The 71677-nt window shown below is 43.2% G+C and overlaps 4 protein-coding genes across 7 annotated transcripts in view; 2 read left to right on the plus strand and 2 right to left on the minus strand.

The window, feature by feature from the left end:
- Positions 1-1312, minus strand: part of FAH (fumarylacetoacetate hydrolase) — an 11247-nt gene extending 9935 nt beyond the window's left edge. For all 3 annotated transcript variants that reach the window (XR_010622037.1, XM_065733970.1, XM_065733969.1), the window contains exon 1: positions 1207-1312. Coding sequence is in view for 2 of the 3 variants with exons in the window: in XM_065733970.1 (XP_065590042.1) it covers positions 1207-1287 (81 nt within the window). In the remaining variant the exon portion in view is untranslated. The remainder of the gene's footprint in view (positions 1-1206) is intronic.
- A 2892-nt stretch (positions 1313-4204) lies between these two features.
- On the minus strand, positions 4205-34234 carry ZFAND6 (zinc finger AN1-type containing 6). Of its 2 annotated transcripts, none has more exons than XM_065733971.1 (6): positions 34140-34234; positions 15199-15368; positions 13896-14007; positions 11647-11747; positions 5771-5884; positions 4205-5156 (listed from the first exon to the last, which is right to left on the minus strand). In XM_065733971.1, the coding sequence occupies exons 2-6, from the start codon at positions 15347-15349 to the stop codon at positions 5008-5010; spliced, it is 627 nt and encodes a 208-aa protein (XP_065590043.1). In that variant the 5' UTR covers positions 15350-15368; positions 34140-34234; the 3' UTR covers positions 4205-5007. The 2 variants fall into 2 exon arrangements, with proteins under 2 accessions (XP_065590043.1, XP_065590044.1); XM_065733972.1 differs by lacking the exon at positions 34140-34234 and adding an exon at positions 30344-30419.
- Positions 34235-58962: 24728 nt separating this feature from the next.
- On the plus strand, positions 58963-61062 carry BCL2A1 (BCL2 related protein A1). The gene is made up of 2 exons (XM_065734318.1): positions 58963-59415; positions 60904-61062. Exons 1-2 carry the CDS (start codon positions 58996-58998, stop codon positions 61006-61008), a joined length of 525 nt encoding a protein of 174 aa, XP_065590390.1. The 5' UTR covers positions 58963-58995; the 3' UTR covers positions 61009-61062.
- A 2810-nt stretch (positions 61063-63872) lies between these two features.
- Positions 63873-71677, plus strand: part of MTHFS (methenyltetrahydrofolate synthetase) — a 20003-nt gene continuing 12198 nt past the window's right edge. Inside the window, exons 1-2 of the mRNA XM_065734319.1 lie at positions 63873-64036; positions 67167-67431. Coding sequence (XP_065590391.1) covers positions 63893-64036; positions 67167-67431 — 409 coding nt within the window. The 5' untranslated portion in view covers positions 63873-63892. The remainder of the gene's footprint in view (positions 64037-67166; positions 67432-71677) is intronic.

The following is a 71677-nucleotide window of genomic DNA, read 5'->3' on the forward strand; positions in this document are numbered from 1 at the left end:
AATTTCTAACTGGGGTACATGGCATCAACCACCATGGCTTGAAATCATGGGGACACAGTGCCATTTTTAAAACATTATACACCCCAGATAATTTCCATAAATTCAATTCTTGCCCGTCTTTTAATAAGATCTTGGCAAAAATGTTTTCTTCAGTGAATAGTCTGAAGGTGGAAGCATAATCCAGACATGTTAGATAACGTGTGCATCAAGGAAAAGATTGAACCAACCATCTCATTTTTATCTGTGGAAAGTGTGAAATCAGAAAACACAATCTTTGGGTTTAAATTCTTTTTTAAACGTGTACCGATAAGTGGAGACAGCAGCAACCAGGAGATAATCATGAAGTTTCAGTGCACAGTCCTCCAGTCCCTCCTTCCCAGGTCTCTCTTCTTTCCAGGGCTCATTACAGCTGTTCTGAGGCATTGGGCAGCTGCAGGTTTGAGGTCAGCAGTTGCCTAACTGTGCTCAGCACTAGGAACTGGGAGTTTTCAGCTTGGAAAAGGCTGAGCCACATTTCCTTACATGATGACAAAGCTCGAGCCTTTGGGCACAGCTTCGGTTTGGGCACATTTAACCCTTTGCTGCAACGCTGTGCCCAACAAACCATAACAGGGCAGCAGCAGAACAGAAGTGACACATGCACTTTTTGCTCTGCTTTAATTCTCCCATCCCCATCCCACCCAACTGGGGGGAGCAGGCTGCTAAAGGCCAGAACACAGCACGGCAAATGTAGCATTGCAGGAGATAATTCACCTTTCCTTTTTATCAGCTCACATCGTGCAAAAGGGACTGGATGCTACAGTGAGCAGCACATTGGAAACAGACACTGAATTTGGCTGACTGCACCCAGTCACAAAGAAAGGGAGGAACTGAGTTCAAAAAAGGCATCAGTGCAAACTGTAACGTCAAAGGATCAAAGAAATTTAACAGAAAAGTCCAAACCAGGCAAAAAAAGAGGAAGATGCAGCAGCCAAAGTGCTCCACAGAAGTATTAATGCTTTCCAGTTCTTCAGTAGAGTTTTAAGGAGGCCGACATCAGAAGCCCTACCTGCAGCAAAAAGACAACACGGGCTGCTGCTCTGCTGCCTGATCAGCAACCTGTGTCAGCTGGAAGGGCTTTCCCGATCCCACGTCGCTGGGAATTCCTCCTGTTCACGTGCTCTGCACATTTCCAACAGCCCGAGGACAACGCGTGCTGTTACTCACCTCCTCCCTTGTGGAGAAAACCCCGTAGGGAAGATTTTGGAGAGGAAAATCTGAGTCCTTGTCCACGTGGATGAAAGACATGCCGAAAAACCCCGACCTCCAGGGCCACCGCGTTCCTGCCTCGAAGGAAGAGCCCCTCCAGATGTCGTAACGGGGAGCACAGCAGCACCAAACCCCACCCTCCATCCGCAGCCCCAAACCAATCGCAGCCCTGCCCGCAGCCCACCCCTCATCCCGCAGGCAGCAGCCGCGGTTAATCAGTGCCAGAGGTTTGCCTGAGTCAGCAGCTAACTGCTCCCGGTCAGGAACGGGGCTCATCCTGATAACCCCTGACGTGAAACCAGGGCCATCTTCCACCAGCTCCATCCTTGCAGGTGGGGAAATCCAAGCAGACAGCCCCAGCTGGTGCGGTGAGACCAGAGATGCCGTCCATTTACTCGACAGCAAGGTGGGTGAAGTGGTGCCCCCATGCAGTTATCCTGGCAGCAGCTGAGCAACACTGAGAACGTGCTCAGCTGACACCTCCAGCTGCACTTCACCTTCTTTTTAAGCTTTATGATACTGCATCCAAGGTCTGTTTCCACCAGACAGTTCCAATAGCTTTAAAACAGCTATGTACAAACAACAGAAAAAACAACAGAAAAAGGGTAGGGAAACGTGGCATCCCCATGTGTAGGACACCCACGTTTGGGAAAACCAGAAACCTATGAGGGAATACTTGTGAAACCGAAACCAAACAGCACAGGTCACACCTTTTCAATAAGAGTGGTTGGACAGCGTGTGAGTGCCAAGGCAACTTACAACAACTTATTTCCTGCTCAATTATTATTTTTTGGGGGCTGAGACAACTCATTAGAAGAAACAGAGCAAGCAGGAGAGGAAGAGATTCAGCCAAAGATGACAACAGTAGTGATGAGAGCCCATCTGTGACAGCTCTTCCCTAGCAGCAGAGCCAGCTCACACGGTGCCATCTGGAAGGAGCTCTTGTTTAAAACAATACAATGCCCAGCACCAACTCCTGCAGAACTGCCTGTAAGCCAACTCAGTGTAGCTCAGGTGCAGCTCTGTTCCAATGAGCACTGAAAACATTTAACAGCATGGAGTTCCCCATCAGGTTACAGGAATGGTGTGTGTAAGCTGCTTACTCCAAGAAGAAAACGATCTTGAAAGTGTGCATCGAATACTCAGTGCACATCTTGAAAAAAGCAGATTTACGCAAGGGTTCTGCGGTGTTGTGAATGTGCTGGTACTAATTAAAATGTTCATCTGCCAACCTAGTGCTGATGACAGAATATGAAAAGCATCACTGGTTATCCAGATCGAGAAGCAGATCAACCACTGTGATAACACGAAGCCAAAGCAAACAGAGACTGGAAATCCACCTTTCCAAGTTCTTATATCAGTACCATATTATCTTTCAATATTCTTCACTCAGAGCAATCTGCACAAACCAGGCCACAAAAAAATTAGGTTATTTTGAGAATGATAAGTGTAGAAACAGAATTACCCAACAGTGACCTGCCTGTCACTACTGCCATCACACGGCCAGTCCAGTTTCCTCTTGGCGCAGTCACATTTCCTACCATATAATCAAGGGCCAGCAGTTATTGCTTCATAACAGGCAGCAGTAAAGGGATTACGTGAATTCCAAAGGCAGCTGCTTCTCTGCCCTTCCTTCTTCCAGGCTCTCTGATAGCAGAACTTACTAAACAATTGCTTCTCCCCATTGCAAAATCTACAGCGTCTCTTCCCTGCTTAGCACAGAAGGATCACTGCCTGAGGAAAGGCAGGTTTTGTTTGTTTGTTTTTTTTTTGGGGGGGTACAGGGAGAGGAAAGGATACTTTTAGAAAGAGACCAGAAATAGTAAAGAGGAAGAAGTTAAAAGGGAGAAGGGAAGAATTAGAGAAGAGTAAAGCAGTAGCTAAGAAAAAAGCAAACAGCTCTGAAAGAAGATGCTGCTGCTCTTCCATTCTGAGCACTATGCAGGAGGAAGTTCAGCAAATGCTCTGAGGAAATGCAAGATCTTTGACCCATAGGTGTAAACTGCTACTGAAACTTGGAGACACTCATCCCCTCCCTTTGCTACAAAACCCATGTGCTTCATTAACTGTGAGAAAGCCACTTCTGTGAGCACAAGGTACTTCATTTATTACTGGGTCTTGCAAATTACTCTCCACAGCTATCTGATAGAGAAAGCTCCTTTGCTGTGTAGTGTTTACGTGCTAAATGTAGCACTTTATCTACTAATTACCAGCCATAGATTTTAAAGAGCAGTCAGAATTTTAAAGGATGCAGCCAGCTTTGATTAAAAATTCAACATTTTAAATAAAGCCATGCAATCTCATTCATTTCACAAATGCTCAAAGGCAGCAGCAACTCAGCAAGTGCAATTTCAGCCAGGGATCAGTACCACCTGGAGAGGAATCAGTCCCACATCAGTGTACTGTTAAGCCCAGTGATAAGCAGCTCTGCCTGAATTTATCATGCTCCAACACAAACTGCTCCACCTTTACATCACGTGGATGACCGGGGTGGTACAACAGCGAGAAACACTCTGGTCTGACAAAACACACCATCTCAATTAGAGATGATCACTGAACGCTCTTACAAGGTGGTAAGAGTTCCCCGTACCCCCAGAAGAGGATTACTTACAAACCCACAGATCTGCTGACGCACACGGACGGTGGTTGTGGCAGCATTCCAAGTCGGAGCCTGTGGATGTCAAACCTGAGAACATCTCACTGGAGAAGCTGCCTCAGGAAACATTCTTCTGACTTCAAGGAAGTTTGTGCAGTGCTCTGTCACAGACAGCGGATCACAAACACCAGAGCAGTACTTTATAGGACCAGAGTGCCACGTGCACGGCCCCAGAACCTAACCACCAATAAAGCTGGAGACACTGCTTTTACCTGTGGGCACATCGTCACAGATAACCCTGCTCCTGCACAAAACATAAGATCAGACAGCAGCTGGCAGCAGGATGCGTACAACTGGGGCTCCAGTTTTGAGTTTGTTTTTTTTTAATTTTATTTAATCAAAGTTAAGACATGGATAAACATAAATACAGCACGGGTACTTCAGATCATTCTTCATATGTGTGTACAGACAGACTGATGGGTGTGATACCAATGAAACCTGCAGTCAGTGAAGTGCATACAGCCTTCCCCCCCATACACACAAACCAATTAAAAAAAACGAAAACAAACCACACAGACAATCTCAGCACACACTCTCATTACAAATGATTCATACATAAATAGGTAGAGGGTGCAAACAAGCTAATATGCAAACATGTATAACCTCTCGTTAATGGGAAAAAAACAGAAGCAGCCATAATGATTAAAATACATTCAGTTACTGATAACTAGTTGTGCCATACAAGGCATTATCAAAAAAAAGGAAATTGTGCTGCAGAGAAATGCTATATACAACAAGAAAATAAACTGCAAAGTTAACGCATGCATGTTTATCCTGGAAAAGCACAGCCCTCCAAATATTTTCTCCATGTTTGTTATAAAAGCCCTCTGCACTCAACTAAAATTAAAATGATCTTAAAAGATAATACTTGTAAAGTTTTACTTAAGTCTTCAGCCACAGAAAACTGCAATGAAAATAAATGTTCGGTCATTTTCAAAACAAAAAGGAACAAAAACAAAATCTATTCATCTGATGACATGCATGATTAAAAGGTCTAGGCAAGGTACACTGCTCTACATTCCTGGTGACTAAGGAAAAAAAAACTCAAGACAATTTAATCTGCAGATAGTCAAAGGATTTTGTATTCCAGCAGGAGCAGCAGTTCAGATCTTCTGGATTTTTTCCCCAACAACTACAGGATTCTCTTTTCTGATTTTCTCAGCAGCATCAGCTTTGTAATTGTAAGAGCAACTGTGTACATCTGAATAGCGGTGCATACCACAGTAAACGTTTCCACACCGACACTCGAACCCTGCGGACACAAACATCAGTTCAGGCATTTCAGTATTCTTAAGCATACCAGGTTGTCTTAAACCCTGAATGTGTTCACTCACTATCAATAAATCTGTCACCAGTGCCAATCAGCCAAAGGGAAGCTCTGCCGCAGAAAGCATAAGAATCACAAATAACACATTTAAGTAATTAAAGCAACATTTGACTTGACCGCCCCTACTGCACTATATATCAGTAAAAACACACATCCTTGGAGACTTCTGGATCACTTTCTTTGCTTCTGATCCTTCACCCTGCAGAACCCAAGCTTCTCAGACCCTTCCACTGACCCACTGCAATGATGGTTAGCAAATGACAGCCAGCTATCAGCCAACCCCCAGCTAAGCAGACTTCAAAACAATAGTATTTGGAATTACAAATTTAACTTAAAGAAAGGAAGCTGAAAAAAAATAAAAACCACAAATACATGAAAGACCAATCTAGTACAAGCCAGCTGGAAACTAAACTTGGGCAAAGGCTCTTTCAATTAACAGCATAAAGAAGTGACCGTGGCCCAATATGCCCTAAAAGGAGATGCTTTCGAAGTTCCAAAGCCCAAGTCTCTTTTTAAGAAGTGAAATGAGTATTTCTTACCAGTAAGTCCAACCTTCTTCCTGCACATGAAACAGCGATTCTTCTTCTGTTTTGGTATGTCAAGTGACTTGTCTTGTTCTTCAGGTGTAGGCTCTGCGTTCTCTGACACTGAAGCTAACAGTAAAAAGTTGATGAGAACATTGGAAAGACATTTCTCTCCTTTTCTTCTGTTTAATAAGCTAAAGCCCGTATTGTAAACTCAGGATGTGCAGTTAACAATTGTGCTGCAACTTCCATATCTGAAGTGCCAAGTACTCACAGCACTGATATAGAAACCCCTCTCTTCGAACCTTCAATCCAATTCAAGGACAGAATTCACTGAATGCTCATACAGAGCTCACAGCCTTAAGATACCAGAAATAAGAAGTTTGATATCCAACCCTTTATACACCAGAGTAGCTAAAAATAAGTTTAAAAATAGTCAGAGCTGCCAGATTTGAGGAGAGAACGAACATCCAGAACCAAGTGTTTCCCATCAGTGTTACTGGTCTGTTTCCTAAAACAGGAAATACAGAAAGAAGCTTTCAAGCAGCATTAGAAGCACTGTATATTATTAGGATGTGCTAAGAAAAATATTCCTTTCCAAATGCTTGCAGCCCTCAGCAAAAATATCTGTGTTCAATACCGAGGCCACACAAAGTGCAGTGTTTCAGAATGACCTCCACTACTCTGATGCTGCTCACCTCCATCTGCAGAGAGGAAGTCACTACTCTGACCACGAGTCACAGAACTACAGGAAGTACACTACTCTGGGACCCAAGAGGAAGGTAAATACCTCTCATTTTGAACAGATTTGTTAAAGTAGTCTGAAGGTTGTCTTAATGTCCTCTCACATACTAAAGAAAGCTTACAGGTTGCGTGGTAGAAAAACAAGTAATGGCAGTTACCTGCCTTATTCAGGTAAAAACAGAAACTGGTTGGTTTTCCTTAATATTTGTACACTTCTTACTTTTCAAAACAAAAATAGATACCAGAACAAACTTGATTTCAAGAACAGCTTGAGAGGTTTGCAGGATAAGCATAAAAGCAGCAAGGACTGAAGGTGTAAGAGTCACTGAAATGAACTTCCCATGTTTATTAATTCATTAAGAAAGCTTCACGCCATAAACTGGCATTTTGGAGCTAGCAACTCAGGCTTGCATTCCCTCTTCTAGCAAAATCCAGTTACTTCAATATCAGTTTTCACAGAAAGCCTCTGTAACTGCAATGCAAATTTAAGGAAAACTGGCACTGTTCCTTGCATAACAAGGCTCCCTAATATATACATAACTTATTTTCTTTGCGTGCAAGACTCTCACACTTGGAATAAAAAGGTTTTAATAGTATTTGAGGCCTGCTGCTGCTTACTGCTGAACTGAGTGGGAAGATTATTCCACTGCTGCCACAAGTCATTCTGTACCTACTGTAATAACCACAAAGTTTGCATCAGTTTGCTGTTGCTCAGAAGACAGATTTAACTGAAGAACCTCTTTGATAATCATCAATGTCCCAACTAGTAAGTCACCTTCAGATAACAGGGTGTCACAGTGCTCTGTCTATATACTAGGCATGACGAACACAATAGAAAAAAAGAGCCAGGTAAAAATGCAATACCACCCAGCTTGGAGTTGACAGGAAATATGCTGCAACCACTCCCAGCTGCTGTATTTTGTCTGGATTCCAGGATGCTGCTGCCTGCACTGCTGGGACCGGCTCCCTCCCTTCCCCCAGCCCCAGCCCTGCCTTCTGCTGGAGAACAGAAGCACCAGCAGTACCAGGACAAGCTGCCAACACAGAATAAAGCATGAAGAAACGCTCATTTCTCAGGAGCCGACAAGTTGTCCTGCCCAGTAGAAGTTCTTTGCTTTACACAGCGTGTTCCTAGCCAATCAAAACAGCCAGAGCCTGGATTTCCTCCTAGAGGCAGAAGCTTTCGCTGCTGCTTTGCTGTGCCAAGCCTGCTTGAACTTCAGCATACTCTGACCATGAAAACAACACCTTGGAGATAAAGCACACTCCAGTTCTTGTATCCCTGCAGGCTCAAGACAGAACTGCACACATTTGTTGTAAAGCTCCTGGCACCTCATCTGTTCGCTCCCCCCTCTGCCTGCTCTGGATGTTTTACGTTTGTCACCTCTACTACCAGGCAGAGCTTCTGAAAGAAAAAGGTCATTCCCACAGGGTGAGGACTAACAGCTATGTTTACCTTCTAAGAGCATCTGACCAAATCTAGGAAGAATATCCACTCCCCAAAAGGAATGAAAGACATGAAGTTAACCCTAACCAGAAGACTGCTACTAACTTTCAACAAGCCGAAGCAAAAAAGGCTTCTAAAGTTTTCCTCACTTGGGTCAGGCTAGCCTTCCCCTACCACAGCCAGAAGCAGCCTCAGATGTCAGCTGACAACAAATGAGCTATTCCTACAGATCATTAAAAAAATAAATTACTGTGCTGCTTGAGCAACCTTTGGAGTAAAGTAGATCTTAAGTTAAAAAAAACCCTAATCCAGTATAAATATTGAGAGACTCTGTATACAGTGTTAGAACAGAGACAACATTTACATAAGATAGCATTAAAATAAAAGCACACTTCCCTACGGAATTTAGTTTAAATCTTTATCATCATTCCCTCACTCCCTGGAGGATTCCCCCAGGGAATCAATATCACACATTTTCTGCTTTTTTGTCCTAAGTATACTCCACACCCGAGTCCCTGGTACCACCACAAAAACCTGAAGCATCCCTCAGTTCCACTCTAGTACTGCTTACTGAAACAGCCCTGATAAGGCCCACTGAAGTTGATAAACCTTTGGTTCAGCAGCACTCCCATTAGGTCCAGGTTATCTCCATGCAAAACGCTGCAAATATTTTTAATAAAGCTTTCTATTTAGTCAGCAACACCTCACAGAAAGAAAGAGAACAACCCTATAACGAAAACCAAGCAAGTGCAAAACCAGCTGACTTAAGAAGAAACATGAGTAGCCAGCTGAAAAGTGCACACAAGTTGGTTCAAGTCTGATTTCCTTTCAAAAAGTCTTCCAGAAATATGAAGTATGAATCCTAACCTGACTGCTTTTAAACTCATTAAGCCTAGAATAGTGAAACCCCTTTTTCACTCGCTTGCAGGCTTGCCAGGAGGCAGTCCAATTAACCCACTGCCTAACAAATAAGGAATCTTGACTGGCTAATTGTAACATGGCTGAAACACTGAGTGAAAGGTACAGCAGGCCACTAGGTAATCTAAAATGAGTTGGAGAGATGCTCAAAATAGAAGAACGATGCTAGAAGTCCTGGACTGTACCTATTTCAGTGCATTTAATTTTAGCCCACCTTTAATGATATGTTCATAAGAACAATAAATTAAATAACATACCTATTAGCTATTATCTAGTGTCTGGGCTTTCTGCACTAATCAGTAACTACAAGCAGTTTATTTTTCAGGATCATAAATGCTGAGCAAGTGATCGAACAGGAGAATTTCCCCCCCCACACACACAACCTCCATCCCTAGACAGTAATTGTAAGCTCTTAGTTTGGGACTCCCAACATGCTGACACATTTTTAATGCTACACAGGTAGGCAGTGCTAAGTAACAACCTCACATGTTCCTACTGCACTCTTCTCAGAAGCCTAAAATTCAAATTCTGAATGACATGGGAAACAAATTCTAGGATGAAAAATTATGACAACGCAATAAAACACTTTGCATTCAATATAAGATGCTTTCTTTCCAAACTTGCACTTTTCAAAGCAGAAGACTAAAACTGGAAAGGCTACATTTCATATTTTCAGTTAAGGGATAGCACAGAAGCAATCTTCAGAAAAATGGGGCTGACCCTGCCACAGTGAGTTATAAATAGGGACTGTAATTTAGAACTGCAATTACGTGCTGATGTTCTTAGTTTAGAAACTATTAAGGTACAAAGAAAAGGACACAGCTGAAACACTCTAAACACCTGACGTAGGTTGACCCTTGAAATGCATTCTGTAAAATGGGAATGTAGGAACATACCCTTGAAATCAAAGTTTCTAGTTCCTATCTTCTCTGAATTCTCAATATGAGAGAGAATGAGAGGGAACCTCTTATCTAACCTCTTTATCCAAATGTGAGATGAGACATTCTTCTCAAAGCTCGTAGGGTAAAGTCTTTTCAGAAGCCCAATTACAGAACAAGCATCAAAGATTACTTTAGAACACAATACTACTATTCTACCTCCAAGTGAAAGAGCAGTACATGCTGTAAAACCAGAGTTTCAACCTACAGTTAAGCCAAGCAAACATATGTCAACGAAAACAGTAATTCAGGATCAGGGTGGAAGAAAAAGAATCATGAGACTAACAGGCTCTGGAAGCTTTTGAAGTAGTGAGGAACTAAAAAAAAACATGGCAGTAGAAGGTGATCAGCTTAAGAAACTGACTTTATGTTGCCTGATAAGGGTTTGTTCTGATACTGATGTCACACGTGGTACCAAGACTATGTCTGACATATGAGGTCCCCTGCAAGGGACATACCTGTATAGGAGCTGGGTTACAGCAATGCATCCCAGGTTCTCTGTACTGCAGAACTAAGATGAAAGTAAAGCCACGTGTGTATTACTCAGAGGTCAAGATACACCTTTGAAAATCCACCTCCACTGTGCAAATATCTACAACTTAAGAACTATATGCCTTTGTAGCCCCTAACTTCTCTCAGACCACGTAAGGTCAGAGATGCCACTGATCTGTATAGTAAGAACATGCTCTGTGCACGCTGTCAAAGTTGAGGTATTTTCTTCCAGAAAACTTAAGTAACGGGTACCAGTACATACTCTTAAAGATGTATTCTGGATGCAAACATTTTTCCAGTAATCAACTTTGCAAAGAACAGTACAAAACAGTCTTAGCATTGAAACCTTTCCACCTCCCTGGTCACACAAAATGTAATTATGAAACTTAGAAGACTTTACTTAGCACAGGTAACAGTCAAAGCACAACTCTTATATTCTACCCTACAGAAAAAGGACAACTCTGATTTGGTAAAAATACCTGAAACACCAAACTTCAATAACAGAAGTTTCCAAATAGCCTGTATTTAGCTACTAAGAGAGACAGTACATTGTATCTGTGGGAAAACCTGAACTGCTATTTTAAGTCTGCAGAAAGAGAGTTTTATACACTGAAGCCTTAGCTGTGTCAGCAAAAGAAAACACAGAATACTTACTGACTTACCTTTTAGTGGATTACAGGCCTAAATAAACTTGGTATAATATCTGATTTCTGCACTTTCCTAAGAAATGCTATTAAACACTTTAGTTTTAAGTTGTGCAAGCTTGTACATAAAGAATCAAAGCAAAGCCCTCTACGTTGTAACAACAATAAGGATTTCAGGCCAGTCTTGTAATGATCCTTTCAGTTTCTTTTTTACAAGCAACCAGAGCGTGCTGTTCAGTAATTTTATCCTTGATAAAATATTACACTAAAAGTCAATCAAGTCCCCAGGCAAAAGGCTCTTCAGTAGATGTTTCACACTTATCCTAACACTTCTTAGCTATGTCATAACTCCCTCTGTTAGAAATACACTCAAACTTCCATGGTACTTGCCTAACCTGCAAGTTACTACCCTGAGATGTAATGCATTCTCAGAAATCTATCCCTGTGTAGTAGCTGTGGCACAGAGACTTAGCAATACATTCATTTGCGATGTGCATTTCCAACTTCAATTAACGCACTCGTTATTGAAATCAGCAATTAAAGTCAGAAGCTTCCAGTTCAAGACTCTGATATTAACATTATTTTTACATCCGATTTCACAGAACATTTAGTTCTGAGAATGGGCCATCTCCTGAACAGGAGTGTATAATGAACAGTCAAGGTTTTAAAGACATTGACAAGATCTGTCGCTGAAAGCCAGGCACCAACCTTGCAACTCTTCTGTCTCAGGTACTGTTTTGTCCACAGCTGTACTATCGGGTTGGGATGATGCTACAGATTCTGTTAAAAGTGACTGACTTGATACAGGGCTGAAAGGAAAAGAAACAGTCATTGTTTTGTTCTTTAAACACAAAACACGTCCATGTCCTATAGAGCATTCCTGAAAGAAATACGTTAGAGTAAGTCTTGACAAGACAGCATGTCAATACTTTTCACTTTGAAGTTGTTTCTGTGACGACTAACACAGAGTTCTACTAAGATTACTGGGCAATCTGAACTGATGAAAAATTAAACATCTCTGCATTCACACTGAATGCAATAAACCAGTTCAACAAACAAAAAATGTTATCCCCCAACCATTTAATGTATCCTTCCATAGAGAAGAAGCAACAATGCAACATTCAGTGCACAAGGATTTTTAAAACCCTCAGCCAGCAAGATAATTGTAGGGGAGCTACCTCTGGTGATCCAGTGATATGAACAAGAAAACTGCAGCATGTCAACGTTTCCAGCAATAAAGCAGCCACAGTTTTAGGCAGATCTTATATTTGTGCAGCATAAAACAGCAATGGTCAAGTTTCCCAACCCTGTCAGCCATACTGCTAAAACCAGAGGGGCAGCTGAGAAAAGACACAGTGAAATAACCTGGACAGTTATGGGAGACACTTAATTCTAGCAGTCAGACACAGCCAAGCTGATTAGCAGCAGCTCTTCTGTGCAAGAAGTCTCAGGTGAGGGGGTAATACCATCCACTTGCCCAATCTGCTCCTCCCCTTCTCAGGGATTCACTCAATGGAAAAAAAAAAAAAGGGGTTACCCAGCAGCCCATGATTTTACAAAGCCCTCCCAGTGGCCATAACACAACTGGGCATTGGGGAGGTCACTTTAATGGCCACGAGTCACACACAGCTCTTGAACTGTGGGTTTGATCACTTACAAAAACACACGTCTTGTTTTGCAGCTGTTTCCTCAGAGCTTCAAAAGGCTCTGTGAAGTATTACCAGAGACTGAAGTTGAATCCCCAATTTTATTTTGGAAAAAAGAAAAGGATGTTTTTCCTGACGTGCGAGGCTCAGGGCAACCAGCCATTCTTTCCTTGTATAACCAACAAGCTAGCTAGCCATCAAATACAGTCCTTTTAAATAAAGGTTGTGTGGGAAAACAAACCCAGTGCACTTCAACTGGTTCACCTCCGTGCACTGACCTGGATGACGATTCTTTCATTAATTTATTTTCAAAATATCTACTGTAATGGTATCAGGGTAAGACATTTACTTTCTACCTCAGTTAGGAATCCCAGAATAGAAAGAGCAAATACGGCACCAAGCACAGCGCCTATAAGTGCACTCACAAGCAGGATGCAAGCATGAGATAACACCTCCTATAAAAAGGTATGGAGTAGGAAACAGTCTGAACAGAATCAGTCAACAATAACTAATGAAACCAACTCCTGCTCGCCTTTGGTCTGCACTTCATTACATTTCATCTTTTAACCAGCAGTAGCGTTTACTCAGATTTTCATTTAGCTTCCATCATGCAGCTCACATTCCTCACGCCAGAAAGTGCTTGGGAAGTTTTTAAGTTGCATTTGGTTATACCAATCCATAACTGAAATACAGCCGCCAAGCAAATAAATATTTAGCTTCCACAAACAGAGAGCACTTAGTAAGTCTGAGTGATTTACAAGAGGACGTCTCCTTGAATAATCCAGTTGGAAATGACTTGCTTAATAAGACATCAATTCAGCTGTACAACTTGTACTACTTGTACTAGGATTTAGACATCCTTCCCCCTGCACACTCCATATTCTGCAGCCAATTTGTTTACACATTATTGCACATTTATGGGAATACTCAACAACTTTCTGCCATTTTTACAAAATCCTCAAGTGTCTGGGATGCAAAGAGCTCTCCTTTGGTAAGTACACAACTAACTGCAAACTGTAGAAGTCTAGTCAGATAAATCTCTACAGAACAGCATGAAGCTGGCAATGCTCCTATTTGAGGCTAAATTCTAAAGAGAAATTTACATTTGAATACATGTTGTAGCTAACAGATCGTCTACTATTTACTGTGAGATCCCATGCTTTAAATTTCTCAGTTAAATCTTAGATGCTTTCCTAAGCCAGGTCCTAGCATTTAATTATGGAGAATCAAAGCATACTTAATTTCATCATGCTGACTAAAACATTTCCACGCAAAAAAAAAGACAAAAGACAAAAGGCAAAAGCAGCTTACCTTGGCTGCATAGATGGAGATGAAGAAGAATCTAAAGTTGACTGGGTTTCCTGGGCACTGTCTTCTGTGCACTGAACTGGTAACGACTCAGTTATACTACTGACAGAAGTTGCTGTAAGAAAAGACACTAATGTAAAACGTGTTACACTACTTCCAAGGGTTACATAAACTACACAACACAATTATTCTTTGACCCCCACAACACCAGCCAGGAAAGTAATTCAATCTCAGTCTACATCATAATGAAAAGTAGTTTTACAAAAAAGTAATTATGTTTGGTCATATTTTGAACATGTTCTAGCCCCAGGCCCTCACAAGTTCCACAGCACAAAACTGCAAAACTAGAGCTTTAAAATTCTTACTATTTCCTGCTACTTAGAGCATCTACAAACGGCCTTCTCAGTACAAACACAAGTTCTCTAACATGACAGGTTTGGTAGTCAGGATGGATCTGTGAGACATAGTATTGCAGTATCTCAACATCTCCTTAGGATACACCAGGAAGTTGTACAACTTAGAACTCTAGGTTTCCAGTAATGAAAGCTGAAGCTTCAAAGTAAAAATGATAAGTAAAAAAAAAGTCTGCAAAAGAGCCCAGTGTGAGAAGCTTGGTGTTGATATCCAGCCAAGCCAGAATCGGCATTTTAGATTCTAGAGGGATGCACTTCCTCACACTCCTTCCCACAACAGGACATGCTGAAGTCTGAAAACGTGAAACAGAACAGAGAAAGGGCTCCTTCTCCCAAGGGAATCACCATTAACTGCCAGGGGAGAAGAGGTCTCCCAGCTTTTTCCTAGAGAGGGAATGTAGGAAAGACAGCACTTATTTTGGTGGGTTGAGGAAACCAGTTGTGTAGAACAAATACATTGGGCACTGGGCCAAAAAGATAAAAAGGAAAAGCCTTTCTTAAAATAGAAAAAATGTATCTGGGAGCAAATCCTTCAGCATCAGGCTGCAAACCTATATTTTAAATGCTTTTCATAAACACTCCCAAAAACAAATGTTTCCTCCACTATCAGTCATTTCAGGAAAAATGTGTTAATGTTTCTCTGCATTTTTATCTTGGAACTGTAAACCGTCACATGAATGTAAGATGTATTAGCAACTTAAAGCAGATTAATTACAGTACAATAATGCTGTGAGCATTTCATCCAAGCTCAATCCATCAGGTAAAATACATACACGAACACCACTGATTGGTTTGCACTAATGCTCCTGCGTATTTAGCACTGGGCCACAGTCAAGGCACAGTCTAGCCTGCCAGTCCAAGTTTTCAAACATCAGCACAACAGCATTACTTACCAGGAGGGCTAATTCTACCATTACTGTTCTGCCTTTGAAGATGTTCTTTGTAGCATACTGAACACATGCCATTTGTCCGAGGGTTCCCATAAAACCCGCAACCAGTGGAACAAAGCATAGGCACTTGGCTACGGTTGGTTTCTTGAGCCATTTTCTCTTCTTCTACACACCTGAAATGGATAGGTTTCCCATTATTCAGGGGCCTCAGAAACTCTTTTACAGATACTATTTGGAAATCTAGATTTCTCTACAGCCCATTGTGATGCTTCAGGACAACCTGAAATCTTATTAGTAGAAGTATTACGATCCTTTTAAACGGTATTCTTAACCTTATAACTATCCTTCAATGGTCTAACTTATAGATAAGTTTCTGACATCTGTGACTTACTGAAGAAAAACAAGTGTTCATTTTTTCCTCCAAATATATACATACACTTGCCCAATTTTGTACCAGTTGGCAAAGAACAGTTTCTCATTAATGAACTAAGTATCTTAAGGTATCAGCTATTTTATTCAACATCAGCTTAGGTCTACCATTTTATACTCCCTCATCAGAAATTAGGATGAAGTGCAGACAGTTCTCAAGATAAAATGAAGACAGATCAGCATCACCAAGGGGAAAAAAAAAATAAAAAAAAATCAATGCTACAAATAATATCAGCACATATATCAAAAAGCAGAGAACAGAAAACCCAGGGGGGAAGAAGATCCTACATATCTGACCGATTGTCTAGCTATAAAACTAGATGAACCCATGGGCAGAAATGTACCTGGAAAAAAAGGCTTCTTTTTACATAAGATGTATTTGAAGTCACACTCACATCCATTGCATTGTGTTCATTTCCAAAAAGCATATGAAATTGATACTCCAAAGCAAATCTCTGGGTTGAAAAGTTCAGAGTAATACAGATACAAGCCAAGTCTCCTGCCCGAGTGCTCTACTTTGAGGAGAGCAAAGTACTCAAGATATAAGACAAGGAAGATGTACAGGCAGGAAGACCAAAAAAAACCACCTCAGTATCTTATTAAGCTTCAACCTGCAATTAAGCTTATTTCACCTGTCTGACCCACCCCAATACAGAAGCACTTGCTTTCAACACACAAGGCTCCCACTGACCTCAAATGGCAGCTAGATTTGATTTTGATGAAGTACTGTACCTGTAAAGTAAAAGAGCACTTTTCATACCTGCTTTATTTCTTTCCCCAGATAACCCTTTAGAAAGAGCTGCAAGTAACCTGTACAGGAATTCAACTCCTATGCTGGGCCCAGTCTTGAACTGCACTGTGTGAAGTGTAAATTAACATGAGTTGTCTGTGCTTTGGTAACTCAAACCACTTTAAAGATGAAACCTTACACAAGTCACTGCTGGCATACGGTATTAAAGATTGAAAAACGAATTAAGAACCGCTTTGGACTGAGCATTTCAACAGCTAATAAGGACTCCATCACTAGGCAAGAGCAAAACTTTTGAGATTGAAAACCCTACCATACAATTTCAAGTTCTACTATGATTGCCCTTCCATTGCCCAGCTAGCTTCAAGCAGTATGTAGGAACTCAGTAACAGCACATAACTGGGTGGTGTTTTTTTTTTTTCTTATAGCCCAAAAAACAGATGCTGAACAGAGCAGGTGCTAAAGCAATCACACAATAACCATTTCTGTAATGGACTTCAAGTCTGCCTCATTTCAATAAGCAAGTTGTGAAAGGCATACAAGGATGACCAGAAGAAAAACTAGAAAAGCCAGCTCCTGATTTCCTTAACCAGCGGATCCAGCCACCAGGTGCACACAAGCCAAAGGCATGAGGCTCCTGAACACATGGATCAACAAGGGAAGTGCCACGGATGCCTCTGGAGTCTCAACAGAAGCCACAGGAAGTGGAAGTTCCTTTATTGGTTGCTAATATTTTGGGAATAAGATGAAGAATAGATAGTATTGAACTGATGCAATGGTACAAAGCTCAGTGAGAAAGGAGATGAAACAGCACAACAGCTTGCTGCATTCCAAAGGGGCAACTGCATCCACTGCCTCACTTCATTAGCAGCCTGCAAGCTCCAGGATGAGATGGCTGACCTGATCCATCTGAACCCTAAAGCCACAGAATGCCAAACCAGCATAATGAGCTCTTGCTGCCAAGCTTCTCGCTCCCTCTCCGATGCTGTTCCCTCACAGGCACTGGAAGGGATTGAAGAAGTGATCAGATCTAGAAATTCAACCACTACACACAAGCTGTTTGTCAAACGTACTTCCCAGGCAAGAGAGAGGTCAGAGTGGGAGATGCAGGAGCTGAAGACACACGGAACAACTCATTCAGCAGAAAAGCAGGCATTAGAAGAACCACCGGGCAAAAGCATCAGAACACAAGGGACCAGAGGCCCCAGCACATGCTTCAGTGGCTCTTTTCCCTCACTCCTCACACACTATTGGAGCCCAAACAGCAGCGAGCACAGGGCTGCTCCCACCTTAGCAGGCACTAACAGCAAGAGGTAGAACTGATGTTTAGGGGAGAGAAGACCTTCCCCCTCCAGCTCCTGGTTCAGACTCAGAAGACCATTTCAGAACTGCCCATAATCCCTCATGCAGGAGGGATCACAGAGTTGCTGAGCCCAAGGTGGGCGCTATCATGGAAATCACACCCTGATGATAAGTGCTGCAGAAGGAGCACACCTGCTCCCACAGCCCCTGCTGTGCTCCCACCCCTTTCTTCATTGGTAATCTTGTGGTGAGTCAGAGCAGCTCACTTGCTCGATGGAAAACCAGCAAGATTGTCAGGACAAACTGGGGAGCCCAGTGATCTGACAAAGCCAAATCGAGATCTGACACACAGTGCAAGAAAAGCAACACAGCTAAGAATGGGATAGCCCTTTGCAGTGGAAGCTAGCTGTTACCAGGAATTAAGCCTTCTGTAGGATATATCCCAAGTTGATATCCTATCTGTAGCCTCATAACTGGTCTCCAGGCTTAGCTTGAATACAAAACTTGACTAAACTTCACAGCTGAAATGACAGCAAGGTCTTGGGAGCAGCATGAATACATGCATGTCCCACTGAGGTGCCACAGAACAAGCACAGAGCCTGAAACACTGCTGGAAATGTTTCTGGGCTCTGCCTGCTCTCCCCCACTCACCCATTTTTGCTTCCCCCCCATTTTTTAATTTAAATGTTCCCATGTTACTCATTTCAAATAACCGATGCTCTAGCTTTATAGGCTGAAATGTTAATCAGTAAGATCAGACAGCAGCATTTAGTAGGATTAAACACGCAAGGTTTAGGAACCCAAACAATCCCAAGCTGCAGTCAGCCTTCTCTTCATCTATTCTCTCTAAGGAAAAAGATCCCCTGAATTCAAGTTGTCCTCACACATCCTTTCCATTCTGGCACATCCATTTCAACAGCATTTACTCATATTCCATCCTAAAGTTTCTCCTATTGCAATTTACATCATCTTAACACTGTCATTTCTGAGACATCTTTTTGGTTGGCTGTGCACCTGCTAAATGCAGTTTGGACCACACTGATGCCAGCTTTGGAAGTGCTTCTCCGAGAGAAGCAGAGCTGAGTTTAAGGTACTCTTCAATGTCAAGGAAGACAGAGCAATGCACTGACAGATTTCAACATACTCTCATCTGAAATCTGATTCCAATTTTTAAACAAGTGATTAAAAACACTCCCTCCTCTATCAGAATCACCTTTATAATGATAAAGCAATGATTTTTAAACCAATGGTAATGGTTATCTTCCTCCTCATGCTATAGAAGCAAGGAAGAAACTACAAAAAAAAAAAACCAACAGGCATTGATGCTGCTTATGCATGTAAAGCTTCATCCCAGGTCCAAACACAAGCAAGATACAAAGCCATGTAGATGAAAAACATTTCACTTTATAGAACACACAGGCATGGATGTCTGACCACTCGTATCACCATGTGAAAAGGCACATTGGTACAAACAACAGTAAACAGCAAAATGGATTTTTCTCCAGGCTAGTCCAAACAAATAGCAACAAAGGCCTAAGAAAAAAGCTCTACTGAGTCTTGCTGCAGAAGTTTCCCAAGCACTGACTATCACAGGACACTACTTCACAGTAGAAGCCACAGAAACGGAACAGCTGCTCAGGTGCCCCACTGAAAGCAGGGCACTGCTCAGGGCACAAAGCCCCAGGAGCACAGATTAACAGCAAGCTACAAAATAGCCCCGTTCTCTTTCTTACCCTGCTGCTCTCTCCCAGAAGGTTCCAATTCATATTCACCGAGCTTGGAGCTTTAAGGCATTGCCCTGTCCCTGCAACTCCCTGCAGAGCCAAGGAGAGCTGGCACAACCGAGCAAGGGCCTCAGTCCTCATGGCCAACCCAGTGTGCCGGCTGCAGGCAGCCATGGCAATCCAGCCACAGCTCACCCTGCCTACAGTGCTACAGCTGCTTCAGATTTGCCAGCATAGCTGCACGTGTAGTTACACTCTGACCCAGTTTCATCAGAATCCTCTGGGTTAAAAAAAAAAAAGAATACAGTTAAGGACCAACTATGCAAGCAAATCTGGAAGGGCAGTGACCTCTTTGTTCACGTAGCAGCAGAACACACAGCTGCTGCATTTTTCTGAACACAGGAGTTGTCCAGATCCCATAGCAGCAGGAGATCCCAGGCACGTAAAGCTTTCAGCTGATTCCACCAAACCTTCTCTTCTGGCTCGCAGCTGAATGCAGCTTTAAGTTGCTATGTGAACTACCAAAGCAGAATTTATGTAATGACTTCATATTGAAAACATAATATTCAAACTGGTGACCAAAGACTTGCACAACGTGTTCTCAGAACTCATTTGACAAGTCATCTAATATCTACTTACGCTCCACTCTATTCTTGTCAAACAGCTTTTTATTTTTGTTTCACGCATAGATTTATTTCAGGCTAAAAAACAACAAGCACTGCTATTAGATGCTCCTAATAGGAGCTTTACAGAGCAAACACCAAAAGTTACAGGAAGTCTTCTCTCCCCTTGTACATCTAAGTAGCCAGCAAGGTCAGATCCTTCAGAAGAAGGATTTGAGATTGGACCCTCAAGGAAGCAAGCCTCCCTTTGCAGTGACCACACTGGGAGAAACAAGTCACAGCAACAGGCAAAACACGGCCTCAGAAATAGGAAGTGGACAGAGAGCACAACAGAGGTCTTCCAAAGGGAAGGAGCGTCAGTAACATTCACAGCTGATCTGAGCCAGAAAACATACTGTTACCTCATTTCAGGAGCCAGGAACACCTGGTACTGACAAAGCTCTCAGTGTTAAAGAGGGTTATTGTCAACTCCAGCTGTCAGCTCTTGGACTCAAGGTTACACGAGGAACAAGACAAATACTCCAGTACAATCCCATTGCTCTTACTAGGCAAAAATAAAGATGCAGATTCTATACTGGTATCAAGAAGATCACTGATAATGAGGATTCAGCTTTCCACACTTGTCTGCATACACTATTAATAGATGTTACTTTGCTTACTTGTGGCCACATTCAACCTTTGTAAAGTAGGGATTACAAGAACCAAAGAGCTTCTGTACAGCAAGACACCTTTGAAACTCTCACCTCAAACAAAAGCATCAAGTTACTTGCAGACACCACTGCACCTACAAGCAGACAGCACGAGACAAATTTCCTGATTTAATTCCCAAACCTTTAGTACTTTTACCATACCAAGTAAAGGAGTATCCCATGATATTCAGTACTCCAGCTTAAAAATAATGAGCACAGTAACAGGTACGTTTCATTGACCAATACAAGAAATCACAATCTGTTTACACCGGATTTCAGAAGCAGAGCAGGGACAAAAGGAGTTTCATGAAAGTGTCAGAATTCCAGACAGCTGCCACTCAGAGCTGTTAGCTTTGGCTGTGTGATGCTGGGGTAACATCTGGTAACTGCTGCAGCACCAAATGGGCTAAACGCAGCACGCCGTGTAAAGCCTTCAAGAATTCTCCTAAAGCAGAACAGCCACGCCAAGTCAAGATGCTAAAGCATGCCAAGGTTTATTATTTTCAGTAATTCTACTTTTTAAATTATTATTTATTACTTTTAGTAATTATTTTTTAAACAAGTGCAGTTGGACTTCTTAGTCCACATAGACTCACAGGGCAGCAATACCAGCATCAGGCCCTTGTGAATGACATTACCCAAACTTGGTGACATTCAAAGAAAGTTTTTCTCTGATCAAGAACCGAACAGTTTCTTCACATTACTGCCAGCAATGTACCTGGAGGCAGTCCCAGTGAACCCCAGCCCCAGGAAGCACCCAGAGCCTTTCAGAAAGACCACCAGCAGCACATTCTGTGGTACTTGCACAGCTCTTCTGTGATGCTTATCAGAAAGGCTGCCTTTTTGGAGTGGTCAAACTGCATGCAAGTAACAAACAAAACCAAAAGTCCGCATACCACAAGAATCACTTCTAGGGCTCAAGAGGAAAAAGAGCAGATAGCTCTGAGAGCAGGACACACGCTTGTTTACAGCGTGACAGGACAGCAACCTTCAATAAAGCAAACTAGTTAAACATTAAAAGCACCAAGAGCAACATAGCAACAAGTTGTTTTGCACAAAGTAAGGACAACCTCTCCAGTGAACTATAAACCAAGAAAAGAGGAACAAAAAAAAAGAGCATACCAGTATATTGCATTTCTGTGAGCTGCTTGTGCACTGGTATATCCTGGCAAGCTGTGCAAAGCACAAGGAGCAGGCCCGAGGAATGCTCAGTGTCCATCAGCACCATCAGCACACAGGATGAAGGAGAGAGGAAAGCTCCTTTCTCCCAAGGCTGCTCAGCTCAGCCCACCTGCAATTCAAGGTAAGAGGCTGCAGGTCTGCCTTCCACTTGGGGAAGCTGACTGTCTGCAGCAAGTGCTGCAGAAACCTTCCATGAAGTTACACTGGTGAGAGAACATGCCACAGGTAGAAAAAGATGGTTAATTTTAGGTAGAGCAGTTCAGGCATCTCTGCTCAAGAGGAGTAGATTCAGGAGTTACACCCATGAGAAAAGCAAACCATCTCAGCAATTACTTCCCAGCCACCCGCTGCCTCAACTCACGCAGTCACAGCTGCACCATACCAAGCTGCACTGCTGCAGGTGCTGCTGATGGGCTCTGCTCTGCCCTGGCACAAAGCATAGGGAGGGCTATCTCACAGCTGAGCTTTGGCATTGAAGTGCTCGAGGACAAAGCACAAGTCCTCAAGTTTCTCTCTGTATTTTCAATCACAGCCTTATAAATAAAGAGTTTATTTGAAACTGTAGAAGTGTCTTCTCTTAAGATGCCCTGTAAGAGATGAGAAAGCTGCTCTGAAGGAGGCAGGACAAAGCTACGTGTGGCCTGCTATGCTGCCATGCACTGCAGCCACTTCAAAAGTCAGTAGATGTGTAAAATTAGAGGATTCTAGAAACCCCAACATTCCCTTTCAACATCAGATGGAAGTTTAAAGGACAAACAAGGTAGGTGACTCCATAAACTATCTTTGATGCCATTTTAGAACAGGACCAGATAAAAATACTTAAAGGAAGATTCAAACATCCACAAGATTACCCATACAATTACTAAAAGAATAAACCCAAATTCAGTAATCGCTTCCTAAGACTCAGAGAATAAGTAATCTTTTCTCAATACAGCATGTTTCACTTATTTTAAGCATATCAAGCCCAGAAGAGATAAAAGCTGCTTTAACACGACTTCCCAAAATAGACAGCTTCTTGCTAACAAAACACCTGTTGCTCAGAACTGGCAGTAAGCACAAAACACATTATAATTTGTTTGGGTAAACAGCACTATGTAGAATTTTAATTAGCTCATAATGCCACAGTTCTACGTGGGCCTAATGCTAAGGGAGGTCCTCCTTTAATATTAGGGTTCCTGGATGTCAATAAATAAAAGGATCATCATCACTCCTGGCTAGGGCATCTTGAATTCAGCTTAACTTCCAAGAACATTGTGATTATCATGCATGATGTGTTGTTCTATTTAGAATTATGTGCTATGTCTAATTTAAGTGTTCAAAATTATACAATACTCTTACTGTGGTTTGATGGGGAATTTAACCTAAAGCTAGAGCCTGACCAAACAAAGAGGGTATTTAGGGACAAGTTTTCGGCAAAAGAGGTATAATATTCCCTGTGGCAAAGCTGCATTCCTGGTCTTTTGGAACGCAGTTAAATTTAGCCAAGGACTGCAAGGTGCTACTTTGCTTTAACCCTAATGTGATTCCAGGCTTTCTGTTGTTGTTGTGCCTTTTTCCCTTCATTATTATTTCAATCACAAGGGAGGACAGCTTATGTGGCTCCAAACAAGCTACTGAAAGCATGAATTTTAAAACCAATCACCCTGCAGAAAACATTGGAAAATATTCTACAGCTGATCAGCAAGCACCACGCTGGGCAACTGGTATTTCTATCACTTCGTGTTTACTGACAAATCTATGAATACATCAACTAACTACTCACACTAACCATTAAGTTGTGTGTACACTGCAAGTGCACTGCTTTTTACTTACTGATACTCACTTCAGGTACAACTCTAAACTGCTTCTCTGACAAGTAAGTTTGCTACTCATTCTATTTTCAGGCAAGACTTTACTACATGAGCGTGCATTTCTAGTACAATGTCTCTCCCACTTACTGTCCAGAACACTTAGATCAGCAAGTTAGGAGCACAATAGCCTAAAAATAGCATGGCTGGATGCCACTGTCTTCTATTTGTTATGATGGTACCTTTGTACAGAGTTCTTTCTACAATTCTACATAGAAAAATAACAGCCATAAATGGCAATCAGGGAGGGACTTGTATCCAAAAGGACCTAGCTGTTAAGCAGGGCTTTGGGATTCCCCTTTTCTCCCCCAAGCATATAAGAAAATCACATTTTTAAAAACACTCTGAACTGTAATTCCTTCTGAAGTACATCCAACTTCTTCTCTTGCCATGCCTAACTGTATTCCACCAGAGACGACATCGACACATGGAGTAACACCTTGGAGAGAAAGGAAAATTCATCTTATAAAGAAATAGGAATACAAGCCAGACCTCACTTCAATTAGTTTGCTTGGCATACTAAAGCCTGCTCCCTCTTCATCCATTCCAAAGCACGATACACAAAGCCTGTTCACAAGATATCAAACCTCATTTTGGGCAGCTGCATGGCTTTATCATGACACTCGTTCCCTTTCATTGACAGGCACTGGCCAATGGGACTTTATCAGGAAACAATGGAAAGAAAGGACAATATATTCCCATTTATTATGGCATAAGCTTACAAATACCCAGAGATCAGCAAGACCAAGGCCCTTCAACTTGACCTACAGACACATTCGTATGCACCATAGCCTCAGCTGCTGCCTTACATTAGGCTAATTCCATGAGTACCACCTGCTTGCCACAGCTTGAAAAACACAAGTCCAGTGCACCAGCATTGTCCATTGTCCTTCTCCAAAGGGAACACAAAATAAGAACCATCACAGTTGAAGATTATTTTTATCCCTTCCATTAAAAACAAACACCAGCACCAGTTTCAACCCCAAAGCTCTGGGTTTTAAGAAAATATTTTCTCCTGCTGTAACAAACAACACCAATGCTGCTCAAGAAAACCCAGCAAGGTCACAATATGCATTTTGTACTGTATATAAAACCCTGTGCGAGTTCACCCCTTAGAGCTACTAGGCCACAAATTGATTCCAGCAAGTTCTTCACCTCAGGTCTTGACAGTGTAAGAAAGAACCTCCATGGCTGCATGAAGGACAGAAGCACTCCCCAGCAGAACAGACTGATACTTGAAGCACCATGACTGTGTGTAGACCTGAGGTAGAAGGATAAGCAAGTAATAACTAATCAGGGATTTATTTACATACCGAATAACTCTGTATAAAATTAAGACCGTGGGTCACACTGTGACTTTGAAGAACAAGCTAAGTGTTGCAGGAGAGATAGATCAAAATAAGTAAGATCAAAACAGCCAGAAGTTTCACAGACACTAAGAGAAAGCAAGTGCAGGAAGGCAGCAACCAGCTCAGCAACTGGAGTATGAAATTAGACTTGTTCAGTACTTCTGTTTCTTGGGAGGGGCAGTGTGGTTGTTTACCTCCCTTCCCTCCCCCCCACCCCCTCCAAAAAAGAAAAACAAACTTAAAAGCAAGGTAGTTATTCTCCTCTGCACCCAGTTTTCAGGTGAAATCAAAGCACTGAGCCAAGTTTGACGAGACTTTTTTATGGGAGGCAAAATATCCACATAGGGCTGCAAGGCCAGTGCAAGCAACGTGGATGCTCCTTGACCTGGGGGTTGGTCTCAGCTCCAGCTCTGCTGGCCAGCACTGGGTACAAAACTAATAACACACTCACCGTGACTGACTGTTACTAATGCCTCCTTCCTGCTCTTCTAGGATACTTCAGACAATCCCTACAAAATCACACTGATATTCCAAACAACGTAGCTGAGCAATTCTACAGTCTCTTTCCTAAAGGATCTTCTAGGTAAGTCCTTCCATACTGACATTTCTTAAACAGTTGTGATATCAAAAAGCACCAAAATAACCACTTTCCACAAAGATGATAACACTAGGTTGATAACTAGTTCTAATTAGTCCACATAAAATCACTTTGAGCACTTCACACCAATGCCCAACAGAATATCCCACTATTAGGATATTTGGATGGTACAGTCCCAACCCAAGGAGTCTGCCAATGTTCCCTTAGAAAACTTGAGCTTGGAAACTCTGCGAGGTGGTTAAGAACCCACCCTTTAAACCCTCTCAGAGCACAGGCTCTTGCTTCACCTCTACCCTGATCATGGTTCTGTTGCACAGAAAATACTAAATGATAAAGTTATTTGCACTAGAGGTCCTGATTCCATGATCAGTTTAGAAAAATCAAGTTAAGTTTACAGAGGAGCAAGAGACAATTTCAGCTTTCTTTGCGGTCTCTTATCTCCGTGTAGGTTCTTGCCTCCTGCTTCCAAAACTCCCAAGCCTTCAGTGGAAAGTATCTGTTTTCTCATGCAATATTTCTCTTTCATCACTCCAATACTGTGTTTATATTTGATGGCACACACTGCCTGCTCTCCTGTCTTGTTTAAGCTAATGGCCAAAAGTTAAATCATTGTTTAAAAAACAAATAAAAAGAGCAAAACACTCAACGCAAAACATTTAAACAAGCTCAGAGCACCTTACCTCTGCCCTCAAAAACACTTATTAGGCTGCCATGTTAATTTGACAACCAAGTTTATGTTTTCTTCCCTAATCCTTCGCGTGGCTGAAAATGCATCAGCACCATGAATCATGGGACATGCCAGCAAAGTGCTCTCTTAAACCCTGGGCTAGCTGAAGTGTTCAGGTGGTTGCCAGGGCCTGCCGAGGCAGCTGTGCTGTTTATACTTCAGTGCTACAGATACAGGATTATTACATTTCAGGCTGACAAATACCATGTCCTGAAGGTTAGAGCACTGTGACGCAAATGGATCCTGACAGGGCAGAATGGCTGAGCAGGGGTGGTCTGCAGCTCAGAGGCAGTGCCGGCTTCTGTGAGGCTGCTGAGCCTTCAATTAACTCAAAGGAAGAGCTGTGCATTTAACAAAACTGTTGCTTAAAAAAAAAAAAAAAAGGAACTACTTTTATGAAATACACAATTGAACTTCTGCACTTGAGTAAGTAACACTCAAATGATTGCCTAAAGTTGGTCTAAATGGAACAGAAGATGGAACAAGCTAGGATTTAACTCCCTTAATCTCAATGCATAATTCAATAGCCAGAAAAGTTACTTTTCAGGTAAAAAAAAACAACAAACACCTGAGCTTCTGTGAACAACTGCAGAACAAGCAAGCAAATCCAACTTCATTGAGAAGAAATTGTTTTCCACGCTGTCACAGCTTTGTTTTTGCTAATCGATTTAGCTCAAAGGCCCTATAAACACAGTTGGAAGTAGGGATCTGTTAAAAATATATCACCCCACCCCTTCAATTAAGGGCTGAGAAGCTTATGACACATCTGAGACATCCAACAAGAACAAGGAAGAAAGACTTAATGTTCCTGATATTTCTAAGAGGTAAAAAAAAAAAAGCTAGGTTTAAAAAAACCCAAATCTTTCATGCTTCTTTTAAATGGATTTTAAAGCAAGAACAGACCTTGGTTATTTTTATTCCTTTGTAGGTCATGTGTAATTAACTGCTTATTTTCACAAAACGTTATTACAGCGTAAACATGACCAGCCCCATCAGCTGCCCCACCCAGGAGGCCGACCATGTCCTGAGGAGCCCCATACCTGTCTGGGGCCAGCACCAGCCTTCCCTGCAACACCCCACATACAAGTATCAGCTCACTCTGTCACTGTGCCCTGCCTAAAAAGGGCCAGCTAGTGAGCACAGCCCCACGCCTGAAACCATGGACAGATGTCGCTTTTTTTTTGTGGTAGGGCTAAGACGTTGTAAGATGACATTATTCCCCCGCTCCCACCCCTTCTGCCTTGGGCACAAAGCAATTAACAGAAATGATCGCTCAACCGCTCTGGGAATAGGGGGAAGAAGAAGAGGGAAGCACAGCCAGCCGGCTTGGCACAGACCACTCATTTAAAACAATGCAAGTGTGTGTAGCTGGCTCTGCCGGCAGCACCCACAGGACTGCTCTGCCAGGCAGCAGCACGCACCCAGCGGGGACCCCAAGCTCAGCCACTGCTCACAGGACAGCCAGCTGCCCTCACTAAGTAAACCGAGCCTGCAGCCTAAGACCACCCCATACGAGGCGTGCAGCCTTCACTACGTCACGTTAACCAGAAGCAAAGCGTGGGGTGACCCTGCAGAGAGCCATGCACCCCACAGCACTGGGAACCAGTGAGAAACAGGCCCCCTCTGCATTGCCAACAGGATAACATTTGACCCCGTTATTGTACACACGTTTGTAATCACTGTAAGAATCTCTGACATCAGAGATGTGCCAGGATGGGACGCACAAACAACAGACATAAATCCCAGAGCACACAGCACATTCACAGCATTTAAGATGTGCAGACAGAATGTGTGAGGGAAGGTTTCATGAACGAGAGTGCTGGAGTAACCCATCAGCATGGGGACAGCACAGGTGCAGCCTCAGATCCAACCGCTGCAGCCCAAATACATAAGTGGCACAGCTGTGCCAGCAAAGCAGCTCATTGATCCCTTCAGGCCAGATCTGCTTTCCACAAACAGACTGCATTAGAACTGTCTAAGTGCAGTCCAGCACTTCAATTCTTTGCTTGACTCATTCAACATAGTGGTCCCAGATAACATGTCTTTCCTAACTAACTTGAGAGGTAGAGGGGACTGGAGAAGAACAACTCCTCAGACACCAAACACCATGAATCAAAAAGCTGCCTGATGGATTCAGCCTTGTTCTGACTCTAAGCAAAACCAGCCTTTGGCCAAACATAGTATTTAATAGCGCACAGATCCTCAAATTTACTTCAGTCTAATTCAGATACACACAGCATTCATTTATAGGGATGGAAGCAAACTTTTATTCCTCTTGCCCTGACCTGAGAGATGAAACCCAGCTGCTTGGCCTAGCAGCAGTTGTAAATTAAGAAATTAATCAAACCTCTGGTAGGAGTTGGACTCCATGATCCTTACAGGTCAATTCCAAGTTGGGATATCCTATGATTCTATTCAAACTTTATATATATCCCTTTCTAAATTACCTCATTATGTGCAAGAGAACTGCTCACCCCTTGGGCGTGTACAGTCACTGCTCATTCTAAAGAAGTATTTCCAATGTATAAATACAATCCCCAGTATTAAAAATGCTGTAAACAGAGATAAAAAGTGAGTTGGTGACTCAAACCCATAAGCCACGGGAGCAAGCAAGATGCCAGCACATCAGGATGCTCTGACGTAGCAACCTGGAGCCAGCACTTTGGGGAAAAAGCAAAAGGCTCCGTGTGAAACCCAAAGTGTGAGGTACACTATGATAACCACACTTCTGTTTATGCGCAGCACAAGATTCAACTACTGCTTTCCACAGCCATTCTCCTGTCCTGATTAGTCATACAAATCCCATCAAACTCCTTACTTAGGCTCAACAAGTATTAGGGCCACGTGTATTCCCTTCCAACTCCCAGAAGCAGCCACGTATAGACGAGTGGTTTTGTGAAGAAAAAAGGCAGGAAATATTTAGGGAAGCGAGAAAACACGCTCACTCCTTTGAAAGCATTGTTCCGTACGCAGCCTCATCTAACACACTTGTCAAAGAGACCCGAAGGATGGCCACTGAAGTCCCCATTCTCACAGTAGCCCCAGCTCCCCAGCTTGCACTTCCTTCTCCCCTCCCTCCCAGCCCTGTCCCACCCCCGGCAAGCCGGGCTCCCCCTGCTCCTGAACATCCCTCCGATGCATAAAGTACTGCTAAAAATAGCGTCGGGAAGGCCTTAAACACTACGTTTGGGACAGAGACTAAAAATAGTCCTCCCTGTGAGCAGACAGCCGCTGTCAGCGGGTGATGCGGGGCTCCGGCCCCGTAGGGAACCCTGCAGGAAGGGCAGGAGCCGTCCCCTGCCCGTGTCCGCCAGCAGGGCGCTGACAGCGCGGCCGTTCGGCAAAGCTGATTAAAGAGGAGGAAAAAAAGAAATCGCAGTGCCTCGCGTGGAGTTGGATCTATCTTTGTTCTGAGGTCTGCGCGGCGTTCCTCTCGCCCAGAGCGCAGACAACAGCCGAGCGGTCTCCGGCGCTGTAACAATGGACAATTTCAGAGCAATGACTTGGAGCAAATGCTATCGCTGAATAATCCAATCGCAGCTGTCATCATTCGTTAGCTCCGATCGCATCGGAACGAGCGAAGTTGGGGGCTCGCCCCGAGCTCTCCCTCTCCGTAACATTGTGTAACTCCGGCACGACACGTTATCGCCGTGCCAACGGCGCTCCCCGCGCACGGGGCACGGCTCGACCTTCCCCGGCACAGCGATGCGGTGCGAAGGGCCCGGCGACAAAAGAAACTCGGGCAAGTTTGAGCCCGGCACCCTATTTCCTGCCTAAAGAGCCCTTTTGTTCTGCTTCCCTGCAGAAATGTTCATGTTCTGCCATCATTAGGAAGCAAAACAATGGAGAAAAGCCCCACACGCGTGCACTTCGCCGCCCCGGGGGGCGAAGCGCGGCCACACGACGCGATTAGAAGGGGAAAATGCCTACCCACGGATCGCCACAATGCTCTGCTCGCTTCACCCCAGATTAACTTCACTTGGAGCTGCTCTGCGGAGCAACCGAGACCGGCCGCGGCGCCCCGCCTCCCTCATCGCTATTGAGCGAGGCGGCGAGACCCCGCCCCCCCCGGCCGGGATACGCTCGACGATTGGCTGAGCCGCGTATCCATTATTGAAAGAACTTTTCCTTGCCAGCAGGTTAGGCTGGCCCTCTCCGAGCACCCTGGGCGAGCGGTTTCTTAAAGGGGCAGCGCCCCGAGAGGCTCGGCCCCACGCGTGCTCCGCCAGAGCCCCCACGCGAGGCGCGGCGCTGCCCCCCCGAAGATTGCAGAGGTGGGAAGAAGCACGGGAGCGCGACGAATCGCTACTGCAGTGAGCCCGACCCCGTCACGCGTGGCACCGTGCGATACGAGAGGCGCCGTGGGTTCGGGGCCCGGCGCGCTGCAGTTGCCCCGGGAAGCCGGCACGCCGCCTGAATTAGTAACCCGGCTAAAAATACGCGCAGAGGGCAGTTCCACACACTTCTCCCGGTTCGAGGCGTGAGTCAGCACGGCGCAGGCAGGAAGCGGCTGCCTCCCGCTCGCGAGGTGCTGCGCGCTGCCAAAACTTTTCGTGCTTATTCAGCCTTCCCCCGGCTCACCACATCTGTACGGTGCTGCTCGAGCTCTGACTGTGTTTCCCACGGCACGGCTTCTTCGTGCCGCGCAAAAACCCGGCGCTGGCGTTTTAAGGGTTTCCCTACCCGTCAAGCAAACATACAGGAAAGGTAAAAACGAAACACAGAGCAATAAATATTTCACAAGCACTGATACATCCCATTGAAGAACAAACCTTGCACCACTGCAAGCCTGGAACGGATGAGAACACAGTAACTGTTCTGCACACCCACCAAGTACCAGCAATTACACAATACCTACCTCGCCAGCAAAGCTGCCTTATATAAAGCAGTTTCAAGTGCTTATTTCTAGGTAACTGCCAGCATTAAAGCTGGATGAAGCTATCATGCTTGCCTGCATAAACACATAGGGTGCCATACAGGGCAAAAGCTGCTCCTTGTTTCTGCCTCTTCCCACCTTTCCCCCAGGGCAATGCCCCCCCCACCCCAAGCAGGGGCGGTAGGGCAGCACAGGTACCCATCTTATCTCCCCCAGTGCACACCAACCAAGTCCAGCACAGCTCAGCACGCTGCTGTTCCACAAATACCACCAAAAAGAGCACAAGCACTTTCTGAACGCACATCTAATTCCCCTTAAACAGTCACACATGCTTCACGCTTCCTTCTGTCATAGGCTGATCTGTCACACCGCAAATCCAAACAGAACTGGAAAGCAGCAGTTTGAACAGTTAAGTTAATGGACACTAAGTATGACAAGAATGGAGTCACCTTTAACAAGATTTACACAACTTTCCCTACAGAACCTAAAATCTGAGCTGGAAGCATCAGCTGTTAACGCTTACATGTGAATCCAGTACTTTGTAGGCCTTCAGGTTACCCTGAGGGCAACCAGGAGGCCGTACCTACATGGCACTTCTGACCAAGTGCTATTGAAGCAATGAAAGCCAAGCCCATAGCTCATGCAAATGAAGCACACCAGCGAAGCATCTTAAGTGACCAATCCTGGAAAGCTTCAATTTAGAGCGCATTAATTTTAGGCCCATAAAAACAACAGCAGAAGTCGCACATCAACAGGGCTGCCTTGTGCTGGCTGTGGACATGACAACTGCAAACACTGCTTTATGACAATGAGGACGAAAAGAAAAGTGTTAACCTATAACCAAAGAAGCCTAACCACCTGGCAACTGCAACAGTGATGAAAAATAACTTATCATTAAACGTCCTGCACTTGAACTCACATTTCTGTTAAAAAGGCAACCAGCAGCTCCTTATCACAGCACAAGGGACAAGTTTCTTTCCTCTCTCCCCATCTTTCCCCTCCCAGCCATGCAGCCTGGCCTACTCCCTTACCACTGCTCGGGTGCTCGTTCTGTGCACCTCTGAGTCACTGATCTGGCAGACATTTGCTCACCTCCTGATAAGCTGAACATGGCTCACCCGTGGCATGGAGGAATGGCAATGCAGATTCTACCCTGTTCAGAACCAGCCTCCTCGGTTTGCTCACCTAATTTCATTTTAAAGCAAACAAACAACACACTACTATCTCACTAAGAACATTCCAAGAGTAGTTTGTTACATTCACAGAAGTAACAGATCCCAGCAAAAATTTGTGAAATGGGGGGGAATAAAATCAAAACTAGGTTCACAGTTGGCCCCGTCTCAAACAGGCAACTGTGAGTGCACACATCTCTATTTATATGTTGGAAATCCAGATTTAAAAAAAAATAAAAATTTGCTACTCACATTATTTCCTGTGCTGACATCTAATGAAACTCAACACTAAAAAAGCCTAATTTATAAGCTCAGTTTCTGAGCACAAGTCATCTATTTTATCTGAAAACACACACACTACACAGGAAGCACAGAGACATCACATTAAGGTCTAGGCTCAAGTTATGCCTTTGCTACTCTTACAGTATCTGTAGTAATACAGAAAAAAATAAACCAGCAGATTGCAGCTGTGAGTACACTAAACAGGGAAGCTTTGACAGCAGTGTAAAAGAGATTCGGTTTGCTGCCACTGAACTTTGCTCTGAGGACAACAAGAGAGCACCTGACTCTCATTTGACTATTGTAATCATGGAACAGCTAAAAGCCCATTTGTTCTGTAACCTTAAATATACAGAAGACAGCGAGTTGGGAGGACTTGACAGCTCAAGAGATCAAGACCAGAGCCTTTCATCTTGAAGTCTCCAGTTCAAACAGGGACTAGAATAGCAGCAATCAAAAGCTACATGTGATGGCTGCGGAGGGATTAGATACAGAGAAGGTTACTTGCTATCCAGTTCCCAGATCTCCGAATTAGAAGAGATTCCTGCACAACTTGCACCTGTTTTACACAGGTCACCAGCAGGTAGCACTTCTAGATATTGTACATGTTAATAAGTAGCAGAGCAGTAGAACTGCTGCTTTGACACACTGAGCTTGAATTGTAAAAAAGGACTTTACCCTCTTGTCAATGGTGTCAGCACTACAGCAGGTGCTCATTTTGTAAAACAACCACGGCTGTCTTTCAGTTTTATTCAAGATAGTTTTAACATTAAAATTCCTATTGCCTTTGCCTCCTCAGATGTTATAACGCCTGTTTATTAGCTGAAGTTCTCAAACTTGCTGTATACATCAGTTTAAAAGCACGTAAGCATAGGAATTTCAGAACTTTGGCATTTGAGAGATGACTTTCAAAAGTTAGCAATCAGCTTTACAAAACCTAAACAACAAGTCTACATAAGGACAAAAAAAACCCTGCATGAGGAAACATTCATTCTCATATTCTTATACATTCTTCAGTAAACCATTGCGTAGCCTCTAGAGAGTCAGTTAAGGGTAGCTTCTTTCCAACCTGGTTTTAGTTTAAAGAGTTCACAAAAGTGCCTGGAACTTCAAGGCAGGACGGGCAAGATGAAAACAAGTTCAGAGTGTATGTTGACTGAAGGCTCTGGAGTGCAGGTTCATTGCCCTGGTCTGAATAATGCTACTGAAAGCAATCTTCTACATTAACCTAGCAATACAAAGTTCCACCGTCCTTGGTAACATACCGCTTCCTGAGAATTATGCTGCTGGTAGCAAGCCAAAGTCCTAGAAACTTCAGTATCCTCAGCAGTAACTAAGGAGGCCCATGCATACAAAGAATGCAACTTGCTACCCCAGGAGCCTAGGGAGCACAACATACCAGACTGATGAGATTTCAGTAACCTTAAAGAACTTCCTGAGATCTCTCTTGCTGCTTTCAATCCAGAATGAACCACTGCACGGCAATAATCAAACCTGGAAATAACAAAGAGGCGCACACGGTAAGCACCAGGCCTCCACCACAGAGGGCTCAGTAGTTGCCTGGATGGACACAGACCCTGCAGTTTGAGGAGCTATCTCAGATCACCCGCAGGTGAGCTACTACGAGAACATACTGAAATTCATCCACGTTACACTCCAGCTGCTTCCTTCTGTGTAGGGAATAAGCCACTAAGTGAACAGCTTTCATTTAAGTTTTCCCCTCTCCTTTTTGCTTCTCACTTACAAGCTGCACAGCCACAGTAGTTCTCAATCACCTAGCAGTTGCAATGTTGCTATTATTGTTTTTTTAATATATGTATTTTTAAGATCAGAACAAGGATTTACATCTCGTACAGATGCATAGCTAAATGGTTCCAGTGCAAGACAACACTGATCTCTCTTCAAAGAGTACCTGAGAAAGGACCCAAAAAAGATTTGGAAAGATTATTCCTTGTCATTGGTAACTCCTGGGTGGAAAAAAAATTAATAAAGCCAGTTTCCACTTAATTCAGCATGCTCCAACTGCATCTCTATACAACCTATAATACTCTCTGCAGCTTAAATCGAGTACGTTGAACACAAGTCTGTTCAGCACTTAATTAAAAAGGTAGCTGCACAACTATTAGCTGACAAGCAAATGGAGCCAGGAGTTTGGGTACTTATAAATCCCTCAGAAATCAAACTGATTAATACAGCTGTTACAGAAGGACACACTCTCCCAGAAACAGGGATTACCTTTATCTGTAACCATGGCAACTTTTCACTAGTTTGTGTCAGTGCTGCTCTCCGATAACTTGCCACTATCTCTTTCAAGCTATTTGTATAACGTTTTGTATGCACCACCTGAGACTATGAAATAACAAGCTGAAACGTAAACCACCATTCTTAGATCACTCTCTCAAAGGTGTATTATGAAACAAAGTTTTTCATCTGTGTCAACAACACAGGATTACGTGAGTTGATTTTAATCTGTTATTATTTTAACAATTCTTTGCTTTGTAAGGCAAAAGTTACTTTAAGAGTTACCCTCAGAAGAACACACAGGGTGGAGGAAATTCTTCAGCACTATCAGGAAACCAGTAAAGCCAAGGAGCTCTGCCACTGACATATCAACTTCGATATTCAGTATCATAAGGAACGAAGAAACAACCCAGAACGTGCTGTTATTTTGGCTAGAACAACTCCATTATGGATGAGGCAAGAGCCAGCCCCCTGTTCCAGGCCGGGCAGTAATTAATATGAAGCACAGGTGTACACAGAGCAACACCAGATAAACAAACCCAAAGAGCCAAGCAACAGAACTTAAAGCAGACACAGGGAAGGGACTCAGGAACTGCCCTTACAGTTCAGAGGAGGATCAGCCTGCCGCGAAAGGAATTATTTAAGACGACGTGAGGCCAAATCACTCGCTTGGAAGCGGGAGGAGGAAAAGAGCAGCTGCTCCCCCACCCCCCAAAAAAAAAAAAGTTCATAGGGCAGCTCACGCAGAGGGCTGGGCACTGCTGGGGGGGGGGCTGCTCCCGGACTTCCCGCACCGGACCCGCCGCTCCCCGCCGCCCAAGGACACGCGTCCAAACAGCTCTGCCCCGGGAGAGCTCTGCGCACGCAGCCGGGAGCTGCCGCGGGAGGGGCGGGGGAGGAAGGAACAACCAAAAAAGGGAGAAAAAACAACAGCCCCGCACCCGGAGGGCACCGCGGGGGGAGCATCCCAGCACCGTGCCGCCGCCATCCCGCACCGCACTCACCTGCCGCTACCGCTGCCGCCCGGCCCCGCTCGCTCCTCGCCAAACTTTTTCTCCCCTTTCTCCGCGTTTCCTTGCCCCGAGAGTGACGCGGGCGGGCGCTGATTGGCGGAGCCGCCGAAGGAAGGCGAGGGGCGGTGCTGGGCCCGCCGCTAATTAGCGCGAGGAGACGGCGGCGACGTGAACCATAGAATGCTGCTTAAAGGGACCGCGGCCCGTCCCGTTCCTCGCGCCCTTGCGAGCGGCCTGAGCCGCTCCGCTATGGGTTCTGTCGCGACCTGCGATATGTCACGTGGCGCTGCCTTGTGCGTGGCAGTGTGCCACCGCTTGTTGGTACGCACAGCACTCTCATCCTGCACCTGCGATACAGCCTCACGAAGCTACAGCCGCGGGGAGGGTCGCGCGGTGACATTGAAGGGCGATGAGCGACTCGTTAATTCGGGAGGGGAGGACGGGATGAAACAAAGCAAGTAAAAGAGGAATTTTATCTGTGTGCAGCGGAGAGCAGCGGGCTGAGGCCGGGGGAGCTGGAAGGGAGGTCAGGGGCAGCAGGTGAGCTGAAGCTGGGAGGAGAAATCCAGCGACTGTGAAGCTCCAGGGAGCAGGGCAAGGTGGGGAGATGGGCAAAACATTTCCATTTCTTATCAAGACATTTAACAGTGTTACAAAGTGCGTGCTCTTGTTAGAGCAGAGGAATCTGAGGCTATCCTGAGATAGGTGCTGCAAGGGGACACGGGGTTTCAGTAGAAATGAAGTCCCAGAAGAGGTATTCCATCAGAGTGAGCCTGGCACGCAGAGCCACAAACCTGGCATGAGCACGGAGTGGCAAGAAGACCCTTAATTATTATTATTTTAATATCTGAGCTTGGATCAGCACCAGAAAATGCTTCTGAGACTGGCATGGAAATGCTAACATAGTTTTATGGCTATTTTGGTAGACATTATTCACACTTGGCTGTCTTTGCTGATGCAATAAGCCTTCTAAGTGCCAGGTTGCACGAGCAGAAGATGACCTGCATTGCATGTGGGTATCACAGCATTCCCCACAACATTATTTGGAGTGCTTTCACAGCCTTGGCAGTAATCACGAGGAGCAGTGGGGAGTGATGATCACATTCCTCCAAGCCTCTCCATGGTCATCTCTTTTATATAGTTGTTGTTTATGTATATAAAGAGAACATAAAACCCCTTGGGTTCATCTCCAGCTACATTATTTGTGCCAGGTTTCATCTCACTGTTAGAGATACAGAAGCTTACTAGAAGGATAGGACACGCACTGTCTGTTTAGGAAAAGGCCAGCTGAATCTTCTGCAGTTGTGAGCAACCAACACAACAGCTGGCAGGGAATAAAAAGGGAAATGCAGACAGTGAACAAGATGCATACCTCCTGCCAGGAGTTATTGACCAGCAACACATGGTGGAACAAATGTTAAGTTATGGCATCAAGTGTCAAGGGGGGGTGGCAGAATGTTCAGATGTGATCTTGCTTGATTGTGTACAAAGCTTGTCAGTTTTCTAATGAGACAGTATGTGAAAGCTGGAGTAAGTGGATTTCTTAAAATATTCAGAATTAGTATGTTTGGTGTGGTCAGAAGCCACAGAAGAGACAAACAAGTGGAAAACAAGGAACATAGGGTCTCACATCACGTGCAGAAGGGCCTGCAGTCAAACTGCCTCTGAGAGAGAAAAGATAATGAAAACAGTGGCTGAGATAATCAGGATGGAATAATGGATGGAGGTTAAAAAGTGAATGTACATCTTGAGCAGCAGCAAATGGAAGATAAAGTGTTCAGTTTTCTCATATGAAGACCTCGAGACTGATAGGCCAAAAATTAAGCTGTATTGGAAAGAGATCACTAGAAACATGTGGAGCTTATAGGCAATGCACAGAGATAAATACGCCAACAATCTAATTCTACCAGGCGTGATTTTGCTATGAAAGTGCAGTCAAAAAGAAGCTCTGCAATTCAACTGTGGGACCCTAGTGCAAGCTAAAACACCAAAGAGCGGGGTGAAAGGTTTCTCAGGTATGCTGGTGATTTGATGATGTAGCAGGATGGAGCAACTCGTGAACGTTACTACCTCATTTACAGTGTCACAGCTGAAACAGCCTTTAACCTTGTTGGCCTGTATTATTTAGATATTGTATTTTAAAGTTCACATCACCTTGATAACTTGACACAATTTATTTCCATATCTTTAAGGGCCATCTGCCTCTTTAGTAAATGTTGGCAAAAAATTCTGAAGTAGGTTTTTTCTACTTTTTACTCCCTTCTTCCCATTGCATTTAATCTATCTGCCAGCACAGAGGACCTTTTCCTTTGATTTCTTTTAGGTATCCTGCTCCAGTAGCTTGTTATTTCTTCTATTGCTAAAACTTCAGAAATTACTTGAGGAATCTTTGTAATTTATTCATTTTGAGGTAGATTTATCTTCAGAGGCAGTAAACAAAAAGTCCCTTCTTCAGTTCAGTGGGCTTTGGATCAGGTGTTCAGTGTTAACGTCATTTCAGTTCTTATAACCTAGTTGTTTGGGGCCCAGCGTGCAGCCCCTGAGACTGCTGAGAATTTCATCACAGCGTTAATGAGGGAGGAATCAGCCTCTGCTTCCTGAGACAGCCTATATGAATCCAAAATAAATAACCCCAAAACTTTCTTGAACAGCTGAGTCTCGAAGGAGATTTGATTTCATTCTGAATCTCAACAGATATATTCCCATGGCCCCTCTTCCACCCCATACACAGAGATGAGTTATCCAAGCCTACTGGAAATTTGGCCCAGTGGTCCTTCAGCAGTGCCCTTTAATCAGCAGCAATGCCAGCTCTCTCTTTGAATGCACACATTCAGAGATTTGTAGAATTAGAGTCCAAATCCTGCTTGTATTTGCAAGCCCAGAATGCCATTGACTTCAAGGGGGTTGCAGGAGTTTAGCCAAGAGCTGAAATCAGCCCAAGCTTTTCAGATACCCTCATGCTTCTGTTTGTATGATGTTATCATCAAGAACTAACAGTATACTTCATGCTACACTTTGCTTTTATATTACACAAAGGATATTTGCTGTGCTGATATTATATAGCTTGCAAGAAAGATACGCATATAAAATGAAGAAAAAAACCCACTGATTAACATTAGGATTTCCATCTTTCTCCATCTTTCAATATTCATTGTCCAAAACAACCCAGAGATTATTTCTCACCAGAAAGATGGAGAAATGAAAGCCTCATTCCTTGGCATTTCTGTATGGCATTCTGGAGCCTTACTCATCCAACCTGTGATTAAATGGTCAGAATAAAATAAATCTAATAATGTAAAAACAATTAAATACTGAGCATTTATTCTCTATGCACTGGGGTCCCAGTCAGATTCCCTCCCTGAAAAATCTCCATGTTTTTATGCCTCTCTAGGGTTGGGAGCAGAAAAGGCACCATGGGAAAAGCTGAATGGTCACAAAGAAATACAAGAGAAAACAGAGGCAGAGACTGAGCGTGGATGGATCAAACCTGCAACAGCAAGTAGGTGGGATGCCCAGCAAAGCCATCTCATTGTCAGGGCAGCACATCTGCCATCACAGCATCACCTCAGGGCCAGCTGCCTACTGGCACTTGGAGCTGCAGAAGGGATCTTGCAGTAAACTGACTTGAATGGGACACGGTGTAGGATGGAGATCCTCCACAGTGCCCTGTCTGCTCAGCATTTTCCAAAGGGAGGCAGGTTGTTTTGCCACACCATTACAAATCTGGGAGCTTCCTTCTAGATAGTCTTGTTTAGAGATCTGGGCTGGGGCCTTTTAAATACTTAGCAACTCCCTAGTTAAGCTTTTAATATCCACATTAAATAGATTGTGGAGTATGTCCTGGTATTCAAGAGAACAGTGGGCCATTCTTGGCTGACGAGTAACTTTTACGCAAACAAATTATTTGGTACCTCTGTGCTTTTTCTCCTCCTGCATTCACTTTGTCTATGCACAGTGCAGTCTTTGAGAGAAGGACTGTTCAAGTCCTTAGCACAGCAAACATCAGCTTCACTGAGAGCCTCTGTGCTCCTCAGTCCTCCCTTCAACAATAGCCTCTCAACCAGAGGACCTCTGCATAGGCTTGACTTTCACCCTGCTGTTCTAGCAGTGTTTTATTATTAATCACTATTTAAACCTCAAATCTGGAGTCCTAAATTCTGTAATGCTAAATTATCCATATTCCACGCTTGTGTAAACCAAACAGGTGACAGGACAGAATGCCTATGGGCTAGCGATCACTTTGGCTGCCCAGCACTGAGCCGTGAGTATAAAGGGACAAGCAGTATTCCTTCAGCCACCAGGAATCAAAAGCCTCCATGCACACGAGAAAGCTGCCTGCTTGGCTCAGTTCTGGTCCTCACAATTCAAGGGGAGCAAAGCTCAGGGGTCCCTTTGTAGCAGTGGTGCTTCAGAGCATTAAAAGCCAGCAGAAACAAGTGCATCCCTGGGGCTGCACTGGGCCAATTTTTGTTTGCTTCCACTACAGGTAGCAGAGCTCTTAGGTAATCTTGCATCACTGGACTTCTGGATTTAGAGACAAAGAAGCAGCTGGCCTGCTCTTTGCAAATAATCTCAGTTCTTGGCCACAACAGGGCATCTGGAAAGCAAACAGCATATTTGACATGACTGTCAAGGATCTGGATACAAATGGTACAAATGACAAAAGCGTCTGTCCATCCATCTACCTGCCTGTTCAGGAATGCTGAGAGCACCAGCCTATGACAGGCTTGACACTCTTGTTTGTTCTGTTCCTGTCCATCTGACCTTGCAGTTGCAGACAGGCTATTTGTCAGTGTCAGAGAAATCTGCCACAACAACGGAGGGGATATCTGGTGTCAGTATTCTCCAGCTTCCTGATGGAAATGCCTCATTAGGGAAACTAAAACGTCGCTTTGATTGCTCAGAATGAAGCCGTTTGTTTTGCGAAAATCCCCGAGCTGTTATTCACTTCTTGTAAAATTATAATGCCTGAAGTCTTTTTCTGAAGCAGCCTTGGGTAGCTAGAACGACTTGAAATTTACAACCAGTGAAAAGCTTTACAGCAAAGCAGAGCTGATCAGTGCTTCCTTAAGTGCAATAATTAATCTTTTCTGTCAAAATGTCATCAGATTTTGCTGGATTTAAGAACAATAAAATGTCTTATTGGAGAAAATAATAAAACAGGACATTTCCATGGCTTTGCAGATGTTTCAAATGCATCTGACATTTGTATCTTTTCCTGAGAAAATTTGGAGCTGAAACTCTTAATGCACCTAGAACACTTCTGTCTTATAGCAGCCAAGTATTTTGTCATGATCAGCTTGGACCTTCCTCAGGCTTTGACAGGGGACACTAAACATGAAGGAGGATGGCTGCTGTGCTGGTGTCCTACCTGAGGAAAGAAGTCTGTGGACTTGGAATATTGCAGCAGCCCACGTGAGGACACAACTACAGAGTCAGGGAACACTTGAGCCTTTTCCACCTCGTTCCTATCCTATCCCTGCTACATTTTGTAAAAGTAGGTCTGGTTCAGCTCATGCAATGTTTAATTTAATGTGATCTGAAGAAAGTCTGGTGCCCAATTCCCTTTATTACCTTTTAACATCTTGTACACTGTACAGAATGTATTGAAACACATAGCAGCAACTTACCAGTGTTACACAGAAGGTGCCCGGACGCTCTTCCTGAGCAGAAGGTTGGGGATTTGGATCAAGGATGAGTCAAAAGGTGACGAGAGGCTTTGTCTTAACATCACACTCCCAGGAATATGCACGCTACCTATAGACAGCTCAGCTAATGCTTCTTAATGTGCAGCAGTCAATGGGGAGCTTCAGCCATCTGTGATTCCTGCTTTCTTTCCTGCAATTATCTCTCTCTTCATCTTTCTCCCTCTCTGCTGCTTGCTTACCACTCTTCTGCTGCCCTGCAAAGCATTTATTCCTGGGCACTGGGATTATGACCTATCAATAATCCAGAAGATTATGACATCAGAGCGCTCCATCACACCCTTTCAGCCTTCTTTTCCCCTCCTAAAACAAAGAGGAAAATCAGACCATTAGATACACACATTCTCCCAGCCTCTCCCGTGGCATCACTTCTGCCCCATTTACATTCTTTCTTTTGTCTCCTGTGGAGATGTTGGTCAAAATACACATCACACTGTGTTCACACTGACAAAATGCATCACTGCAAGTTGGTATGAGCTGTGCACACAGTTTTGCACACACGTGTGACAGTGCTTCTTGTACTGATCATTCATAGACATAACTTTTCTGATTGCTCACATGCACTTAGTAGTTTCCTCTAAAAATGGTGAAGGGGGATTTTATCCCCTTTTTAAAACCACCTCTAAAATTCGTGATATATTTGTGTCATGTGTTCCTCCTCAGTCCTTCAGTCTTCATAATGACTTCATGCTATGATCTTATTTTTGCAGTAATGGCCAATTGACAATATTCTGACATTTTACAGGCTTGCAAAATTTACCTTCCTTTGGGAAAATGGTAATTATCAGAGTTGCCACAATAAACAAATCCTGCAGAAAGAGGGCAAGGCACCACAGTACAGATCTCAGTCATGAGGAAGCTGGAATGTGCAAGTAATTCATATTTTTCAGAAATATTGCTTTACAAAACCTATTTTACATTGTGCTTTGCTCTCTTATGTAGTGCTCTCAGGAATCTGCTTGGCAATATTCACCTTACCTGTTTTCTTGTCCTTACTAGTACAAAATAATATTTATACACACCACATCAGGTTCACCAGCTCTCGCTATGAATTATGCCTAATATACTGCTGTTAATTTGCTGCCATACTTAATTATACAGCTGAATACATCAAGCATTAAGTTATATCTACCTGACTGCCATTGATGTAGCTGTTAAAAATCACAGAAGCACCCAAGCTACCTTTAAATGAAGCTCAGACACTGCTACAAGCTTAGCCACACTGAGCCACGTGGTCTATAAAAACCAGTCAGAATAACCCCATAAATACCAGAGCCCTCAGCAAGTGCCAAGCCCTGGGTTATGAAACCCAAATACTACCAGTAAGCAGCTGGGAGGAAGGGATGGTCACCCAGTTCAGAATCAAAACGGGCCCATTTACAGTGCTGGCAGAGATGCTGGGGCTAAGATGCTGGTCTATATACTGCAGTATGAGACACACACAACCTCTTGTCCTACTTCTACATTGGTGTCAACGTCCAGCAAAAAAAAAAAAGGGAGAAGCACTGTCATTGTGCTTCTTATACAAATCATGCTGGAGCTGATCTGCTGCAGCCCTTGCTCTTGGAAGAGAGGAACTGGGAGAATTACCAACCATAAAACAGAAAGATGCCTGATAACAATACATCCCAGCATAGTTCAAAATCAATATTAAGTCATAGGTAAATCAGAGAAAGCAAAGCAATAAGAAAAAAAAAAAGAAGCCATAAATCTTGAAGACCTGTGTATTGGTCCACATGTAACAACAACAGTTACTTCTTTTGTACAGCATACAATTAATAGATCCCACAGGACAAAAGAGGTATGACCTCCATACAGTGCATATCAGCCCCTTTCCTATAGGGCAGGGAAAGGAATATCTTACAACCTCACTAGTATCTAAATATTCTGGACTTAATTTCAGTGCTACAGTGATTCTTCCACATGATCTTAGGCACCATTTCTCCCTGGTGTGGAGCTAGATACTACTTCCCTATCTCATAGCTTATGTTGTGAGCTGCTGAGTTCCAAAGAGATTACCACCAGGATTGTATGAGATCCTGCAGAAGGGGAATAGTTATGGGATGACTGAAGGCGGCCCCGGAGTCCACAGGAGCTGAGAGCACAGAGATGTGCCAGAGTTTCCTGCCTCTTGACAAGGAAGCCTTGCCTAGTGCACTACAAAGATGAACAAAGACAGAGATCATCAGCTGGGCACTCTACTCCTTACAGCATCACACGTGTTAAATAAAATAAGGCCCAATAGGAAGCACTGGGGAGTGCTGGAATTTGGGAAGACACCAGTGCTTTGAATTCCTTTGCTGCCTAAATTGAGTGATGCCTTTTTATGGATGGGTTTTATGTGCGTTAAAATGATTTCCACCCACCAACAGGGTGACGAGTAAGGACACATCTGAACAAATAACACTGACCAGCTCTGTGCACAGACAAGAACCTTCCAGCTGCAGTTGATCCCTTCCCTGGCTGCTACTTTTATGGCCTTGTGTACACCAGAGAATCAACACTTCAGCTTTGCAGCGCTCTTTGTCATGTCAGGGCAATTAAAAGGATGCCACTGCACCTGGTAGAACTATAAAGATGTCCTTATAAAAGCCTCAGCAGTATTTAATATTTTATTCATTGCAACGTTGTTGTGTTTTGCCTGCAGTAAAACAACCTCAGGGAAGCAACACGCTACAGCTAAAGGCAAGCAAACATTTTCTCTTCCACACGTTGCTTGAACTCAGAGGATTTTTGCTTTCCTATTTTGAATCCTCGTATCTAACAACCTTTCTGCTTTCAAGAAAGAAAGAGAATTACTTTGCTAAAAGCAAAAAACAAGAGCAGGCAGAATTTAAGCTTCCATTCCTTTTAAATGTGTGGAAAGGCCTCAAAACTTTACCTCCCAGGGAAATATATTCCATCTTTCAGTCTTGCAGCGCCTGAAGTGCTTTGCATATAACATTAGCTCTCCTGTTAGTGACTCAAGACCTAGAAGAAAAAATAAAACAAATTTAATATATACAGAAGAACATTGATTTCTTTGATATAGAAGGTGTCATAAGCCAAAGTGCACAAGCATAGACAGAGCTATTAAGGGAAAATTAGAAAGTTGCCAACACAAAATGTTTAATGCCACACAATTCGTTTCCAAAATACAAGTTCAATATATTCTTATTTGTCTACACTTTTTGATAAGCTGATATCATATGATTTCCCAGCATTTTTTTCTTTTTATAGATGTGGAGGCTGCAAACTTTGTTTTGCTGAAATCCTTGGGTGATAACTCCAGAACACACAGACTTCAAAAAAAAATCACCACCAATCTACAGCCTGCAGTAAAACTGTGCATCTTGGCATCATTAGCAAATTACATGATGTTTCCATACATGAAGTTCCCTGTAGGCACACTCTTCCATCCACCAACCTTGTGTCAGACAAAAAGGACTCTTTGCCTACGATTTACAGACATCTTGCAGCACAGAGGGAAGTAAAAGCAGGCTGGGACATCAGGAAGTCCCCACTATGGGACTTCTGATGCATATGCTCAGCTCATCTATAAGTACATACACAGAATGTCTGACTCATCCTAAATCCTGGATGTAAGTAGAGGAGTCCCAGACACAGTGTGCCAAGAGTGCTATAAGCAACATGACTAACATCCATCATATGGTGTTGTTTTTTTTCCTTCAGTGGAAGGACTGCATGTCTTGGCAGATACCATTGCCTTTGTGGATACAAAGAGTTCTAAATTCTAGGAACTGAATCTAGCACAGGAAGCACAGGATGATGATGTCTGGGACAGCAGTGAGTTCCCAAGGGAATGCATCACTTACTCTTGGAGTCTTGACTCCTGGAGTGTTGAATGGAGTCTTTCACCTACCTGTCAGAGCTGCACACTCATTTCACAGCATCCCATTTATCCAAGAGCATGGCTGCCAGCCATTTGATTAGTCTGAATGGTGGAGTATGCCAAGCTCAGCCTTTCTAGCATCTTGCTATAATGCTCAGAACTCATTTAGGGAAGAAGAAAAACAAGAGAAAGCTTGGAATAAGAACATTAAGAACCTGGTCTAGTGGGAGGTGTCCCTGCCTACAGCAGGGGGGTTGGAAATAGGTGATCTTAGAGGTCCCGTCCAACTCAAATCATCCTGTGATTCTTAAAGTGTGATCAGTCTAACCACACCATGCAAAGACAAAAAGAAGAGATGAATATGCCAAGCCAAAGCCAAACCCGTGATACAGTCAGCCACATGCTAAAGGTACAGTCCCTGTTGTGACTTCCATCCAACACCAACCCACCGACACAACTTGAAAACAAAATCTCAGCAAAAGCTATCTACACTTTCCTAAAGTAGTATATATAGTAGTTATAGATATCTATCTATCCATGGAGTTACTTTGTTGTTGTAAAAATCCAGTCTGACTTTTGGATGGAAAAGGTAAATCACTCACTTGGTTTCACTGAGTACTTTCAGCAACAGAACCAGTTGCTGAGGTTCTGGTCATTTTATTGTAAGTGTTTCAGTAAAAAAAAAAAAAAAAAAGAATAAGAAAGAAAAGGAATTGCACGTAACTCATTAAAAAAATGGGTGCCCTGAGTTTCTAGTCCTCGTGGGTGTGTCGTAACTTTAGAAAGCCCAGAGGCAAATAGAAAACATGCATTTTATTGTTTTTGATCATCCTTGTGATTTTAAGTCATGCATGACTTTTCTAGGAGGCCTGACTCACAGCATTCTAATATGCTCGTACTGAGTTGCAGCATCCCACGAAGAATGAAAACAACTGGAAGAGCTGTGTGGTGATGCCTACCCAGGTGAGAGGCTAAGGGCAGCCCGGTAGGCAACAAACATTTGGCATCTGCAGTGTTTGCAGTTTCAAGCCCACACCAGCCAGTTGGAGCCCAGCACTCTTGGTGTTCATGGGAACAGAGAAAGTTAACCAAGAGTAAGGAGAGGCAAGGAATTCCTGCCTAAAGTGAAAATAGAGAATAGTTTATCCTGATAAAAACAGACCAAATCTCTAAGTGCTACCCCCATGTAAATGAAAGGTTGAGACAACAGGGAGTTTATACAGCAGAGCTGGTAACAAGAGATTCTTGGTTTTGTCCTGATTCTGCCAGTGACTTGCAGAGCAGGGCTGGGCTTCTTCACTTCTCACTCCAGAGTGGGTTAGACTTAACTACAGACCCAAAGGCTATCACATTTACTTGTGTTGAATAACACTTTCTTCTCTGGCAACACTATTTATGAAGTAAAAAACTCCATAGATCATAGAATGTGAATGAGGCCTGCTGCAGGAACAAGAAGATATGATGCATCTTCAGCACAGAGATGCTCTGAGGCTTCTCTAATTAGGTCCATGCCTAATGTATCTCTTAATTAGCTGAGCCATATGTAGATAAAGGGATTATTTATTACTGTAAACAAATGAACAGGAACAGAAGAGGGTTTGGAACTCAGATTTGCTCAGTTTGAGAAGCCCACTGACTCCTCATCCAGCATAGCTGGGGTGAGGTGACTGAGAACCAAGCACATTTTCCGTACCTCAAGCAGTAGATAAGGTGAAGAGTTCACAGTATCTTTCTGGAGATGGTCCTGAAAATCCTTCTCATCCTCAAGACCAAGATACTCTACATCTATATGGTTATGGATCAGTTGATAGACACTGGATTTAGAAAATAAGTTTCTATGAAACTAAAATTTATTACAACTGTTGGATTGTGCCTATGTTGTTCAAATACAAGAGGCGAAATGCTGATACCTTCTCAGATTTGAAATAAGCTACATGAAGGATGAACTCAGGCCAATGTTTCACTAGTGCTCTTATAAAGAGCCCTATGTTTTTATCTCTGATTGTTAACTGTTTACATTGAGATCACTGAGTAAAGGAAAACAAAGAGCTCTAGCCTTGCTAGACTTCCCAACTCCTAAATTAATTGATTTAGAACACACACACACAAAAAAATAGGCTGGGCAGCTCAACATCATTGTGTATTAAATGCTTCAGAACTAACAGCTGCAATAAAACCCTCACCTTTATGCTCACTGGCTCAAGATCTTCACATCCACCTTTTATTACATATCCATAACTTACAGCAACATAAAAACACACCATTGTTTCTTCTGATAATTTTACCATCCTGCTAATTTATGACCCTACAAGGACATGCACCAGATACTGTGTCTTGACAAAGGAACTGGGTTATTGCCAAATAAAATACTAGGACTATTACTATGGCTAATACGCCAGAAACATTCACAATGGGTTTTTAAATAATCCTCTACGATTATATTGCATCATCCATCCTGAAGAGAACCAACGTGCCATGGGTGCTCTTTGCTAAAAGGTAACTGCCGGTAAGCTGGAAGAAAGGTGACCATCCTGCAGTGTTACACGAGTGCAGAAGGTAACAAACCAAAGAACAATATTGCCATGTGAAATCACAAGCTAATTGCTCGAGTTTGATGAGGACAGAGAGCTGATATGCTGCTCCTTGTAAAAAATGCCACACAGTATTTATGGGTCAAGTTTCATCACTTGAGAGTGATGGCTGTTCCACCAGCACCAGGTTCCCTGCCATCACACCATTCCAAAATGAACTCATAATGAACTCATGGACCTCCAACATCACAGAAAGTTTCTACAGAAAGTTTCCTAAGCAGTCTGGTGCCTAGTGAAGCCCAGTTCCCTTTGGCTTAGGAGAACTTCAGCACAGCAGCTTAACTCACTGCAGTCCACACACGCATGGGAAGGTGCATGACAGGCAGCCTTCAGCCAGAGAGGCGTAGACACTTTGTGATGGCTGAGCTGTAACACAAATAAACCAGACTACTTAACACATAATGAATCCTTCCTAAGTGTGGTAGGAGGATCTATAGCTATCTACTGGACTTAGAGATGCATCATCAGTGCCCTCCCACAGTGTATTCTCTTCTGCTTCAGAAATGGCTGTGACAAATACTTGAAAGATGGGAAGATCAGATTCAAATACGAAGAAGGTGAGAAATTCCTCTATTTTGTCATTTTCTACATTCACTGTTTCTATATTTAGTTAGAAGCAGACAGTTACTGACAGACTGACCATGTCATGTCACCCATATAACCCATCACCACATGAGTGGAACAGTAGTGCAACAGATCACTGACCAGACCACCCTTCTAAACAAGGGCCCATCACAGAGAGCACTCACACCCCAGGACATCTCTATCTTCACTCCTCCCCTCTCTCACAGCCTGGGAACAAGGCATTCACATCAATGAATCTTCTCTCTGTCTCCTGTTGTGTCAGATACTATTTCAGATGGTTCTTGTTATCTGTGCTTAACCAAAATCATTAGGCAAATTATTTAGCAGGGTGCACAGGGATTTTAGCAGTGGGATTCCCATTAATATGGCCAGACGTGCACAGCTAAACCTCTGCACTAAGCTCTCTCTGCACAGTATTGCCTTCTTCCAATATCTTCTCAATAGTTTGTTTTGTCTATACAGAGATGCTGTAGAAAAGCAAAGGTAAAGCTTTACACATTTTAATCAGTCAAGAGTCAATACTGCCTTTCTTCATGTTCCTCTAACCAAAAGAAACCCTATGATGCTGTATGACAGAAAGTGAATGTGCTAAATTAAAAGCAACATCATCACTGGAACTGATTGTATTGATCAGCCCTTTGTAAGCTTATAACCCCACTGCTCTACTCAAAATAAGTTTTTACAAATTCCTCAAGCATCAACAGTGACTGATACAATAATTCACCCACGACAAGTCAGTCTGCACTGACTCAGCACCCTTCCTAGTTTAAATACATCAGAAGGCACCAAAATCCCAAACTTCACTAAGGAGTGGGGATGGGAGAGACCTCAGCATTAGTCTACATACACTATTACAGACACCTTGGTGTTGCATCTGAACACACGCAGTGCAGGGACATGGAAAGACAACACCACTGAACGTGCTGAGCTTTAACAGTGAACTTACCTGTAGTATTTTGGTTGTTTAACAACTGAACCTACTGTAAAACATATTCTGGCATCAGTGGCAGAGGACAAGCTTCCTATGAATAGCAAACAAGCAGGAAGACAGATTACAACATTTCTGCCTCAAATCCCATTGCACCGCCATTCAGATAGCTGCAAAAACCACATGCAAGTATCACCCGTACCCAGGATATCAAGGAGAATTTAAACTGGTGTTGTCCACCTGGATCTATCAAGCTGGAGCAGTTCAGATTCTGCTTCACAAAAAGCTGAGCTGTCTCCACAGTAGGAACAGGGTGGAAGAAGGGAGAAGTAGAAGAGAATAGGAACCACAGCAGTAGTTGCAAGGCAAGTCATCAGCACACGTGAATCAGTGCCCCCATTCTGCATTGTTAGAGCTCTGCAAAACCATTAAAAGAAATGAAATTGTAAAGCTGTGGGGGATTCATCTAGCTAGCAGAGCTGTCTTAGCTGGAAATTATGAGCTATACATAAGGAGGCACTAATTGAAATTCTATGGTTGGTAGCAAATAGGGCAGACTAGACAGTCTGTTTCGAGTATGCACTTTTAAAAATCAATACTTAGCAGAAGGAATCTACCTGGGCCTTGTCTACACCCAGTAGCAACAAGGTTGATGTAAATATAAAGTAGAAGCAAAACATGACCAAGTCATAACTGCAACACTGCCTGAGGGAGATGACAACATATGGTATAGGGCAGCAGAGCTGGAGTACAGCTCCTTTTTACAGCTGGTAGCTAGAAAAAAATCTTGTATTTTTGCTTGTAAACCAAGTGCATTTGGTCTGGCCTCACTGAGAGCCAATAATCCTGCAGCTTGGAAGTGACATTTTACTGAGTCACTTTTCACAGCAGAACATCACTTGCAGTGTATCGTAGTGGTTGTAAACGTTTGTCTCAGCATTCCTATCTCATTAACTTTACCAGAAGTCAGAGAAGAGGTCTGCTGAACCTAAGTGCTGTTTCAGACTTTGTCATCCTGCTGTTTCCTCAGAAGGAGATGGAAATATTCACAGCTTTTTAGGATGGAGAGGGCACCTTTAGAGATCCTGCCTCCCTCCTCCTGGAAGGAAGTACTGACAGAAAACATACGTGTACGTGAGGCTGCAAGGCCAGGCCTTGAAACTGCAGAATGGAAGAAAACATTTGAGTGGATGTTTTCGGATGAAAACATCAGTGTCTCAAAGAGATATAATAGCTACAGATCCCCAGCATACCTAGAACTCCTACTGATTTCACCAGAGGCCATGGGTAATGCAGATAGCCTTGTTTGGCAAGGCAGTACAATAAAACCCAGCATTTTCTCTGTTGAGCATCCAGCTGGATACCAGTAACAGAAAACTGGGCTACATCATGCAAGCATGTTGTGCTTTTACCATCTAAGAGAGATTAGCTTCTATTAAATTAGAAGTTAATTAACTATAAATGTGGTTTATCTCTATTACAATTACTTCCAATTCTCCCTTTGCAAAACATTACATAGTGACAGAACTATTTCTTCACTTAAAAATGAGATTCTACCCTTTTATGGACTCTCTTTTTAAACTACTTTGGAGAGCCACACAAGTTAATTAGTACACTAAGTACTGTAAATAAACTCCCCATAACTGAATAAGAACCCCTCTCTAGAAGAGGTGATTAGCAAATAATAGAGGACAGATTAAAAAATAAGTTGTTCTATACCAATTTCCACGTTGTATAAGAGTAGCTTCTTTAGAACAGAAGAAAGAAGAAGAGTATTTTCAGGAGCAAGGACCTCAGATCAGTGATAAACAACACATAAGAAAATGAGCTATCTCAGACACCTGTAACAGTTTAACAGAATAATCTCACAGCTAGCAAAGCTTACTGTGAAAGAGAATAACTGGAAGAGATAGACTGGATCAAACTATCCTTCAGATTGCATACCAAGCATTCAGACTTCAGTAACTTCACCAAAACACACCTGGAGAACTATGAGTACTGCAACCCCGGCACCTCTGGGAAGGCTCACATGCAATCTGCAGTGCCACATAGGGGAAAATGGGAACCAATAAACAAACACCTACACAGATGCCCAAAACAACACCTCTCCCCATAGTATGCTACATTAGGCTATGCTATTGAAAATAGCACATGAGCTTAGCAGAGATCAGCATCCCAGCAAGAGGCAACTAAACAGCACTACAGATAAAGAACAGAAGAAAAATACTAAGAGCCTAGTTCAGACACATCTGACAAAGAACTAGAACAATACACCTCTGAGTCACCTCTTACCTACTTCAGCTCTGCTAGATCCACAACTACAAACTCTCTACTAACCAATCCCAACCCAACTTCCTGGGAAGGCTGCTAAATACAGGTAAAAGGCAGCCACCTGACTGCAATTCTCTAATTTCCTCTATGTTGGAAGTGGGGAAGTGACTCACAGAGACTAGTGGTGATCTCAAGGTCAAAGCTGTGGCATAAGCTGAAAATATTTGCTGAATCAACACATTTTTTAGAGAAGCCTGTCTTGTAGATGGGAAAACTGAAACTCCAAGAGCTGGAGTGCTCTGCTAGACCGTACAAATGCTAGTTTTTTTATACATAGTATGAGGGCTGTACCTTCTGTGACTTGCTACCTTTTGTGGAGATCACTGGTCCCTGCCAAGGCATTCAGCTAGCAACTGAGCTGTGCTGACCAGAGACGATGTTTTCTCAGTCCCTCATAGGCAGCCAGAAAAATGAACTCCCCTTTGAATTGTGGGAGCCATTTGTTAGTTCAAGAATATTGAGAATGAATGTAAAGCAAACTAATTACTTTTGATGGGGGCTGAGTTCAAAGTTGCAAAGTAGATAGGGAATGGTTGTTTACTGTCAAGCTCCAGAAGGAGATTAAGGGCAAAGGAGAAGCAAGGATGCTGCTATCATTTACATTGCTTGAGCACTGACCACTGGATACACATTTCTCATTGAGAGATTAACAGTTACCCAGCACAAAGAGCAATTAACAACCTAGTCTAACTCGGTCAGTCCCATTCTCTCCGGCCTTGATGCAGTAAATCTTGTGAAACTGCCTGTTTTATTTGCTGCCAGTCCTTTATATTGTTAGTCTGCTGTGATGTCATATTGCAGAATCAGGAATAATTAAGAAAACATATGAGATCTTTAAATAAAGTTCCTTTCCCTTGAAAATCAATAACTTTAGGCTTCATTTAGCTTCCTGTAGGTAGATTCACGTTTCTGCACAGATGAAGTTACTGAAATCAATAGAGCTTTGCTGAGGCACAAGGGGGTCAGTCTGTGCAGAGCTCCTCTGATTTCATGAGCAAAGCACTCGCTGCTGGGTCCAAGCTTCCATCTGCATTCGGTTTTTAAAAGGATTCTCAGCTCTAGAATAAACTATGAAAGCCCTTGATTAAGTCATTATGATGCATAATTCCCTGGCATGTCAAGAATCTAGTCCCAGACTGACACAAAGGCAAGTCTGCTAAGGACGAATGAGAGTTCTGGGGTTTTACTGTGGAAATTCCAAATGACACATGTTGAACTGCTGGTGCAGAGTTTAGTTGCTCCTGATACTGATAGCCATTAAAATGCCTCACTGGTTAACTGTGACTGTAATGAAGGATGGCCATGGCTCCGCTTCTGTTTCTTTGGGAAACCAGCTTGGTGCTTTGAAAAGACTCAGCACTTCCCTTGGGTTTCATGGGTCAAACAGCCAGCACAAGGCAATCCCTGCTCCCAGCTGAGGCACTCAGGTATTGTTTTACTGTCCAGAAAAGTCAGCACAAACAGTAAATACTTTGCATTGAGATTAACTGAAAGTGCGTAGAGTACAGCTCAGCTTTCTGAAAGACAGAGCACTGCAGGGGTGTGAGCAAACACCACTATCAGCATCATTACTAACACACTTCCAGCTTCTGTGCTAAATTCCCTGGCTGAAACAAGGGCTCTATATACTGACACAATGGGATATTGGGTTCCTCAGTTCTTCCTGTCACTTGGCTGATGCAGGACATCTCATTCCACAATGGACAGTCCCAATTCTCAGGCTGCAAGTGGATGGAGTTAATTCAGTACCAAATTTTAAACTCTTTGAAAGTCTTACCAAACTGCATTGCAGTCTGAGTCTTCCTGGTATGCTAAGTGAAGGATTTTTAAAAAGAAATCTAAAAATATAATGAAGACTAGGCTCTAGGCACCACAGCATTTTTATGCAAATACAGAGGTGAAGAGGTAAAAAAAAAAAATGTGGCAAAATTACTGAATTAGGGTTCAGAAATGTGTTTTCACATAAATATGTATTTTGAGCATACAGAACTTGCTAAATTCACGTTACACATTCATGTCCCAAACATAATTTCTATTCAAAGCAGATCTAGATTGTTTATAACAGAGGAAAATTTCTGCATACCATACGTTTTATTATTTTTTTTATATAACTTAGAATAACTCATGACAATTTGAAAGGGGAATAAAAATAAATGTACTCTCAGAGTGGACCCTGCATATATAACAAACTAACAGCGAGTTATGAACCTCCATGAAGAGTGATTTATGGCAGAAATACCAGTGCTGCTACAACTCTCTTTTATACAGTTATGAACAGAGGGGATATCATGAAAAGGGAATGAAAATGATTTATCTAAAAGATATGTTATCTTCTGAAAGCAACGCATTTAATCTAGAAATCACTAACCCTTCAGCCAGTGCAAAGGTTTCTGGTATTATTAGGAGCAGATGCAGGCCTGATTTAAATGAGGGAGAAGTATGGAAGCAAGCATGCTCCAGGAGGGCTGAGGCCACAGCTGTCTCAGATGTGTGCCACCACATTTTAAATGTCACCACAATTTAGAGTATCTTTAAAGCACTGATGCAGCTGACACTGAATGCCAGTCTCTCCTGATATCATTACATCCAAAGTCATAGTTCAAAAACAAAGCTGCAGATCAAAATACAAACTGACTTTGCACATGTTCACACTGTACTCACTATAATGGAAGGAGCCAAAAGTCAAGAGCACTCTTGACTTATGGCAGTGGAGAACACCAAAAATTTTGGTTATCGTGTTGAGCTATGAGCCCTTTGACATGTTTCACAAATATTTACAAGCAGACCACTATTTTTCCTTTCCTTTCCTTTTGTTTTTTATTTTTTCCCACTTCTAGGGATAAGTTTTCAGCAGTGAAGTTGGGTTCAGCCTGAAGTGTTCCACTGGGGTCTGCAAGGTCTTGCTAAGCTTCAACCAAGACTAGTTCATGCACCACTGTCTGAGAGGCTCAGGTAGCCTTACATTTCCATGGCTCGCTGCCATGAAAATATCCTAATCCCTGATAAACATTTGGAAATGCTTGTGAGAACTTCGAGCAAAACATGTGTCCACACACATGCATGGGATGACACATGGCACACGAACGGTGCAGCAGTGTGCTTGGCTATTCCTTTGACTCATGGTGATGAGAGAGGCTGGGATCCAGAAGAAGCCCAGTTCCCAACTGAGCTGCCAGAGGAAGTGGCAGGGCAGTGATTGGACCCTAAATGACACAGCCAACTTGCTGTGTGGTAATTGGGAAGTGGGAGAGAGCTTGTGCCATATTGCTCAGCACTCAAGGGCTATTCTGCACTGCATAACAGCTCAGCAGAAGGCTCTTCGGTGAGTGTATGCTGGGGACTACTCCAGCTTTCCAGCTGGCCCAGAATGTCTCAGCTAGCCAAGCAGATGCGAAAATATCTGCACCCTCCCTTCCTTCCTGGAGCTCATCTTGTGTGCTCCGTCAGCATCTCCTGAGATACACAGCACGTAAGCTGGCTCTAAGTCTGTTTCAATTGTCACAGAATATGAGACCTAGGATCCTTAGGAGTCCCAGTGCTGCAGTGCTGCGGCTCTTTGCTGCACACGGAGTCCCAGGGCACCGACTTGGGGCTGGCACCCAGGAGGGACGAGGAGCTGAGCCTGCAGCCAAGGCGGCTGCGACTAGGTGGCAGCACTCCACTGGGCAAACCGAGCCGGGACCTCAGCGGGAGCCAACCGCTGCAGCTCGAAGGGAAACGGATTGGACATCCCAATCTGCTGGAAAATGGAGTCAAGTAAAAGTCACCAAAGCCTCCCAGAGTCTTATCATCAGGGCTGTCCAGGACAGCTGGGAAGTTAAAAGAGAGCCGAGCAGCTCTTTTGCTAAAAAGAGCTGTTTTGAACATCAGAAAGGGCAGAAAAACAAAAGAAAATCTGTAAGAACTTTCTCAAAAAACTCAGGCTGTTCCTCCAGACAAAGCCCGGCTGCCTTAGAAGAGTTCACAGTTCCCAAATTCACCTGGAACAGCTCTGGCAAGGCAGATGCAGCACAAACAGCTCCAAGGAGCTCTTGTCATTTTGGCTTAGTTTTGCTTGAAACAAGATAAGATACCATCATCTTTCACCAGTCAATTTTATGAGAATCTGTCAACTCACTTCCCATCTGCTGTGGAAAATAAGCCTTTTCAGGTTAGGTGAAGATGTGGAATCAAATCCACAAGCACAGGTTTAAATTGAAGTATTTGAAGCCCCTCACTATGCCAGGTAGCAAGGAGAGGGTTTGCATTTGAGCTTCCAAGTCTGGCAGCTTTCTATTTCAATGGTATTGTCAACATTTACCATGTATAAAAGAGAAAGTACATACAGGCAAGAGGAAAAGAGGAAAGCAGCAAGAGTGCAGCACAGCATGCAGCTCTGAGGAGACAGAGCAGGTAGGAGTAAGAGAAGAGATTCATTATGCTAAAGGTATTCACTTATAACTACAAAATGTGAATAAAATCCAGTAGGATAAAGGAAGGCACTGCCTAGTGCAGAAAATGAGAATCAGAGCACTATGATGTAGGTAATAGACCTAAAGCTGACTTCTTATAGTGCTCAGAGCTGAACGGTAGAGCTTGAGAAGCAGGGCAATGTGCTCTGGTCTAACCTATATATATATATGAGTACACACATATATACACATATATACAATAGCAACTGTCACAGCTACTAAACATCCAGCACTTGGAATTACACCCTGCACAGCATGCTACTGAAAAGAAAATGTGTCTGACATTGAGGTCAGCAGGCTTGGGCCAGCTTCAACAGCTGCATCCCAAGCTCTGGTCCCCAGTGTCACACCTTGCTGCTAAAGGCATCTGCTTAGAGTTGCCATCCTTCTGGAAGCTGAGCACTGAGCTTCACCCTTCAGCCCTGCTGAGATCAAGGGGATGGAAGAGCAGTGTTTGCACCCAAATTGCCAAGCTGTTAACATGGCTTTCTTTCAATAGTGGGGACATATTCACAGTGCTATCTCATCACTCTCTTCAGAATCCCAAACGCTCCGCTAATGAAGAAATACCAATCTCTGCCTTTGTTCTGATGCTGTAGATGGCGAAGAAAACAAAACCTGTCTCCCCAGGTACTGTTCTCTGTCCTCATATTCAAGGATTATTTAGATTCAGAATGAATACAAAAAGCTTTTCATTAATCGATTATTGAGAGAGTCAGAAGTGATTTATAACCTCATAGAATGTGTTATATGGAAGAAGGGTTCTTGTGATTTTTCCTCAAGTACTTCTCTCAGCCGTGTTTGCAGCAAGCACCTGACAGAAGAGGAGCTGAGCAGTGCCACCCCTGTCCCACAGATTCCTGCCCAGATCCAGATGAATTGGGAAGAGCTAAGAACCGTCACATTTTTAACTTGGTTTTTTTTTCCTTTTTTTTTTCTTTCCTATTTGCATTTCTACCCAAAAATGTTGGCAGTTTGCTGACAAAGCTGAGCGTACCAGAGGCAAAGACAGTCTGCCAAAGCAGCAGCTGGAGCTATGGGATGGAGGACACCTCTGAACCTCCAAACTGAGCTGTGGTAAGACACTGTGTGTGAAGAGGACAGCTAGTTTCCCAGCCCAACCCAATCCCAGCTCACCTGTCACAGGGTAGCATCCAATGTGAGTTTTTCCAGCTTTCCTCCCTCCCGAACCCATTCTGAACACAGTGAACATGGCACCATCCATTTCTTTGCTTCCAGCAGAAAGCCAAGCAAATGTTTCTCCTTGTTACTGATGCTACACCAGCTTGAGGTTTCAAACCCCGCTGCACATGGAAAATTACTGTGTCACCCTGAGCCAGGTTCACCACACACAGAGAAGGAAACCCCTCAGAAGGAAGTGGAAAGTATGCAATTCTAATCAATGGTTTTCTGCAAAACTATGATGTCAGAGCAGCAGCATATACAATCTGGGGGGACAAACCAGAGCTATAAATACAGCACATCTGCATCACAGCTCTCGACAGGCTTTGCTCCAGTGAGATCAGCAGCTCTGAAGCCTTTGCAGCGGGGTGAAGCTCTCACACCACAGCCTCACCCTTCAGCAACATCAGAGCTTGACTTGACACCTCTGCCTCTTTTCTCCCCAAATAACTGCTTGACCAAAACTTTGATTTAGAGAGTTGCCACTGTAGGTATCATGTGATTTTTTTATCTGACAAGAAAGAATCAGATGGTATCACACATCACCAGCTTCACCCTGTATTTTCTACCTCCTGTTCTGACATGCAGACTGCATTAGCATTGTCTTTTATACTAAAACTGTTTTTCACACCAAATTCCCTGTGGGGGAAAGAAATCTTTGAAGCTATCCAATCAAATCTTCAAAGAAGGACCTTGAAGAGCACTCACAGAGAGAGTGTGGGAAAGTTTGGAGAAAGAGATCATGCTATAAAGCTGGTTTTCCCCTTTTGCTTTCCATACTTATACCACTGCTGATCTTCCTCTGCCAGCTGTTGCATAAACCTCCCTGATGGATGAAAAAGCTTTAACCATTTCTCCATGCCGTTGCAAACTTCTATCAGGTTCTTCCAAAAATTGTGACATAGGACTAACCCATATGTCTGCAGTGCAGATTGCAGCTGTAACCAGTGGCAGTGAAGAGCTCTGGAGTGTGGGAAGTTGGGGATCAGAGCAGACTGCATTTTCCTACAGCATGCACTTTACAGGACTCTTTAAGTCAAATGCTGAATCTTTACACATGTTACAAAGCAAAAGACCCTGGGAAATGCAAATTTATTCTGCTAAAGAATGTGGTAAAAGATGGCAGATTTCAGTCATAGTATCATACTGTCTGTAAAAATAATCCACCACTCAAGAAGACTTTTTTCTCCCCGGAACAGCCATTTGTCTTTCATTTCCGCTATGAATTTATTCCACAGCCCACACGAGCACTGTCATTACATTTGACAGAAACTTTGTGGTAAAACCAAAAAAATTCCATCAAAACCAGAAGATATAAAGCTGTGTGCATGTCCCGTGGCTGCTCATTACTGACCCTGACTAAGAGCAGCACACTGCTCTCTGAGTTGTGTACTAAATGGGAACTGCTGAGTTCTATTACGTTTATTATTTAGCTCAAGATTATCTGCAATATGTGCTTCAGGAATCACATCTTGGACCAGCTCAAACCAGAGTTGCTCATGTCTTGCGAAACATTGCATCTTCACTCCAAGATCAGACAGAAGAGGCTCTCAGACCCTTCTTGGACAGAATTGATATCACCTCCGTGGATGTTGCCAAGAGAATTTTCAACGGAGTCATGGAAGAAAAGTTTGCTGATGGAAATACTAACTGGGGTCGAATTATGACCATATTTACTTTCGGAGGTCTTCTCACCAAAAAGCTTCAAGAGCACGGAGTTCAGCTCACTGCGGAGGAGAAGGAGCAGATTTCTTATTTCATCACAGAGTACATTATAAATAACAAAGCCGCATGGATAGATGCAAACGGTGGCTGGGTAAGTTTCAATTTGGTGTCTTCTCATTTTCCACTGAAGTGTAGATTCAAAGATTTGTCTTACTTAAGGGAAACTTTTGTTACAGACACTTCCAAAAACATTTTATCCAGGATTTTATTTGGTGACTTAATTAATGTTTGCAATGTCTGCCTGAGATTTACAGTGAAAATGTTGCTTCTGCTTTGAACAGAACAATGATAAAAGACATCTTTCTTTTGAAAAGAGCACTTTCTGTTAACAGCCCAAACCCTAGAGTAAGACTTGAATCACATGACCATACAATAATACAGGTGCAGAGAGACGTTAGGAAACCACCTGGTCCAACCTTCCAACCTCATGTTCAAAGCATGGTAAACAAGGCGTTCCATCACACTTCTCATTACTAAATGTAAAACTGAATGCATCCTATGGTTCATGCAGCAATTATGCTTCCATAGAAGCAAGCTGGTCCAAAAACACTGAAGTCTGAGGCAAGGAAAGAATACACAAGTCTCATCCTCACAGTCAAGTCAGTACTTCTCCTGTGGATCTCATGAAGCTGTTATTTAATCCCTTAAATTAGTTTACTTGAATTTACAGGTAAACACTACGGGGTCCAACCTTTTCTATCTGTTTGGACAGAGACAATCCTAGAACTTGCATACATCAATGGTCAAAGCAAAGAAAAGCATTTGTCAATATGTGGATTAGTTCATCAAGCTGCTGAAATTCCCTTCTGCTGGTAGAGACAAGGTCTCTTTTGCTTTGCATAGTTTCACCCTGACAGTACCCTTCTCCCCTGCACTTTGGGGGAAGCCGAGTATCAGTGACATCAGAGGCAGTTATTTCCCTGGTACTTTCTTTATTTTACCTATTTGTAAATGTTACTTTCTCTTTCCACTCCTCTCTAGTCTCGCTTCTATTTCCTCTTTGCTATTTCTTTTTTTCCTTCACTAGTTTTCTAGTGTTCCTCTTTATTCTGCTAGTTTTCCTGCTTCTCTGTCTGGTAACATTAAAAAAGGTGGTAATGAGTCACAGACCCTTGATGCATCAGATCTGTTGTAATGCTCCTCTCAGCACCGCTTGCAAACAGAGTTATTTTTATTTAGGAGAAGTATCAACTTCAGGCAGAATTCTGTCATAATATGTGGCTTATCACAACAGAATAAGGATGTTAAAGGAAGATATTTATAAGCATATTATTACATCAGAGACACGGTGCTTGTATCTTCCTCTAAGATGTGGGCTCAGATGATGCAATTCACACTCATTTTCTGTTTACATAGGGAGGGCACAGTCTTTACTTGGAGATAAAACAAACATTCAGCAAGGTGCAGCTATTTCCAGCTATTAATTTTGAAGCCCTGTTCATCTGTTGGAGGCAGAGCTGCGAAGAGCTGCCTCCCTGAGCACAGCAGTGCAGCAGTGTCACTGTGATACCAGCACAAAATGGTGCACCTCTCCTGCACATCCTCAGCTGGCCCTAACTGTGCATGTTCTTTTCTACAGGAGAACGGTTTCTTAACAAAGTTTGAAAGAAGATCACCGCTATCTTTCTCTACAATTACAGACATATTTGCAGCTGTTTTATCCTTGTTCAGAGAGTACTACTGAAATAAGCAGAGCTGCTTGCTGCCACAAGCTTTATTGCTCAGTTTTCCTCCAAGCAGTATCAACTAGAAGATAACTCTCCTGCATAATTCGTCTTTAATTTATTTCTATTTATTTTGACTAATGCAACTCTTCTAATGGTCAAACCTAAAGATGCTTCTAAAGAGGAATCAACACAGCGCTGTGCAGCAACGCAAGCCAACCTTTTCAGGCACAGCTGCTTCAAGAGAGAGAGTCCTCTGCATCCAGACAGTTCTTGGAATCTCTTGCACCACCAATGAAAGGACATTGTCTCACTGAAATACAATCCAATGGGTTAGGAAACAAGTTTTAATTTCATTTGTTTTGTAAATGAAATACTACTGTAATGCATTTTTATTGCAACATTCATATAAGCAAAAGGGGGAGGAAGGGGAGGAGGATTTCTGTGGAGAAAAGGGAAATGCAAATTGCAAGGTAAAAGTGGGTACAAGTTACTGACCCAGACAAAGCAATCTTTATGGGAAGAGCAACTTGTGGAAGCTAGCAACTTAAAAACTTGCACTCACTTACTGTTAATGCAATGGTATGTGTTTCTTTGCTCTATTTTTAATTGCTCATATCTACACTGACTGTTCTTTGGAAATCTTGCAATGTAGTCACCTGGCTGGACTTTTTAAAACTGAATTTTTTAAACAGAAAAGTACAAATTATTCTGATTTTTTTTTTTTTACAATGCAGTTACACTAATATTTTTGGAAGAAAAAAAACCATATTAAAATATGTATTTTCAAATCTTATGGTGGGCCTCATCTCTTTCAGAAAAAAAAAAAAAAAAAAGGTAGGATGGGATCCAGGGGAAGATCTGCCTGGTTAAGATAACTTGAGAAAGCTGTCAGAGGGTACTGGAGAATCTAAGAAATATATGGGTTAGAAGTGAAGTCCAAGGACGACAGTACTTCATTTTCTGTAGCGCTTAAGTACTATATGGTGGTTTATAAAAGAAACAGACAACTGTTCCTAAAACAAATGAGCTGGACCAACTCTGATGACAGAAATGAGTGTTTTGGGACACACTGACAAGTCAGTACATTCACAAGTAGCCCCTAAAAAATTTCCAGACTTTTATAGTCTGGGGCAACTATTATTTTGACTCAAGCTCCATTTGCTTGCAAACTTTAAGCAGTAGTTTCTCACTGATTCATTCTGGAAGGGTATTCTTTAGATTCAGTGACTGTACTACATTTGGGAACTAAGACTGGGTCTAGTCTTCCTCTGTAGACCTGACTGGAGGCGAACCAAAACAAGGTAGCATTGGGCCTGTGGCTCACAGCAGCATCATTCAGAGATAAATCCTCCGTATCATCAAGGTTTTGTGATGCTGGCAGAATGAACCAGCCTTCTTCTGGTAATGGGTTCTCCATCCAGTTTAGTGGCTTTAATTACACACAGAGATGTTAACATCTGTCAGAAGCTGTATCACTTCCTCTTCCATGAAAGCAAGAGAGATGATTTAGCATTTATAGTTGAACTTCAGTTGGCCTCTTTTTCAGTATCTAAAGAGGGGTGGAAGAAAGGAGACAGACTCTTTAGCAAGGTCTGCTGTCTGCTGCGATTGGACAAGAGGAAATGGTTTCAAACTAAAGGAAGGGAGGTTTATATTGGATATAAGGAAAGGGTTTTTTTTTTCAATAAAAATGATGAGGTTGCCCAGGAAGGTGGTGGGTGCTCCGTCCCTGGATGCACTCCAGGTCAGGCTGGATGGGGCTCTGACCAGCTGTAGATGTCCCTGTTCAGTGCAGGGGAGTTGGACCAGATGGCCTTTACGGGTCTCTTCCACTAATTCTGTGATTCTATGAACACCTAGAGCCTATGCACAACACTGTCTGCTCCCACTTCCCTAACAATAAGGAATCCAAGGGACGCTGACAGTATCTCCCTTCTGAGCCCATCACCCAGGCCTACACACATGGGGAATGAAGCTGCTGTGGGTGCAGCGCTTTCTGTTCCTCGCAGCATACAAAATCTCATCCGCATTCCAGGTCCTCCAGCCATCACCAGGGCTTGTAGGGATGTGAAACCATCTTGCAGGCAGCGATCAAATATCCTGCTGAAGTGTAATTTCCCTTTCTACAACAAAATTAAGAAAGGGGAAATTCTTTGCCATCGATGCTGGACTGAAAAAAAGAAAAAAGAAATGATGGGCCTTGATGGTTTGGCATTGGGCTCACCCTTCTGCATGTCCAGAGAAGGACAATGAAGCCATGAAAGGTCTGGAGCACAAGTCTTACAGGCAGCAGCTGAGAGAACTGAGATGGTTCAGCCTGGAGGAGGCAGGGGGGAGACCTTACCACTCCCTGTGCTCCCTGAAAGGAGGCTGTGGTGAGGTGGGGGTCAGCCTCTGCTCCCAGATTACAGCGATAGGATGAGAGGGAACATCCTCAAGTTGCACCAGGGGATGTCCAAGTTGGATATTAAGAAAAATTTCTTCAAAAGAGTGGTGATGCACTGGCACAGGCTGCACGTGGAGCAGTGGTGTCACCATCCCTGGAGGTGCTCCAGAACTGTGGGGATGTGGCACAGAGAGACGTGGTCAGTGGGCATGATAGTGGGGGTGGGCTGGAGTTGAACTGGGCGATCTCAGTGCTCTTTTCCAACCTTAATGATTTCGCGATCCCACACCCTCACAGCTTTATGGCAGCCTGTGCGAGGCGCAGACCGTGCCCACAGCCCACCAGCCCCTTTCCTTTGCTTAACCCCCGGGACCGCCCAGCTCCCTGCAGGCAGCACTGAGCGGAGGTGACTGACCGAGCAAGGACAGAGGACAAACTCCGCTCAGAGGGCACGGGGCACCCCCAGCCGGCCCCATCTCCCCGCGGGGCCCTAGTTGTGGAGCTCGGCTCGGCGCATGGAGCCGCAGGGGGGGGGCGGCAGCGAAATGGCGGCGGCGCTGCGTGCCGCCAAGCGGGCATTGCGAGCGGAGCTGCGGCACAGGCTGCGGGCCCTGGGCGCGGCGGAGAAGCAGCGGCAGTCACGCGTGCTGAGTCGCAAGGTGGGTGCTGCCGGGAAGAACTAAACCCGGAGGCGGGGGGAAGGGCTGCGGAGCCGGGCCCGGCTCTCCGCGAGGATCAGCTGGCTTTACTCGGCCGCTGCAGCCACTGAAGGCCCCGGTGGGAAGCGCGGTGCGGGCGGGAGCGGAGCGCGGCTCTGCGGTACAGCCCAGCGCGGCGGGGTCGGGCTGGCTGCGCGTTGTGGCGTTTGTCACATCGCTCTCGCTGTACAGCTCCCAGCAAAGCCCTGTCTGCAAACTTTGCAGCTGACTCGCTGCGGCCTTTTGGCCGTCGTTTCCCGTTTGTGCCTTTCAGCGCGCTTCCCTCATGCAGTTCGATTTCTAATGTGATTTTCATACTTCAGAGCTGCCGAGCAGGGCTCACCTGACCCGTGTCCGAGCACAGCGCGTGCTCTTGGGATGTTCTGTTCACATTCTTATACCGCTGCATTTTATCATTTTAATAAACACAATAAAAAGATATTTTGCTGTCAGTGCGTGTAATAGAACACAGTAATTTTTCTTTTCTCACAGTGCCAGCATGTACGTGTAGATGATCTACACTTATATTGTGATTTTCCTGCCAAGGGGTCTGAAATCATTTTATAAACTCCACATAATACTGACATGCAACCCCTTCAAGCATGTGACGCAGAAGCACAGAAACTTCAGGTCAGAGGTTTGACAAGAACTCATCTACACTTTTTTATTTGCAATTTTCTTATTATATATAACGCCCTACTATAATGCAGGCATGTTTTAGTAACTTCACATGCTATCCTTAAATTCTATAATTTTTAGAGCACGCTGTTCAAAAATGCATAGTCCTCGACCGACTTTATAAGCACCCAGGCTGTGTAGTACAGAACATTTGCAGCCCTCAGCCTTGGGCTGACCCCAGCTGGTACACTCAGCTACAGGACACTTATTCTTGGTACTGAGAACAGGCCAAAAATTAAAGCTTTTGTTTTGCTTTAATGGGGAAACTTGGTAAATCCATGCTACCATGGCATTTTACTAATAATGACACAGGTTGAAAGTCCTGAGCTTCCTTCGTGGACAGCACTCTGCACTGACAGAAGGCAGTCAGCTTCCTCATGGCAAACTGATGCAATAGACACGAGGAAATCTTGGAGAGTGCTGAGAAAATATTTGGAACGACGTGAGGCTGAAAGCACAGTTCTACAGCGTATATCAGAAATGGCAGTTAATAAAAGTGAGCATGTTATTTTGCAGCACCTGAACAGTATTTTTCGTAGCGAAAATCTCATCTCAAAATGATCTTTGAATTCAAACTGAAATTGCTACGCTGGCTGGCCTAGCTGCTGGTATTTAATTAGCTTCTGGGTGACTATTCTTTTTTAATGTGCACATTCATTATTAAAGTCTGCATGCTCTGATTCTGCAGTAATAGCCATCAGCAGGTGAGCAAAGGGCGCATCATATTTTCAAGTGTGGAAACTTTTTCACTCTTCTCAGAAACCACTCAGGGCAGCTTTGTCTTCACATTTCTGAAAACATCAGAAATTTGGTCTTCCCAGCAGCTTGTGGTTTTACATCTCCAAGCTCGCTTCTTTCTGCACTGCATAATCAGTGTGTTGTTGGACATGTCAGAACACATTTGGCCTGTGTGATGCCCACACCGCCACTTTGAAAGAGGAGAGTCGCGTGTTTTGGTTTCTATGTTCTCTGAACCCATGAGAAGGTGTGGGAGCCCCCCAGTAACATGAATTACAGGCACCCGTCTGGAGCCTGCAATTTGTTTAAGTAGTCTGTTCTTTCAAACAAAGGTTACTGTGGAAATTCTTTTGTTTAAGAGCTTAACCACTTAGTTGGAAAAATCCATGGGTAATGTTGGCTTAATTACAAAGAGAAATAAAAGACACTTTTGAATTGCTAGGTGTTTCTATCGCCAAACAACACACTACCATAATTTGGGCTGGAGTGTTTAATTATATCTTACCTTACAAAAATACATCCATCTTTTGATATTTCACCTGGGTTTGTAACTAGAGTGCTAGAAAGAGAATAAAAAGGAATGAGAACCAATTCGAAACTCAGATATTAGCATCTCTCTCAAAAAAAGGGCAAGAGCTAAAGCTCAGAAGGGCAGTTACCCTGAAGTTAGGCAATCAGAGCAGAGGATTTGCTGTTCTCTGTTCTGTAGATAAGCACCATTTCTCAATTGCCAGATATTTTTGACGGATTCTTGAAGTGTGTAGAATAACTACAAATCACATTTAAGTCACAAGGGACCCATTTGTATTTGTTTTGCAAGATACTAGGAAATGAGAAGACAAGCTTTTAAAAAAAAATCTCACAAATCTTAATATGGAATTTAATCTGGAATTGGGCAGAGACATAGTGAGGTATGAATCTGTTAACAATTTTTCACTGTATAAGCATTCTTGGTTTTTTATTTCCCTTCGTACATTCAATTTTTCATTCATCCAGCATAGGCAGCCTCCTGAAAATCAAAAACCAGCAACTGCCTTTCCTTCAACCTCTGAAAAATGTGCAGATCTTATTAGATCTCCCATCACTAGCAGGTGATGCTTGTAGCTGTATATCTAAATTTGCTTTTGGGAAGGCGTTTCAGATTAGCAAAAGAAAGAAGGGTCTGATCTTGTGAGGCTTTGAGCTCTGCAGTCAACTGCTCTGATGCAATTTTTCTTTTGAGTTATTATAATCAATGCACTTCTCATTGTGCCTAGGTCCAGTTGTGAAGTGCAGCATGCAAAAAGGACGGAGGAAAAGAGGAAAAGGAATGCAAAAACCTTCTGTATTGTATAAGCTGGCAGTTCTGCTCTATCTGTCCCTGGTGATGTGGGGTATTTGAGGATGCTGGTGCTACACGGCACAAATATTTAAAGGATCTGAACTGGCTCCAAAATTGTTTTTTGGTGATCTGAACCTGCTAGGATCTTTTATCTGGGTACAAAAATTAGCCTATTTTGGTTTTGCTGATGGAAATGTTGGAATAGGAAACAAATTCATTTGATTCTCTTTATGGTGATTTGTATCTCTACTTTTCCCAATGAGTATTTTCCAACAGTTGTGCTTTTAATGAAATAAAGTCAGTCAGTCTTTTTGTGAACTTTTCATGGACTGATGATGGCAGTTTTCTTCATAGGTGATTGGGCATTCCAAGTACCAAGAATCCAAAAGAATTGCAATCTTTCTGAGCATGCCGGATGAAATCCAGACAGAAGAAATCATTAAGGATATTTTTAAGCAAGGCAAAGAGTGTTTCATCCCACGTTACAAACCTCACAGCAGTCATATGGACATGCTAAAGTTGTCATCAGCTGAAGACATTTCTTCACTTACTTTGACATCCTGGAATATTCTTCAGCCTAGTGATGATGATAGTGCAAGAGAGGAAGCTCTTGCTGGCGGTGAGTATTTTCATCATACATCATAGGGTTGTCGAGCAGGAGTAGCCTGGTTGGAAATAATCCAATCACAAGAATGAAATTAAATGTTTTGTTTTGGTCTTACGCCTTGTGGTAGAGATGCTGAAGCCGATGTTAGCAGGTGCTGCTTTCTCTTGCCTGTTTTTTGCTAACCTGTGCCACCACTGTCAGCAGAGCTGGCAAGAGCAAGACTGTACAGTTGATCCAACTGAAAGAAGTCCATCCCTGCAGATAAATCATCTCTCTGGTCCTGTTCCAGGGACATGCTCAATACAATCTTGGCAACTGTAGCATAGAGGCTCCTGAAGGAGGCAGGAGCTTTCCAGGAGTTGCCTGGGCTGCCACTGAAAGTCATGGCAATTCACAGTTTTCAGATACAGTCTGGGAACTTCGTTTCCACTGCCTGGAAGATACAGAACTTTTCAGGTGGTGCCTATAGGCTGACACGATGTCATGGTTTTGTGGACACAAGAATTTTCTGAAGTCTTTGATCCTGAAAATTGTATTGCATGGGTGAAGCTCGGCATTGCCCATGCAGAACAGTTTTCTGGACTGAGACCTCAGACTGAAAATAAAACAACTTTCTCATAGGATTGGGAAAATATTGCCAACTCTTTTCAATCTTTGTTCTCTCACTTTTTTAATCTGGTTTTTCAGTGGTGTCTGAGACACTGATTCTTCATTGGGTTGAAAAGTTCATGTATGTCTGTCTTGGTCCCAAAATAACATCTTTTTTTACCATAACATTCTCCAGTTTCTAAAGAATTGTAAACGGTCTTACTTTTTCTGCATCTACATTAATTAATTTCACTCTTTCTATAAACACAATAACATTCTCCTGAAACATCTGCAGAATTTTTTTGTGGTATTGATGGAAAACTCACGTTGAATTTGTGCTTGAAACCTCAGTCTGGGGAAATTTTCTCTAGACAGAAATTTACCACGCAGTCAGCTTGCACACTTCACAGACTTACCAGCTTTTGAATGTTCAATACAGAAACAAAATTTATATAAATCTGCTTGGCTGAACTGGGCTTTGCATTGTTTGGGGATGCTAATATGCTTTCCCTGAACATTGTGCTTTAGACAAACACTGCTGAAAGCATTAGCTCTAATACATAGTCTTCATTTATCAGCATTTTCACTGTTTGATTTACTTTTTTTAATTTATCATTACCTATTTCTCAGTTCAGAATCCTTCCTGTGTCTGCAATTTAGCTAGGAAGGGATTTAATTGCATCACACAGCTGTGTTCTTTGCATTTAATATTTAGTACTTCTACTTGTTTTCCCACTGATTTTTCATCATAAATTTGGGGGGTACCAGTGGTATATTGAGGCTTTTGAAGGTAACTCATAAAATGTCCAGGGCTCTGTTGACCGAGCTTAGCTTAGATACTTGGGACAAGCTTTTGTAATGCCAAAGAGCTGCTGTTAGTTAAATTTAACAAGTCTGTTGCAGAGACTACAGAGTAAACACACAGTTGTAACTGTAATGAGAGCAGGAACTATGATGGAGAGTGCACTGGTATGGACTTTTTGAAGATGATCTGGATAGGGCTGTGAAGATAGAAAATTCAGGCTAGCTCTGGAGCGGCTTCATCCTCTGCACCTGGATATAGTGATAGGCATAGAGCAATACCAGGAAAGCCACAGTAGTCCTGTGAAAGAGGCTGCTAATGGCAGTGATAGGCCTGGAGAGTTGTAAAAGGCATTTCATACAGATCTGATGTATTACGCATTTAGGAGCATAAGAGGGTAAGAGCATACTTGGTCAGAATTTCTCATACCCTTCTGTTTTGATATAACTTTTAAAATGGTACTTCTTTTATGACCAGCAGTTGTAACCACCAATGCATGGTCACATCAGACTTGTCCTGCCTGAATCTTCAGTTTAGTCTTTTGTACTGAGTAATGAAGAAGTAATTCATCATGAATTGGAAGTCAAACCTTAGTCCTCCTCCATGGATAGATTTTGAAAATGAGCAAATTTGGGTTTTTGCCCTCTGGCATGGTTAGTTAGATGCGCTCACCTAAGTCCTCACAGAAAAAAGCCCACTGTCTTCCAGCGCTTCTTTAAAATACTTCTGCTACATTTTTATGCTGGTTATAGCTATTGGGCTTTGGTACATCTACAGGAATGCAAATTGACTTGCTGCTACATTCATCCTCCATTGTTGGAATTATGCGTGGATGAAACATTTATCTTTGTGATGTTATCAAATACTGTGGTGATCTGAGGCATTTACACTGATATCAAGAGATGACATGGTGTTATATTAGTAATGTTTCCATTGCTTTCATAAGCTGCTATGTAATTTCCAAGGAATACCCTGCAGGTACATAAATAAGTCATGCCACTACTGAGTGTATTCATTTTGAATGACAAAAAGCTTGAATTCAGAAGTCCTTAAAACTTTTTCCCTTTTTCAGACATGGTGATTGTGAAGAACAGCTCAAATATAATTCTAACTGTAATTTTTGCATCAAATTTTCTAGTCTGACAGTACTCACAGGCTGTGAGTGCTAGGCATCAACCCTGTCTCTTGGAGAAAGTCCTTCCTCATTGGATCAGGGTTTACCTGTTTTCATCTTAAGAGCACATGGAGTTACATCTTGTTGGCATAGCAAAGATAGCTGCAGTTTTTGTAGTAGAAAATCTGTTATCTTCTCTACCATGCCTTGACAACTAGTTTTCATATAATGAATTCGTTTCTTCAGGCTAAATGGACATGGTAACAAACATGGAAGAAGTCCAGATGTTTTGTTTGGGGGTAGGGATGTATGCATGTGTATTACTCAACTGATTTCTTGTTGTATCTGCTGAAAAATCTCAACAGCCTTTGGAATGAGCCATTGGTACCTTTTCCCAATACACACCCTTTCACTTGTTTATACTTCAGATGGGCAAGGATCTAAATATGTACTAGTAAAGTTCATTGCCAAAATAGTACTTTTGATAAAAGATCATGCAGGTTGCAGAAACTGCTTGTGGGTGTACAGACACCTTGCACAACTTTGGAAGGAGTAAATGAGATAAAAACACGCTCCCTGTTTGCTTTTTGTTATGATTCTACAGAGATTTAAAGCAGACTTCACAGCAGCTCTCATCTCAGCGTGGTTTAGGGAGGCAGGGTGATTCTGCAGGCTGGATGTGGGTTTCCTCGCTTGTATTGTCATATGTTATTTTAGTCTGCTTTGAGAGCTACAGGAAAAAAAGCCTAAGCTATTCCTCCTAAGAATAGATTATTCTTTTCTGGGACTTTAAAACTTTGACTGGATTCATCACATCCACATGGTAAAAATCCTCTCCTGTAAGGAGAGATGATGGCAGATAACCAATTCTAAACCACCAAAAAAAAAGGTAGATAGTTACAGTCCAGTTAAAGAATGAAAGTTACTTACCAATCCCAAGGCTTAGGACTTGCTAAATACTCCAGAAGGAGGGATCTCCAGGTAGAGATCCTTCCCTTGTGGCAGCCAGTCCTTAAATGAGGCTTAGGGAGGGGTGGAACCTGGTTCCAGTTAAAGGGGTGAATTGCTTTCACCTGTGCTCCCTGGGCTGGCTATGTCCCTTCACCAGGTGCTGAATCATTGGTTCAGGCCATGCCTTAGCAATTCCCATAAAGCTCCTTTTCAAACCTATGATTTCTTTGTGAATATAATGCCTGCCTCTAGCGCTTTGCCCAAAGATCAAGTCTCAATCTCCAAGCATCCTTCTCTGGCTTTCTAACCCTACTCCCTGTTTCCTCCCAGCCACAGGCTGTCATTTCATGGGCAGCTGGGACAACATAAATAGCTTCCCACCACCAGAAGGGTAGACATCATGTGCTTTCTTTCGCTTGTCTGAGTCCAGACATACAAGAATCCTTGTCCAGTGTACTCATTTCCTTCCCTACTGGGCTGGCTTCTTCTTTTTGGGTTGGAAGAGTGCACTTTCTGTTAGATTTCTGTTCTCTTTTGCTAAACAGTGCAGAATTGCTTCTCAAGCACAGCTTGGTGATTGTTTCTGTTGGTTGTTGCAGTAGTAAATAAGCTACTGTCCTCTCTCCTCCTTGCTTTCCTTCTCGTTGTCCCCATCCCTCCTGTGTGGAGCAGTGTAGGTATCGCTACTGGGAACCTAGACCAGGTTAGAACCAGCCCACCACCAGTAAAAGGCTCTCCTCTCAGACAGGGCCATGTGCCATTTGGGCTGCTTCTACTACAGGCTTGGTAGGGAACTGGCAATG

The sequence above is a fragment of the Cyrtonyx montezumae genome, unplaced genomic scaffold (genome assembly GCF_038088225.1).
Source record: "Cyrtonyx montezumae isolate F1298 unplaced genomic scaffold, pur_monq_1.0 scaffold_17, whole genome shotgun sequence".
NCBI lineage: Eukaryota > Metazoa > Chordata > Aves > Galliformes > Odontophoridae > Cyrtonyx > Cyrtonyx montezumae.

Coding starts and splice junctions, on each gene's coding strand:
- ZFAND6 (XM_065733971.1), bottom strand. CDS start 15,349: ATGGCTCAAGAAACCAACCGTAGCCAAGTGCCTATGCTTTGTTCCACT. Junction 14,008..15,198: donor TGGTAGAATTAGCCCTCCTG/GTAAGTAATGCT, acceptor CTTTTCTTACAG/CAACTTCTGTCAGTAGTATA. Junction 5,885..11,646: donor TGAGACAGAAGAGTTGCAAG/GTTGGTGCCTGG, acceptor TTTTACTGTTAG/CTTCAGTGTCAGAGAACGCA.
- BCL2A1 (XM_065734318.1), top strand. CDS start 58,996: ATGGGAACTGCTGAGTTCTATTACGTTTATTATTTAGCTCAAGATTAT. Junction 59,416..60,903: donor TAGATGCAAACGGTGGCTGG/GTAAGTTTCAAT, acceptor TCTTTTCTACAG/GAGAACGGTTTCTTAACAAA.